Source organism: Callithrix jacchus, chromosome 4 (genome assembly GCF_049354715.1).
Source record: "Callithrix jacchus isolate 240 chromosome 4, calJac240_pri, whole genome shotgun sequence".
Lineage (NCBI taxonomy): Eukaryota > Metazoa > Chordata > Mammalia > Primates > Cebidae > Callithrix > Callithrix jacchus.
Window position 1 is genome coordinate 71,710,649 of NC_133505.1, and position 72,089 is coordinate 71,782,737.

Below are 72,089 nucleotides of genomic sequence, written 5' to 3' on the forward strand. Positions count from 1 at the left end.
TGGTTAATTTTTGTATATTTAGTAAATAGAGGGTTTTATTATGTTGGACTCACTGGTCTTGAACTCCTGACTTCAGGTGATCTACCCTCCCTGGCCTTCCAAAGTGTTGGGATTACAGGCTGAACCATCTCATCTGGCTTGAAACATATTTCTTAATTTTAAATAATCAGTATAATGCCACTCATCCCAGTGGTACAATATTTTCTCACTGTAAAATATCAAAAATTTAACAGTTGTTCCTTTAAATTTTTACTCTGATATTTTCATCAAAATGTAAATAGTTATAACTCCAATTTGTTTTAATGAGAGAAAAGCGATGACTACAGTAAACTAAAATATCCAGGTGGATATAGTAAATTATATATAACCCAAATTATACAGAAGGGTTATGCTATCTAAGTGTTTATTAACAAAGTACTCATAGCTATGATATTACAGAGGGAAATTAAAGTCACCATAAGACAAAAATACTCACTAATAACTGAAAATTTATAAATGTGTTTCCACTCAAATATCCTTCTTCTAATTCTAGAATCAGTAATTGGTTTATTAAGCACTCTCAAATCAGTAGGAAAAATAATTAAAATATGATTTTGTTTTCCAACAATTATTGCTTTTAGCTGTGGTCTATCAAATTATCCCTTTTAATCACTGGAAAGCAAGCGAGACAATTCATATAACTTTTTATTGATTTTATTTAGGAAAAGTCTAGTCACATACAATGCAGGTGAAATATCTGATGATATATTCTTATGCCTTTCTCTGGGACAAGCCCTTTTTGATGCCTCTCTGGGACTGGAATTAGGAATGAGGAGGAGACAGGAATCTTCTGAAAGTCTCTTGCTAACTGTGGTGGTGAAGGGTGTGCATTCCTGATTTCACTCTATTTTTCTTGGATCCATTTGCAGCTAATTTCTTTTTCAAAATGACTAGCCCATTTAAAGGGTTGGCACAGTTTTTTAGGATATTTGTGTTAAGGTTTTTGTTAATTATTATTCTTTTACTCCCAACCCCTGATATGGACATTCTCAGAAAAAAAAGCCAGTCAAATTAAGAATTTCACTAATCTCAGGAATGTCACATAACCTCAGCCCTGTTTCTGGAAGGATCAATTCATAATGGGTACACCAAAATCTCAGAATTCATCACTATATAATTTATCCATGTAACCAAAAACAACTTTTACCCCAAAAGCTATTGAAATAAAAAAAATAAAATATATAGGCATTTATACTTCTTCTGTCTTATTAGATAGCCATGTGAATTTATATATCTTTGCATAAAGTCACAGGGAAATAATGGAGTCATCTTCTGAACTTTCTAAGGGCTTTAGAGCATAGAGTTGCCAAGTCTTCTTTCACAACACACGATTTTTTCTTTGCTGTAAGCTGCTACAAAACCCTTTTCATGTCCAAAGATTGAATTCAAAGAGAAAGTACCTTTCTCTATGCCTAGGTTCCCAACTCCTATACAATTAGTCAGTTTCTCCAACTTTCTCACAAGGATTAGCCTCGTTTTAATGGTAGCACAAATTCAGACCTCTAGAATCTGCCCTCTAAGAGGATAGTTAAATGTCAGTTTTTTCCTTCAAATAGACATTCCTAGTGTCTATATGTGGATCTCTTGAACCACTCCATTGCAACTTTGAAGAGGAAAAGACACTTGCTGACATCTCAAACCTTACACATCCAGACATTATGCTTCACCATTCTCATGGCTCTCATATTTTCTTGAGGTCATAGTAGGAGAAATGAGAACTGAACTGATGGCTGAAGGTAAGGGAACAGTCTCTCTTCTATTTCCTAACCCAGCGTACTAGATAGAGTTCCTGTGCACTTATTCAGAAAAAATGTTCCTCATTACACCAGAACATTTGTAGATGACCATCTAAGCAATCATAAAATGACAAAAGAATTGCACTTTTTTTCTCTCTTTCTGGAGTACTTGCCCTCTTATATGGCAATTCCGGAATTCTGGTCCCTTAAATGCTTGATAAAATTAATAGAATGACAGCTTTAAGAACAGGACTGCAGGGATAATAGTTTCCTTACAGGCATGTTTCTGGCTGTATCCCTTCAACTATAGTATATAATGTTCCGTTTATTCTTTTATGTTGAAGATAGCTTTAGTCAAATTCCTCTTGAAAGTCAAAGAGTTACATATCTCCCACACTCTATTATAAAGGATTTGTTATTTGCAACATTATTATAAAATAGTTAATAACATAAAAGTATTCAACTGTACTATAGAAAGGAGAGAAACATATTGTTAAGTAGAAATCAAAGTTTAAAATAATATAATGAGAAAATGTTTCTTTGAATGATCTTCTAATATATCAATCAGTTTCCTTAAAACTCACTGCTACTGCATCAATCTGTAAGCATTTTCTAATAATCTCTTTTATTATCTTATTCACTTAGAAATGAATGGAACTGAACTATATTATTGAATCAAACTACTTAGTGGTTTTAAATGTCCACAAAGAACTTCTGACAAGACAAGAATTGTTAGTATAGAATATCATCTAATTCAAGTTACTCAGCCTTGGCACTAATGACATCTTGGGCCAGATAATGGATTTGTTGGAATGGAGGTGCTGTCCTGTGCATCACAGGAGGTTTAACAGCATCCTTGACCTTTTCCTGTTAGATGCGCTAGCAGCTCCCTTTCCACCCCACAAAGAAATGCCTTCGTTTATAACAAATATCCCATGGAGGGAAAAAAAAATCACCATTAGCTAACACCCACTGACGTTCTCATGCTCTTGAGAATAAGTTCTGAGTCAATAAAATTGCTTTTATGAAGAGGCAGGGTCTGAATAAAGAATAGAAAATAATGTCAGAAGTGCTAAGCTTGATAATAGCAGAAAATTCAGATTCAGAAATCAAGAAATAATGATGCTTCAGTTTTTAGGTATACATTTTTAAACCTTGTGATTAATTTTTCATTGTATATGTTAAAAAAGAGAAACCATTGTTTTACTGTACCTCTCTTACATCTTATATTCAAAAGACATGTTATCTCTCATGCTGGAATGTATCTACAAAAATACCGGCTTTAACAGACAGCAAAGACTCGTGTCCTTATTACTATCCCTTCCCTCTTTCTGCTTTGAGTAATAACGCTGGCGCACAATTGTCTTTATCAGCTACTTGTCATACTTGTCATTTTTTTTTTCTGTCATGGAAACATCTTTATAATGTAAATCACAAGGAAGAATGATACTTCTGTCTGAATTATTTTTTCTGGCCATGCTGAACAAACTTTAGATTTTATTTGACTGGCAAATCATTCATTTCTATATCTGTAATAACAGTTTAACATACAGTTTTTCTTATTTATTCACTGAGAAAAATTGTGTCATTGGCCCAATATTTCACCAGTATGGTTATAGTACTATCTAATTTTACATTAAATGAATTGTATATTTTAAATATCTATAATTTCACAAATAAAATCCTAAAGAGGAAGTAGATGATTATCTAAATTTATAAAGATGCAAAAACATTAAGATAAAAACATGTGTCATTACACAATTTATCAGAGGCACTGGGTCTTAGCCCTAGCTGCGTATGAGAAACACCCTGGAGATTTAACAACTATTTATGTCCAGATTTTTCTGCAGACCATTTAAATCAATCAATCTGAAGAACTGTCAAGAGCGTCTATATCTTTTCAAGGTTTCCTCCTAATTGTCAAGGTTAAAAACCAATTATCTAAGTTCTCACAGTGTGTTCCAGGGACCCCGAGGGGTTCCTTACACGCTTTCATTGGTACATAGATAAAAACTCTTTTTATTCTAATGCTGATATTTTACTTTCTTCTTTTACTATCATTTTTGACAAGTATTAGAGTTTCCTAGAGCCTAAATCATGCCCCATATCATAGAAAAACTGAAGAAGCAGGTAAAATAATGTAGTTATTTTCTACTAATAAAGACACTAAAGAGATCTATAAACTATAAAACACTCCTCCATTTCAAAACTAATTTTTAGTTTTGAAAGTGTATTTTTTATAAAAATATAACACTACGCAAGCATATAATGCACTTACGCTTCTATGTTTAAATAAGTCAATATATAAATATGCTAAATTCTTTATTTGTAATTAATATACATTCATTTTCTATTTATATTACTATGTAGTCATATAATAAAGTTTATTTAATTTTACAAAAAGTATTTCTTCAATTTCTAGTCTGCTAAAAATATAACTACATATAAAAAGTAATTTTTCTGTCCTCTAAAATTTTTAAGTGTAGAAAGGAATTCTGATAATAAAATGCTAAAAACCACTGATCTAATTTTATATGCGTAAGCCTAATCAGGTAGCAGAAACAATACAATATCCTCTAATCCCATATTTCCTCTTGTCCTTCATGATTTCTGGAAAGTTGCTTACTTTACACAGAGATCTGTTGCCTACTTTTGCTGTGATATCTGGTTAAATTCCATGAGAATAAATTTTTTCTTTCACCTCATTTTTGTCTACAAATTATAATTTGTCATATTGTTTTATATATAGTTTTCTCCTATATACAAAAGATCAATATTCTAAACAATTGACCTGCTCTGGCACATGTAGCATTTTTGTCTATTGCTGTAGCTCTTTATAGCATTAGTTGAGTAGGATATGAATAAATGTAATAAGCCTCATTCATGTGTGAAAGTTTCATGAATATGAGATGCTCCTAAATTTGATTTTAACAAGTAGAAATCATAAACAGTTTGGGGGCCATAGATGTAAAACTCGAGTTTAAATAAAAATTAAAATAGGATCTTAATATTTTATTTGCAAGTCTATAATTTGGGATCAAGAAACAATGCCACAGAATTTTGATGATTCCAATTATCTGAAATTTATAGAGCCAGTCTGTTATTTTCTTGTACTCTTCAATGTTAATTGGAAGAATTTCATAGAACACAGAAAATATTTTTATAAAAGCGAACAATGTGAAAGTAGTCTAATTGTCTATTTAATTATACATTTTTTTATAATCATAACATGTCAGTCCTGAGTTGATAGTTAATATAGAAATATCCAATATGAAGTATAGTTTTTTGGTTTTAATGTTTTTTGAACTTATTTATTCCATTAAGTTTTTCTTAGGCCATCTATTTAATTTCTTTTGTTGCATTTTAGAAATAACAGTGTTTTAAGCATAAAGGATGTTGAGATAAATTATTTGCTATTACTTGCAATTTGATTAAGGATGTCTTCTACACATTTTGAGAATTTTATGTCTTCTTGGCAGCTTAAGATGCTTTTTAATTTTTAAATGTAATTGTTCTATGTTGTTTTATAATATTGCATAGTAGACATTAAATTCAAAGATAATCGGATTAAGTTTTAAAGTGATAATGTAATAAAACACAGCTGGGAGGAAAACAAATTTTGAATCATTGATTTAATGGAAAACTGAATTGGATATCATTGCTAATAAGTATAGTCTTACTAAAATAACTAGTACAGAAATTCTATTTGTATTATGGAGACTTAGAACAATATGAATGATGTATAATGAAATTGTCTAAAATTTGTAGGATGATAATTCGATAAATTTATATTGAGCAATTGGTTTGGTCTATACATTACACTAAGCACCAGGAATTCAGAAATAAATAAAATGTTATATTTACCCTCAGTTTACTGTCTTTCCTTGTAATGGTTTTTATCTAACCCCAGACATATATTCACAGCCTCTCCTAGCTTTCTCTATGGGATATCTGAAGCTTGAATAGAATAATAATCTAAATTCCTCATCATATATAGTTTAAATATTTTCATTTATATAGAAAAAAACATGTAGCCACTTTCTCTCTTGATTCTTTCCCTCACTGAAAAAATAATCATTATTGACTGAAGGTTTCCAGAAAATAGTATGTTCAATCCTTTCTGCTTTTTTTAATAGCTTTTCTTTAGAGGATATAAAAAGTCAAGGAATTAATCACTCGACTAAATTAAATAACTTGTAAACTTCCTTATTAGCTATTTTAATTAAGTAGATTGTGGAATACTGGGTGAAGAGAAAATTGCTAAGGACCATGTAAGATTTATAAAGAAACAAGAATCAAGTCAAGAGGGTAAAGAGTGAAAATTGGCATTATGGGCCACTTTAAAATTTGATTACAAAATTGTTCTTCAATTATTTTTAGGCATGGTTTTTTATAATTTACTAATTTTTAATGGGGAAATAGACAATTTTTAAACTTCTATCAACTTCTAAAATTTGGGTAGCAAGTTTTTTTTTTTTTTTTTTTTTAAGAAAAACCTTCAAATCTAAAATAGAAGTTTAAATATCGGGTATTGCTTTGAGGAGAGTGGGATTATTGGAGTCTGGCAGTTTGAAAGACAAAACTTGTGCCTGGGAAAAGGTGTCATTTGTAATTTTTAGGATAATGCAGCATCAGAAAAAAATAGAATTGATTTTTTTTAATTTCAAAGACAATCCTGGTTCACTGGACTATCCAATATATAAGCTCCAATAACTATAATATTCACAATTGTTACAAAGAGAATAAAATACCTAGGAATAAAACTTACAAGGGATGTGGAGGATCTCTTTAAGGAAAGCTACAAACCACTGCTCAGGGAAATTAGAAAAGACATAAACAAATGGAAAACCATTCCATGCTCATGGATAGGAAGAATCAGTATTGTGAAAATGACCATACTGCCCAAAGTAATTTATAGATTTAACACTATCCCCATCAAGCTACCATTGATTTTCTTAATATTATGTTTTTAACTTTTTAATCTTACATGTCTTTCAAAGTAACTGGGTTAGTGTAAGTAAGGAATAAATAAATGCTCACCAATCACACAAAGCATAAAAAGAAGCAAACAAAAGTCTGTAAATTGAGAATCTCAAAGTTCTCAATTGGTAGGAGGAGTTACAGGTAAAAGAAGATGGCAGGAGTCAAATGGATATTAATAACACCTATAAAGTTATTATGGAGTTACCATGGTGATCTAATCACAAGGGAGGAAGCTGGATGGACTATAATACCAGGTACAATCAGGAATCAGAGAGACTGTCTCTTGCAGAAGTAGACATATTTGTCTACTTATTTGTTAAGACTGACATATTTGTTAAGGAATGGTAAGACTAAAGAAACATTTTTTTCCCCTCAGAGGAGCTTCCAAGCTATTTGTTACAAGTGTGACTGAATATTCTGTAAATCAACAAATAAATAAATAAGTATCCAGTCAAAGGTGTTGAAGAACTGATGTGAAAAATAAGTTAAAACCTTTTACTGTGGAATATTTTACAGCTATGCTATAGGCATTGGAAATCTCTAAAACAACAAAATGGTCATCCCAAAAGATTAATTAACATCCCACAAAATATTGTACCATGAATGCACTTTTAAATCTTCTAGATCTAATGACTGTAGCAAAGTTTCACGATACAAAATGAGTGTATAAAAATTAGTAATATTTCTATATATCATAACCTTCAAGTTGAGAGACAAATCAAGAACATGGTCCCACTCACAATAGCCACAAAAAGAATAAAACATCTAAAAATATATCTGACCAGGGAGGTGAAAGTTCTCTACAACAAGAATTAGAAAATACTACTGAGAGAAATCAAATGTAACACAAACAAATGGAAAAACATTCCATGCCCATAGATAGGAAGAATCAATATCGTTAAAATGATCATACTGCCCAAAGTAATGTACAGATAAATTGCTAGTTCTATCAAATTACCAACGACATTTTTTACAAAGTTATATAAAACTTTCCTAAAATTCGTTTGAAGCCAAAAAGATTCCAAATAGCCAAAGCAATCCTAAGCAAAAAGAACAAAGCTGGGGTCATCATATTACCTCACTTTAACTATAAAACAAGGCTACAGTAACTAAAAAGCATTGTATAAAAACAGACTCACAGACAAATGGAACATGTCAGAGAACCCAGACAAAATTGGCAATAACAAGAACTCAGACGAAGCTGGCAACAACAAGCAATGTAGAAAGAACTCCCAATTCAATAAATGGTGCTGGGATGCTGGGATGCTGGGATGCTGGGATAACTGGCTGGCCATATGTAGAAAACTGAAACTAGATTCCTACATTTTACCATGTAGAAATATCAACTCGAGATGGATTAAAGACTTAAATGTAAAACCTACAACTGTAAAAATCCAAGAAGAAAATCTAGAAACTACCACTTTGGATATAGGCTCTGACAAATACTTTATAATGAAGGCTCCAAAAGCAGTTGCAACAAAACTAAAATTTGACAAATGAAACTTAAACTTAAGAGCTTTTACACCAGAGTAAACAGAAAACCTAAGGAAAAGAGAAAACATTTGCAAACTCTGCATCTGACAATGGTCTAACATCCAGAATCTGTAAGGAATTTAAGGAAATTAACAAGGAAAAAATAAACAGCCTCATTACAATATCAGCAAAGGACATGAAAAGACACTTCTCAAAAGACATACATGTAGTCAACAAGCATAGGAAAAAATGCTTACCATCACCAGTCATTAAGAAAATGCAAATTAGAACCACAATGAAATACCATCTCACACTAGTCAGAATGTCTATTACTAGAAAGTGAAAAAATAACAGATGCCTGTGAGGTTGCAGAGAAAAGAAAACACTTATATCCTGCAGGTAGGAATGTGAATTACTTCAGCCACTGTGAAAAGCAGACTGGAGATTTCTTAAAGAACATAAAATATAACTACTCTTCAACTGAGAAGTCTTATTACTGGGTGTATACCTAAAAGAAATAATTATTCTACCATTAAAGACACATGGTTGTATATGTTCATTGCAGTAGCATTCACAATAGCAAAGACATGCAATCCACCTAGATGCCCATCAGTGGTAGACTGCATAAAGAAAATCTTCTGCATATACAGAATACTACACAGTCATAAAAAAGAACAAAATCATGTCCTTTACAGCAACTTGGATGGAGCTGAAGGCCATTAGCCTAATCAAATTAACAGAAACAGAAAACCAAATATCACATATTCTCACTTATAAGTGGAAGCTAAAAATTGATTAGATGTAGACACAGAGAAAGGAACAGTAGACACCAGGACCTACTTGAGGGCACAGGGAAGGAAGAGAATGGATACAAAAAACTACCTATTAGGTACTATGCTTATTACTTGGGTGCCAAAATAATCTGTATACCAAACTTCCAAAACATACAATTTATCCATGTAACAAACCTGCAAATGTACCCTTTGAATCTAAAATAAAAGTTTGAAAATAAGCGGAAGCTTTCTACTATCATAGAATAACAAATTAATTATTAAAAATATAAGTAAAATTTAAACAAATTTAAGCTGTTAATTCATGGTTGATGAATCTGTGATCAAATTGGCATAACCTTTTAAAGCAATTTAACCCCTCTAAGGAAGTTAGTTTACTTAACCAAAAAATGGCCACAAAACATGGGTGTTTCGGAACTGCAGTAATGTTTAATGAGAGAGTACACTTTATTTCTAATCAATAGTGGAAGGATTAGATATTATAAGAAGTAAATTTACTATCTAAGCCAGAAAAGGGAATCAACTAATATTGTTACAGGAAAGGGGTTCCAATCCAGACACCTAGAGAGGGTTCCTTGATCTCATGCAAGAAAGAATCAGGACAAGTTCGCAGTGCAAAGCAAATGCAAGTTTTATTAAGGAAGTAAAGTGGTGAAAGACAGCTACTCCATAGACAGAATAGGATGTTCCTGACAGTAAGAGGAGGAGTGCATCTACCCTGGGTACAATGCTTGTATATATGGCGAGATGTGTTCGGCTACAAGGGTTTGTGATAAAGACTTAATTTTTTTAATTACTATATTTTGCAAGAATCGATATTATTATCTTTAAAGCAAAATTAGGAATGCCTTTCTTTCCCAAATATCAGGTTATCTGTATAATCCCAAGTCTGGCTCTGTTTAGTAAATGTTGTTAATTTGTTTCCTTACATGTAAACACATAAAGGCTAGGAACACCTAACTTTCTGAAAATGCAGCCTGGCAAGTCTCACCCCCATATTCCTAGCCCTCATTCAAAATGGAGTCACTCTGGTTCAAAGGCCTCTGACAATATGGCCATCGACAAGAGACAGGGTAGTCACTCCAGTGAAGGCTAAGCAATGTCTAGACAACTACTCTGCAATTCTTACCATAATATCTCATTAGCCTCCAATGTTATCCAACTTTCCCAGCAATAGAGCTTGTATTTTTAGTAAGTCTTTCAAATATCACTTAAGTATTTCAGGCCCCCTTGGCATATGCCTCAACATTTCCTCCCCCATAACTTGATATCCATACCTTGCTAATTCCCCTAGAAATATGCTTTCTTCATCATCTCTTTCTCTTCATATACATAAACTACAAAACCTATAACCCAAAGTATTAGCAAGCACAAAGATAACAGTAAACCAAAAAAGAAATTTATCTTTCTTGGTGTCAAAGAAGGAATTGATCTTTAAACACTCCAAAACAACAAGAAATAATATAAACATTTAATCATTAAAATAAGTCCCCAAATAAATAACCAAAAATTTATTGCTTTTCCACACGTGGACATGAAGTAATTATTGAGGTAGGACTAGTTATGTGAGTAGAGGCTGTTAGTGTGTATAGACAGGAAGAGTCAACATATAAAAAAATAAGCTTGACCCTGACTTCTGATTCCTAAACCAGTAATTCTCATCTCTCTCTACTCCTTGAAATTAACAAATTTGCAGAGCTTTAAAAATGCCAGCAATCAAGACAATCCAAGTAAATTAAATCAGTTTGTAGAGATGGGATATCGGAATTGGTATTTAAAAGTATATACATCCTCAGGTATGTTCAACTTGCACTACTAAACTAGGGTATGTTGTAACTATATTACAAGTAATTATTTTACTGACTAAAAGTTTGTTTAGAAGAGGGTTGCTATGCAAATTAAGTGGTTTAAATAGCTCAATGAGCAAAGTTGATACTATCTTTTGTAAAATCTCTTTGGGGAAAACAAGAATTGGGATCAGAAAAATGGGAGTAACGTCTTGACTTTTCTACTTACAAGTTGTATGAAAGTGATAATCTTTTTATGTTCTGTATCTCAGTTTTCTCATCTGTAAAACCAGAAAAAAATCACCTTACTTATAAAATGATCTCAAATAAACTTAGAACATATGCATTACAAAAATGTTATTTGAAAGCAATAGTCATATATTAGTTGTTTTACGGATATTCGCACACCTATAGTTTCAGTGTATTATTAGGCGATTAGGCCTTTTTCAATATCTTGTAATCTCTGATAGGTACTCTTCAGTTAATGACAGAAATGTGATGACATATTTTCTAAACATAGCTATTAACAAAATAGTGTTTTATAATTCATATATACTCTTTCTAAAGTACAAATATAATAAACATCTAGAACATAAATTCAAATAATAATAAATCTATTTGCTCAATACAAAATTATTACGTATTTTAGGAATGTCTCCCCAACATTCAACAGCCTCAAAATTCTCAAATTCAGAGTATTAGTACTGACAGGTTTTTGTTGTTGTTGTTCTGTTTAATTATTCCTCTTGTCTTCAGTGGTGAGGCTTAATTGGTAGGCAGAGATGAAATAGCTCTCATTATAAAAGTCAATGTATATAGGAAAAGGAAGCCAGATAATTATTTCCATTTTTCTTTTCCTAACACATTAGATAATGACTTACATCTCTTCCATTAAAGCCATCAGACAAGTTTACTGATTGAGAAACAAATGTAAATCAATAACAGAAATACTTTCACTTGTTTTAATAAACGAAGTCCTTTAAAACACACAAACCATGTTTAGAGCTATTAAACATTGTGGCTTCCCTTAATTTATTCTTCACTTGGCTGTCTCAAAAGAGTTAACTGGAATTATTTAAATTCCTATTCTACCTCCTAGTTGTCTTCACCTAGCTATGACCTTGAGAAAGTACTGTAACCTGACCAGGCCAGACTTCCTCCACAGTAAAATTAAAACAATCATATATTGTTTTAATAATCATATATTTAATTAAAAACATATATTATGTTGTCTCTAACTAGAAAATAAAATACTGTTTTTGAATGTGCATGGCAAACTCTAAAGTGATACACTAATGTGACATTAATGTTTTGTGTTCTTTGCTGCTTGTCTTTTCCTTTTGTAAAACAAAATAAATGTTATACACAGCTTTTCAGAAGGTATTAGCAGGACAACTGACAGATACATAGCATCTTTGGCTGTAATGTAATGCCATTATAATATGTATAATTTCACCTTGAAAATTGTTCTTGTTCTTAAGAAGTTGAAAATTTGAAGATTTGTTCTTATGGAAATAATGATGCATTACTCTGACATTTATACACATCTGCTGTTGATTATAGGACTTAGTGCAATAGGTTTTCTTCAGTCAGCTACATGAATGTATATATTTGTTAATTGTGAAACAAATTATCCCTTAACATCCACTACAGAGTTATTAGCTTTTTGTATACAGGTATGAAAGAATACAGGTTTTGTCTTGTTGTTGGGATGTAAAAACATTTAACAGATTATCACTTCTAGTACCAATTAGAACAAAGTGAGCAAATCTCAACATCATAGTTACTATTTCTAATTTATATTTAAAATGAAATAGCTGATGATGCAAGGAAACATAAATAAATCAAATTTAAGAAAGTGACAAGTCCTTTTTAAGAGAACCCAAACCTCCCTTACAATCTAGTTAACAGGATTTAACTAGATTGTAAATCTAAATTTAGACATACATTCATCCTTTATTCCTGAAATTTCAATGTCAGGAATTTACCCAAGAGAAATAAAATGAAAGTATGTTTATAAGTATGTTTATATCATATTTGTACAAAATGTTCCAAAGTGCTTCATTTATAATATCCAAGAGCTTAACTCAAGTGGCCATTATCAAAAGAAAGGATAAACACTTCATGATATAATTATGCAATGGAATACCCCAAACAAGAAAAAATACTAAATTAATGGTGCATGCAAAAATGTGGATGAATTTCCAAAATATTTTTGAGTGCAAGAAGACAAATGCAAAAGAATATGCACAATCCGATTCGGTTTATATATGGTCTAACTATAGGCAAGAGTAATTTAGATTAGAAAAATCAGAATGTAATTGTCTTTTCAGAGGATTGACTGGAAAGGGGTACAAAATAATTGTTTAAAGTTATGGCAATAGTCTATATCTTCTTTTGTGGGTGTGGTGTATGAATGAATACTCTTGTCAAATCTCATTATGCTCAGTGTTTTAAAAAGACCAAACATTAATTCAGTTTAAGAGATATATTTCCTTGTTTTCTTCTTTATATAAATATTTTTAAGAAAATGCTATATTATTAAAAATAAAGGTAGAATACAGGGACATAGAGGATTAATAAGGAAAAGGCAGGGGAAATCGATGGCTGGGAAAATCAAAATACAATGGTATTAACAGAAGTCATGTTGAAGTGGCCCTCAGCTCTTATAGCTTGGCTCTTCCCTTATTGAATCTGCATATATTCATATGTCAATGAATCAAATTAACAAAAAATAGCAAATTCCTATGAATTCAAAAATTCACATCAAGTTTAGAAGGTAAACAGAAAGCTACAAAGCCTGCTTTAGGTCAAGCCATATCATCTTTTCCCTGGATTGTGAAAATAGGACCCTGACCTATGTGGAAGAAGGGGACTTTTAACCTGGAAGGAACCTCCACCTTCGCTAAGACCCCTGGCAATGAAAGGAGTTCCTTAGAACTTCCACTGGGGTGATTGACTCTTAGTTTTTTCCCAGGCTCGTGAAATTTAAACATAAACCGTTAAATCTCGTGGATGGAGAGAGATGGGAGGCGGACATGGTGCTGGGACGTTCTTGCCCTTAAAACTACGCCCCCTTGTGGACCCAGAAAGAGAACATATTCCCTCAAGAGTATTTTTGCTTTCATAAATACTGTTCATCTATTCCACTAGATCTTTTCATGTATTTTTTATAGTTTAAGGCAGAGGTGTCCAATCTTTTGGCTTCCCAGAGCCACATTGGAGGAAGAATTGTCTTAGGCCACATGTAAAATACACTAACACTAGATCATTAGTGTTCTAATTCACCAGTGCTGCTACGCATGACTGTTGAATGTTAAATAGATTGCTTTCTGCTTAAACATTTCTATGGTACATTTCAATTCAGCAGTCTAAGAAATGGAAAGGTCCACTATGTTCTTCTCTCTTAAAAAGTGCTCATTTTTTGAAAGATATGTCACTGAGTTTTTTTCCTTGATCTTTTTATCTCTAATTTTGAGTTAATTTTATTTTTTTGTTTTCTTTTTCTTGGTAAAAGTATTTATTTTTTCTATTTGTATCTTATACAAGTAGTAAAAACACTGAGTTTGTACTTTATTCTCTTCCCTCATAAACTACATTGAGGTTTGGAGGTACTTCTCACAGTACAATCTAAGAATGAGTGGTTCCTACAGGGAAAATATGGCAATAAATGGGTAACATGTGGATGCCATCATCCCTCACTTTTTAGACAAATATTATCCTTAACCCCAATACTTATACCCCATATATATCAAATGTTTACCCAGAACATTACCTACTCTAGCTCCTCTTGTCCTATTGTTGCTGAATTTAGTGTGGTGACTATCACTCTTGATTCAGATCTAACTAACTCAATATAACCATTCTCCTTTCTTACTGTCAAGAGTGGAGTATTTTAGACTAATAGCTCATAACATTTTCCTAACCTCAAATGTTTTATCTACTTTTGGCTCACTTTTTTTTCCTATTAACAATATCTATATATTTCCCTAATTTCTAACTGCTCTTAACTTCTTCAGCTAATTCTTTCTTTAAACCCTGTGATCTGGCTATCCCCTGACCCAAATTCCTCATGATATTAATTTATATATTTGTGTTGAGCCAAAAGCATTAGGTAGCACTGACATAACAAATCATGAAACTTTTATTTCCATACCTGCCTTATGTTAAAATTAGAGAGAAATTTATGAAGATCTGAAAAAAGAAACCAGCTTGCCACTCAGACAGTGATGAGGATGTGGTAATTTCAGTTTGAGTCACTCAAAGCAGACATACAAATTTATAAACTCATTGGGCCCTGGGTTTAATAGGTTTAAGGAAACTGACTCATCAACCAGACATACAATATGTGAATGCACAAACTGGAAGGGGGATTATTAAGTTAAAGTGAAAAATATAACAGAAAGGTAAATTAGGCAATTTGTGTCTCTATTCATCTCGTTCTGTCTTTATGAGTAAGTAAAAAGTTACCAAGACCCGTTCGATTACTGTAGAATCATAACAAGGGAAACAAATTAGAAAATATTTTCCCCCAGATTTTAAGAAATTGCACATATTTAATGTGCACATCTCAATGAGCTTGAACCATATACGAATACTCATGATGCCATCACCACAACCAAGGTTGTGAATAATCTTAATAGCAATTACCCTCAAGTCACCATAGTCTGATGTATATGGATCTGTCTCATACAGATATACAAAATAAAGTCTTTTGTCGACTGAGTGGTCTCTCCCTCTAATAGTAACAGAGATATATTGATGGAGGCTCTGTAGACTATACAAGCATTCCAGCCATCAACAAAATTTCCTCACGTCAAATAAATTATATTAATTAATTTTTTTAGTAAAGGATTTTTATTTTTCTTTTTAATTTTTCTTGTTTTTTTTCTTCTCAAGACTTCACTTAAGTCATTATGATTGCATGGAGGTCTTTCTCTATTCCACTCAACCACCTATTTTGGGACTAATTCAGTAACTAAATTTTCACCACAATTGTGTAAAAATATAATAACACTATTTTACCTCAGAATATAAAATGTTTATGGAATATGATTAATAAAAATTTTACAATCATTTACAATATTTATGGCTTTTTAACTATCATAACAATTAGAAATATTTAGGTCTAATCTACCTTTGATTTCAGAACTGAATAAAAATAAATTAAATCAGGTCATCTTATTTATGGTGAGCTATTTAAATATAAATTAGAAATCACTATGATACTTCCCACTCTCAGAAAATTATCAAGAAACAAAAATTCTAATTCACAAATACACCACAATATTAAATCTATCATATTCTTTGAAAACTGATATATTTCAATATAGGAGTATAGGTCACTTGTTCATCAGTTAACAAAGGTAAACCCATATTTTGATGATGAGCATACAGCATTAATAAAATATACTTCAGGGAATATACATTTTCTATAGAAATTTTATGACAGATGTAACTCAACTTTAGTATTTCACGTTACTGAAAGTAACCTGTATGCTAGGAAAAACCAGATTGACACTTGGCTATAGGCTACATGCTTTGTGACAGATAACTTTATCACAAGACAATCTCTAGCCTTGAGGTGTAAAAGCCTCCAAATACTGAGAATACCTTTGTTGATAATGTTATTAAAAATCCTGAAGAGGGGGGTGAAGGTGAATGGGAGAGATGGCAGGAGGTATCTTCTTCAAGCATACATTTACTTTTATCTGAAATTTTAAAGATTTTGTTACAGAAACATTTGTTTTGGAGATAAAGATTTTGTTAGGTAAAATGCATAATACATATATTAATGTGTGTATGTGTTATATATAAACTTCAAAGCAAAAGGAAGAGAGAGAGAGACAGAGAGAAAAAGAGACACTGTTATTTCTGATTATATTTATTTATGGATGGTAAACAGGAAATTGGAAATTATGGAAGCTCCATTGAGCTTAATTGTGCTTAACTGATCTACTCTGTTTAACTGACACTCTTGCAAGACCCAGATAATATATTATCATGAATGGAGAAGGGTCATTAACCCAAAGAATGTTGAATTTAAAGGGGAATTATAGATGTCTAACTCCTTTCCAAAATAGAAAAACATTCTATGACATGCAAAAACAACTTGAGCTCTTCTTCATGATATTAACTGGAAAAAGCAAATTTGATAGATTAGATAGATAAAGAGATACATACATACATACATAACATACATACGTACACACATACACACAAAGTTCCTGAAATTAAGTTAGAGGTATTCAGGCTTAACTTTTCATCATGTTGATGAGAAAGAAGAAGAGGAGAATCAATGTGCTTTTTTGGTTGCAATTCAATATTTCATATTCTAAATTTTTATATTTATTACAGATAGAAAATTTCTTTTTTCAAATTCATACACATGAATTCTGTTTCTTTCTTCTGGAACAATTCAGAATGAAATAAAAGCCACCTACAAAATGTAATTTGTGATAACAATAAAACCTACTAAATGTACTTCTCTTTTTCTTTCTTTTATATTAAATTTTTTTTGTTAATTTCCAGCAAACCTGAACAATATTTCTCACAAACAGGCAATGTGATGGCAATTCGGCAACCTCTTTAGAAAGCTCACAATGAAGATTTATCTGTTTTAGATTCTGAATAGATCTCAGATTTTTATTGATTCTTTCCTCCCTGGAACAAAAGGTAAATTTTTTTTCTTTTGTGCCTATCAAGTAAAAATAAACAATACTGGCAACAACAGCTACAATTGCACTAATCAAAAGCACGTGTCATTTCAAAGATTAATTACTTTTACTTACAATAGATGTTTGTTAACAATCAGAATATCATGCTGCTACTGGGTTTCCAGGGGGAAAAGCTGGGTTTTCATCAATGCTGCCACAAAAGGCGCCAGAGTGCAGACCAGAAAGAGAAGTCCGGAATCAGTTCTTTTGCAATAAGGGGACACAAAGACTTGTGATCCCTGAATTGATCATTACGAAAACTTGCTTGTTGTTTGGCTTATAGTTTTGCCACTTTCTCCTTGTCAGACTAAGCATATACTATAATGTTCCACTAAATTCTCTCAAAAGGAAGGGAGTGGTAAAATTAGTTATAGGCTTAGTTTCAAGCATCTAGGAATATCTAGCACTTACTGTAGTCTTTACACTATATAGGGGCATCATTAAAATCAGGAACTAGGCAGTTATATCTACTAAAAAATATCAGTCAGGGGAATTGTTCTTGAAACATAGACCCTGGGCAACTTGTATCAGAGTTACCTGGTATCCTTCGTCCACTGAAAGATTCATGATCCTATGACTTCGAATATTTCTAGTAAAGCTCAGTAATTTGCATTATCAAAAGGGAATTTATATTCATCAAATTGTTTTCACTGAATTATGAGAAACATTACATGTTTTTGCTCATTGCGTTTTACTTTCAACTCAAACAACTCTGAAATAATTCCATATTCAGAAACATGGTCTTTACACTTTTGGGAGATTCTCTCTTGATTGGGAAAAGCTCAAAAGAGAAATGCTATCAGAATGGACTTGAATAGCCCATGCCTTATTTTATCATTTGTGTCTATACACAGATGCAGATAATGGCTAAATGATACTAGAGAAAAATCACTGTGTGCAACCATTGACACTGAAATACCTGTTTACTTGTGAATGATGGGGCAAAGAAAAACATAATTCACAGACCAACAGAAAGACTAGAAATTACTGAATTATAATTTGGAGCTTCTTTAGATACTTCTAATGCATGAGACTGCTCATCAGAAATGTGAAAAATAACATTATTTTAAATAAGCCAAATTAATTAAAACTCTATACCGTATGTAGTCACTTTGTAAAGTTATTGTCTGAATCATTGAAAGACTTTTTGATAAGCTTCATGAATAAATACTTCCATATTCTAGAAATATTTGGAAAGATAAGTTTATGCATGCAATTGTAAATAAATCAGGATTTGACCAAATAATTGGAAAACAACTGGTAACAAAATATTAAATTTAATATTTACTATTGAATGATAGAATGTTAAAAACACACACAAACACACACACATACATATCAGTGTCAATACATATTTGTTACCAGAAAACAACTGGTAACAAAATATTAAATTTAATATTTACTATTGAATGATAGAATGTTAAAGACACACACAAACACACACACATACATATCAGTGTCAATAAAATGGTGATTCATTTCCTTTTTATGAAAAATATGAATTGCATTCCATCCCTTACTAACATTGTATTGCTTTGAAGCAAACACATGGTGGTTAAGAATGTAGGCTTGCCTGCTGCACCTGTCAGTTATTAGCTTACTTAGTCTTTGCATGCCTCAGTTTCCACACTGCTACAAGGTTATAAATAGCAGTATCTATTTCAGGTGTCGATTAAATGGATTACTATGTTTTAAATGGTTGGAGCAGTGCTTGGCACATAGCAGATGTTATGTCACTTTTAATCTTTATATTTTGAAATCTTTTTTGAACATAAAGAGTCTATATTTTTGCAAATAATAAGTACAAAAGTTATGAAAATGATATTATATTCATATTAACACCAAAAAAATAAGTGAATGTAGAAATAACTTGTTTTATTACACTTTGCTTTATTGTACTTTATAGATATGGTGTTTTTTACTAATTGAAGGTTTGTGGCAACCCTGCATTGGGTCAAGTTTATCAGTGCGTTTTTGTTTTTTTAACAGCATGTACTCACTTTATGTCTCGGTGTCACATTTTGGTAATTTCTGTAATATTTCAGACTTCTTTATTAATATTATATCTATTTTAGTTATCTATGATCAGTGATCTGTGATGTCACTATTGAAATTGCCACAAACTATGCACTTTGGAGATGGTGAACTTAATTGATAAATGTTTATGTTTTCTTACATAAACATAAAGTCATTCCTCTGTCTCTCTTGTTAGTCATTCCTCTGTCTCTCTTCCTCTCCTCAAGCCTCTCTATTACCTGAGAAACAATAATATTGATACGAGGTCAATTAGTAACCCTACAATGGCCTCTAAGTTTTCAATTGACAAAAATTGTTACATCTCGCATGTTAAATCAAAAGCTAGAAATGGTCTGGGTGTGGTGGCTCATGATGAATTCCAGCACATTAGAAGGCTGAAGCAGCAGGATTGCTTGAACCCAGGAGTTCAAGACCAAACTAGGCAAGATAGTTGAGATTCCATGTTTACAAAAAAATAAACAAAATTAAATGGCTGTGGTGGCACACGCCTGTGGTCCCAGCTACTCAGTAAACTGAGTTGGGAGGATTGTGTGAGCTCAGGAGTTCAGGGCTGCAGTGAGCCCTGTTCATGCCATTGCACTCCAGCTTGATTTACAGAGCAAAACCCTGTCTAAAACTTAAAGTTAAAATCCCAAAAGCTAGAAATTGTTAAACTTATTGAAGAAGAGATGTGAAAACCAGGACAGGGTTTTGACAGGCCTTCCTCAGTCTTCTTTCAGGTTTCAGCCTGAAAGCTAGGCCACTTGTTTCAGGTAGCAAAGCTGTAAATGCAATGGAAAAAATACTGAAGGAAATTGAAAGTTAACTCCAGTGAACACACAAGTAATAAATAAGTAAAACAGCCTTATTGCTGATATGGGGAAAATTTGAATAGTCTGGACAGAAGATCAAATCAGCCACAACATTCTGTAGACCAAAGCCTGATCCAGAGCAAGGATCTAAACTCTATTCAATTCAATAAGGCTGAAAGAGGTGAGCAAGCTGCAGAAGAAAAATTGAATCTAGCAGAGATTGGTTCATAAGAGTTAAAGAAAGAGGTATTTCCATAACATAAAAAAGTAATTGAAGCTTCAACAAGTTATCCTTAAGATCTAGCTAAGATAATTAATTAAGGTAGCTACAGTTTACAAAAGATTTCCAACGTAGACAAAAAAGCCTTATATGGAAAGAATATGCTATCTAAGACTTTCACAGGTAAAGAGAAGTCAATGCGTGACCTTATAGCTTCAATTGATTCTCTTGGTAGGGCCCAATGCATGTGCTGACATTAAGTATAGCCAATGATTATTTATTGGTTTGCGAATCCTTAAGAATTATGCTAAATCAACTCTGCCTGGCCTGTGTAAATGAAACAACAATGCCTGAATGATAGCACATCTATTAATGGCATTGTTTACTGATTATTTTAAACCCATTGTTGAGACCTATTGCTCATAAGATTTTTTTGAAAATATCTCTGCTCATTGGCAATATACTTGGCCACCCAAGAGCTCTGACAACTATGGATAAATAGATGATAAATGGATAGATAGATAACATTGTATACCTATACAAAAAGAATAATGCTTTCATGCCTGCTAATACAAAATCTATTCTGCAGCTCATGAACAAGAAGCAATTTTGTCTATTTTTTTTTTTTTTTAGGGAAAGGGAGATGAGGAATTGCATAAAATCCCTAATTTTTCCATCTTTAAAGGTGGCAAATAATGGAGATCTCTAGTTGATAATGATATAATAAAATTTTAAGTGTCATATTTGAAAATTGAACCTCCGGATGTTCTAAAGAGTGAAAAGATTAACACTGGTTGACTCTGAAGTAGAGATGGAGGATTATAAGTTTTTATTTTTCATATTACTTTTTATCACAATGTCTTTGAATTATTTCTATAATAAACATTTAAATATAAATTTAAAATATTTAACTATGATATATTCATACAATGAAATATCATCCAATTATTAAAAATAATATACATCTCTATGTGCTGATAGTGAAATATATCCAGCCTTTTAAATAAAACAAGTTGCTGAATATACGATATGATCCCTACTACATAAATATGAATGTTTATGCATATAGATATATGTGCATATATGCATATATATGCATATAGATACATATGCATAGAAAATGTCCAGTGTGAAATCCACAAAAATAATACTAGTGACTTTTTGTGATTTATATTGTGTCAGGTGGAGGAAACATGATTCATTCTTACTGCACATTTTATTATTTGGATCATATTATAAGGAGCATATACAACTTGTATAATTAAGGAAATAAAATATCTTATTAATTGGCTTCCATGATACTGCATTTTCCCCTCCTACTTTTCTGTTCATTATTTCCTAGTAGGCTTTATTTTTTTCAGCTACAAATCTAAATCATCAACCCAAATATCTACACTTTAGCTCAATGTATGTAACTACCACTAGCTGCATCTACTTTTATGTCCCACATTGTCTCAAACTTTCTTTTCCAAACTAGAATCCTCTATCTCTGTTTTTTTCTCACTAACCAAAGCCACCAGTACCTTTGGTTAGCTTTTCCTCCTTTTACTTATAAATGAGATCTCCATCCCACCAGTTACCAAACTTAGACCTGCGATGAGATCATTAACCCTTCATCTTCATGACTGAGAATATTCAATTACTAAATCCTTTCCGTTTGACCGTCTGTATCTTTTAACTTTATTAATTTTTCTTTCTGGTACAGCTCCCCCTATCCAAAGTGTTTAGCATATTTTACATGACAATTCATTGTCTGGCCACTGATTTACCTCTTCAGCTTTATCTCTCATGACTCTGTCCTTTGCATAGCCTGTTCCATTTCCATAACTTTGCTTTTGCAAATGTTGCTTTCTGTTGGAATGTCTTTCTAGAAATACCTCTTGGTCAACTCTTGTCTTACTCTTCTAGTTAGCAATTAGATATTCCTGAGTCATAGTGTGCCTATCCTGTCTCAGTCTCTTTTTTTTTTTTGAATATTGGGGCTCCTTGGAGAGAGAAAGGCAATTTTGACTTTGAATTTTTATTATCTAAGAAATAGATTCTGCCATAGATAATGATTTATCTGATTGAATTTGATCAAAGTAAGTTGAAAACCTTCTGGAAAGGGTTCACCATTCTAGATGTCACTAAAAACATCTGTGACTCATGAGAATAGGTCAAAATAAAATATCCACATTAACAGTTTAGATGAAGTTGATTCCAACCCTCTTGGATGACTTTGAGGGATTCTCGATTTCCATGGAGGAAGTCACCGCAGATGTGGTGGAAATAGCAAGAAAATCAGAATTAGAAATAGAGCTGAAGATGTGACTGCATTGCTGAATCTCCTGATAAAACTTGAATGGAAAGAGCTTGCTTTGTATAGAGGAGCAACAAAAGTGATTTCTTGAGATAAAATCTACTGCTGCTGAAGATGCTCTGAAAAATGTAGAATAACAACAATGGGTTTAGCATATTCCATAAACTTAGTTGATAAGGCAGTGGCAGAGTTTGAAAAAAACCAACTCCAATTTTGGAAGAAGTTCTACTGTGGGTAAAAATGCTATCAAACAACGTTGCCTGCTACATAGGAATCTTCTGTGAAAGGAAAAGTCAATAGATGTAAAAAACTCCATTCTTCTCTTATTTTAGGAAATTGCCACAGCCACTCCACCTTTCAGTAACCACCAATATAATCATTCAGTAGCCATCAACATTGAAGGAAGACCCTCCACTGCCAAAAGATGAAAACTCCCTAAAGGCTTAGATAATTATTAGCATTTCCTAGCAACAAAATATTTTTAAATTAAGGAATATACTTTGCTTTTTAGATATAATGAGAATGTAAACTTAATAGACTATAATATAATGTAAAGATAACTTTCATATTCACTGGGAAAACAGCACATTTGTGTGATTCATTTTATTGAAATAATTGCTTAATTGCAGTGGTCTGGAATGAACCCTACAATATCTCTGAACTATGCCTGTAAATATGTTACAAGTGGATTTGTTTCATCCTGTATTCTTTCTTAGTAATTGTACAAATCTTTTAATGTAATGTCTAATGAATGAAAGAAATGTGAAAACATTTTCTCCATATGGTATTGCTACAGAGCAACTTCTAGGAAGAGATTTGTTCAGTAACAGCACAGATGTTCCAATCTCTGTTTTCATGAAATGCCAGGATATGTCTGCTGGGAATGAAACCGGGTGTAATTTGTGTAAATCATTGTATGTTAAGTGCATTATGTATTAAGTGTTTGTCTATTAGTGCTAGAAAAATAATGTCTTTTAAACTTCTGCATCCTGTTGTCTGCCCCATGGCAAGAAAACTGAATTACCCTAATAAAAGACTAATGAGGAACTTAAATTCTGTGCCACACTTCAACAAGAGGTTTTGCAAGATAAATGTTACCTGGCATTTAGTTTTCCCTTAGAAGCAGAGAATTTGACTGTTTCTTTTTCTATTAAAGAATACATTTTACATATTGCTATTGCAGCTTAAAGCAACCACATTATCTGCTATGCTTGCCACATGGGCATTTACATTGTGGCAATGTAATATTGTGATATTAGGCTATCAACTTAAATTAAATATTAAAATATTCACAATAATGGTACAATCAAACCTAAGCTCCTCCATGAATTACTATATCTTTAAGCCCTTAGCAACACATATATTGTAATAGAGCATCGTGATCTTTTACATGTAAAAGTGTATGTAATAGACATACTTGATCTTTAGGGCAAACTAGCACTCTCACCATCTATTTTCTTAACACTCTTATGCCTGCTCAATTATTGAATTAAATCACTAATTACAACAAAATGTGCTCTTGGTGTTTTGAGATTATTACGTATATGATTCTTATATAAGTACTCACCTTGTCATTCCAGTAACTATATGAAAATATACTTTTTATATAACATGTCCTGCAGCTACTACTCCAGAGATGTCCCACGCTGCTGTAAAATTATTCATTTGTTGCCTTATTTGTTTTCTGTTTGGGTGCATTTCAAGTTTCTAGACTAAACTGATCTGCCATTTATTACTAAAGTGGCTAATTTAAAGAAATTGCATCTTTTAACCTGTGATTTTTAAAATTTTAAACAATGTAGGATGCCTTTTTGGAAAAGTCTTCTCTTTTTTATATTTTGTTTATTAGACCTAATTGTGACTTCATACAATACATCAGATATGTTTTTAATCCATGTGATTTATTTATTAAGTTGTGATTAAATTCTACTTAACAAAATACATTTATACCCAGAGTGACCCAGGAAGATGTCATATCCTCACAAAAGGTGAAAACTATATAGTTTCTCTCTAAATTTTTTTTTAACTTTGAAGAACATGAAAACTTTCAATATTTTGAATGGACAAAGTATATTTAACAACAAGATTGCTATTTTTTTTTCCTTGGTTTTTATGAATCTTTCTAACCAATTCTTTTGACTGCAAATATTAAAAGCCTTCTATATTATCAGGAAAGGGAAACCCAGTGCTTTCTTTTAAGTTTAATCTTTTTATGAGATTGCTATTAATATATATTTTTTATTTGATTTTCTTCCTCAAACTTCCTCTGAGAGTGGGACCTAGATTTAAAGTTGACAGATTTCTAAAAACTGGGGAGACCATTTCAACTCCTCTCTGGGTATCTCCTCAGTCTTTTTTGTCTAAATCAGCAGGTTGGTATTATCTTAACTTGTTCTTCAAATACAAGTAGAGAAGAGAAGTTAACTCTATTTTTAGCATCAAAGGGAAGTTGCTAAGTTATCACATGATAAAGGTGCTCTATTATTTTGTTTTTACGTTACAAATAATCAGGATAATCCACACTCTTCCACTCACTTATTGAATTATGCATATTTAAATGATAATTTTATTATTAATTCACAATATCTTATTACTAGTTCTGGAAAGCTAATATTTACTGTGTTTCATTTTTATGAAATCATGTTTTGAAATACATATAGGAAGCTTCTTACTGGCTACCTTAGATTATTCATTTTATTTGTATGTCATTTTTTCTTTTTTTTTCATAAGTTATACTCAAATGCTGGACAAAAGAATTATTTACACAATGAGTATTTTTTTTAGATATTCCTTGATAATTTGAATTTTTATGTTTAAGTAATATTGTCCAATGTTAAAGTAATTCTTTTACTCTGTATATATCTATATTCCTGCTTCTAAGGATACACAAATAAATTATGATGAATACAATTAGAGCTCATTTGTCTATTCAATGAGTAACAGTGTTCTTAGATTAAATATTTCCTTGCACAATGATGGCTAGCATATATTGGGATGTGAACCAAAAAAAAAAAAAAAAGAAAAGAAATAGTTCTAATTATGACATGTTACAAAAATTTCAGTAAAACACTATGTGATGAATATAAGATAATGACTAGTGATTGAAGTTACCACCTGTCTCAATTTAATGGAAAAGAAAACTCAAGTCAGAAAATAACTATGGATTATATTTTGTTGAAAATGCATCTATTTTTGTTATACTGAAGGCTCTCTGTGAAGTATACCTAATTCAGAGACAAGGCTTTTGGGAAACATTGTTTTCCAGTATTATACCAGCATCAAAATTTAAAATAAACAAACTAAAAGCACGAAGCATTTTGCAATTAAAAATGCAATTTTTGAACAATGAATTAAACAAAAAAGAACCAATAAGTTAGAAGCCCAAATATCACACATAAGAGATGAAGTATGACATTTTTCAGAGATAAAAATAGATATTGAGATATAATATATACAAAAGTTAGCCCTTTTTGGTGGAAAGTAAAACATACCAGAGAAGCAGCTGGAGATGGAAAAGAGCGAAAAAATACATAATGGAATGAAGTCAATTGAATAAAGGGAAAAATTTTAGCGACAAAATTATACCAGCAAAGCTAGTCACCACTAACCATGGCAATAGTGGAGATTGAAGAGGGTTGTTGCTGAAAAGCAAGAGAGAAAATTTTCTAACCATGCTGTCTGGAGACTCAACTCATAACATTTAAAATTATGGGACATCGCTAATGTGCTTGAATGTGAGAGGATGGAAGGAGGATAAAAAGAACAAGTTAAAAAATCCTGAAGGAGTATGTAATGCCTATTTTGTGCATCTGGAAATGGGAAGAGGCAATGATCACTTGTACTTTAACCTTTTCATTAAAACCCTAAATACACTCATGTGATTTATTAAAGAAAAGTTTAGCCTAGGCTGTAAGACAAGAGCTTAATAATACTAGCTATTTACAATTAAAAAGGGTGTGACAAGAATAGGCTCATTTTAGAGACCACTGAATACCAATTTGGGGGCAGAAAATGAGTGAAGTTGAGAGCAAACAGGATCATCAGAACAAAACCAAGTATATGTTATTTCGTTTATATAAAAAACTGCATTTGAATCATAACAGACTTTTAAAAAATGTTTTTATTCAGGAGTCATTTAATCCTTCCCTTCAGCTACACATTCATATTTAGAGGCTACATGAAATGATGTCCTTAGATCTAACTCTATCTTATCTATTGTGGTTCTTTTGGACATTAGGCTTAAAGTATCACCATTAATAGCAGGAGAGAAAACATATGATGTAAATAGAATGTTGCCCCCCAAAAAAATGTATGTTGAAATTCTGGCCCCCAATGTTACTATATTAGCAGAAGGAGCCTTTGGGAAATAATTGGGTCAGGCGGATGGAGCCCATATAAATGGGATTAGTGTCCTCTATAAAATACTTAAAAGGGAGCTTCCTTGTCCCTTCTGTCATGTGAGGACAGAAAACAGTTTTTTATCAACAAGGAAGCAGGCCCTCATCAGGCACTGAATCTGTCTGCACCTTGATCTAGGACCTTTCAGCCTTCAGAAAGGTGAGAAAGAAATTTCTGTGGCTTATAAACCAACTAGTCATTGGTATTTTTGTTACAGCAGCCCAAAAGGACTAGGGCAATTTGTTAGTTTATATCATGAGTTTTAAAATGAAAAGAGGAAAGATTTTCAGATACAGATGGTCTTAACATGATAGTATACCTGTACAATTTAAAAATTGAGGGAACACACAAGAAAGAAAGCTTCAAGAGTATTTCTTGAGGTTTTGAAACCTTCTGGGTTACAGAATTTAGTGTATAGTATAGCCTATTTCAGATGACACAGAATGAAGGATCCCAAAGCAGAGGGAAAGCCATGATGGCAGTGGTACTACAAAGCAACTTTGCAAACCAGTCACATCCATATTCTCTACTTAGAGTCTTCCTGTTGCCAAAATGTTCTGTATTCTGAAGGTAACACTTTCAGAAATTCATTATTCAGATCTATGATTGAAGCCTTACATAGAATCAGAACACCAATAACCAGAAGAATTCTGATAACCTGAATTGGCCTCTCTGAAATCAATAAAAGAAGGCAAAGGGGCTGAGCATAATTAAATAATATAAATCACCCAGTAGTAAACTGAGCTACCACTAGACTGAATTGTTCTAGGACTAGCTGGTATGTGTTAAACATGCAATTAATGTCGAATGCCTCTGAACTAAATACCTTGGCACTTTGGATGACTTGGAGAAAATGGAATCAGAGTACTGACCTTGAAGAGATTGTCATAAAAATGACACACAAGGCTCCATATACAGTTTAATTCTTAAATGGCTAAGTTGAATATAACTCTGGAAAAATGACATCATCCCAATTAAGGAAAAAAAAAAAACGTTTAGAAATGGTAATGGTAATAAACCTCAACCAAAGCACTTCCCGTTTTGTTTGTTTATCTCACCATGACAGTGATTCTTGTGGTGCAACAGAATCTTCCGTCAAACTGCTAAGTGAATTAGTTCTGACTGTTTTTCAGAAAATATGCCATTTGGTCATGAGACCAGAGTCTCCTGTTGACTTCTTCTATACACAAAAATAATAAAGGCTGGCTTTTGCAATTAGTAAATGTCTCTGGTTGTCCTCTGCCAATCTAGGCAGAGGAAAATTTAGACTCATTTTGATTGTTATATGCATTCTGAATGACAAAATGAGACAAGTTATATTTTAAATAAAAAATAATTATTTAGACATAATAGTAAGTTTATAAGTTATACTTATAAAGTTATACTTATAAAGGTACAGTTATATCTAAATAATTGGTTTTATTTGAATTATTTATAAGCAACATTTGTTTCATTTTGTTAAAAGGTGTCTGTAATATGGAAAAGACAAGTAGTCATAAATTCTAACAAATACATAATTCTAATTATATTTCTTATTCTAATGTTATGTAGAGACCCTGTTTAATAAGTGGTATAACTATGTAGGGCCTTCAATAAGAGCTCTTATTTTTATCTTGTTTTTATTACACTTGTTTTCTTAACATGTATACTGTTACACATTTCAAACAAACTTAAGTCCTTTCTTTAGTCTAAGTGGCATAAATACTATTTTCTATACTCAAGCTGTTTTATACTACAGGAGATACTTACAAACATTGATCCAACGACTTGGAAAAATAAAAATAAAAATTGTAGAAAGCATACTAAAATATTTTAACTATCCATGTGCGGAATTATATCTTTATTTTCTGCTTACTGGTACCTACAAGTTTCATAAAATTCTAGGCCAAGTTGCTTGGCCTACAGCCATGTTTTTATTTCTGAATTTTCTTGTGGTTCCTTTTATATTCATCAAGAAAAACATATTTTTGTTTACACTTTGATATTTCCAAATTTTGAATGTATTTTTTAATGAATCGTGCCTTAGATGACAAACTAAAATAGGAATAATATTAAATGTAAGTACCATTTCTGTGTGTGCTTTTTTGTATGTCATAGACCTTTAAAAGTATTTCATTTAATAAAAACAACTCTCAGATATAAGAACTATTGTTATTTCTCTATGCAGTTGAGGAATCTGAAGGTCGGAGCAGCTGAGAAATTAACTCGAGGATATCCTGTAGGTAAGTGATAGCAGGTGATGCCTCAGGACACACTGAGTATAGAATCCAAACTCTTTCTTTAGAATAAATGACTCACATTTGACTACAACTCCAGCAGTGACACCTTATATTCAAAAACCAGGTAAAACCTAGGGACACTATATATTCAGAAACATCTTTTTAAAGTTGCATCATTGTAACAGAAGAAAACAAAAGGTGATATCTTGATAATCTTATAATAAAATGTTATAATGTTGCTCTAAAATTTTATAATAAAAATTTTGACTTGCTCTTATATCTTGCCCACCATTAAAGAGAGCCAGTGTAGTGCTAAATGCATCCCTTCCCTTCATCCTCACTTTCCTCCTTTTCCCCTCTTTCTGCTTCTTCTTCCTAATGTGCATAAAGTAAGCTTCATTTTTCTTCCCAAACATGTTCTGCCCTCCCGGTCGAGTTCTTTATTAGGTCTACTAACTAAATGGAAACTGTTTTATGAGACTTAAACCTTCCTCAGAAGGAAGTGGTTAATATAATAGAGTGAAGCGTTTATGAGCCAATCAATTCCCATGACAATTATTAACAATTTATTCATAGCACTCTGGTTTAATCTTTTATTTTTTTCAAGGGATTTCTTCATTTACTCAGGGCAATTGAGCAAAACTGCTATTTTCATGGTTGAGTCTATATCTACAAGTTTCAAAACAATCCCTTATTTTAAATTGGACACTAGACATGCACAAATGATCAGTGCTTCTCACATTTGGTTTAGGGCTGTTTGAAATCCTTTGGTTTTCATTCCATTGCTTATTAGGGGTTTTAGGTCCAATTTGTATTGAATTATTCTCCAGAGTGCTGGAAGGCTTTTTGTTTTAGATTAACAAATGCTGTTCAAAGTTTGCTAGAAAAACGTTATAGATATGCATATGTACATGTATTTGTGTTTGAATCTGAATTCAAGAAGTCAGTGCTGTGTGTTTCATGTTTGTTACTATAAATATCCAAGGGAACTGAGATATGTATAGCCAAATTATTATATTCTTAATTTTAGAAATATAGCTTACTTTGTTGTAAACAAAGCATTATCAGCATGACTACAAATTATTTTCTTCTTTGTGAGGAGTGCATCAAGAAAGAAAGCAAATAATGTAAATATTTTAAAATAAGCCAGTTACATACTTGCTGGTAAACACAAAAATGGAAAAGGCTTATGCAATTTATCAGTAGAGAGTCCCCTCTATTGGATACACTTTTAGCATGGTTTACTCAAATCTATGGTTTTAAAGTGCGCAACTACCTGGAAAATATCTCAAAAGCTAAATTTTGAAGTATAAAACGCAGATGCTTTATGACCAAAATAGCTTCCTTCTGTGTGATGTCTATATACATCACTTACAGATTGCATATGCTAATTTGGCCTAAAATATGTTCTAATGTGAGAAAAAGAGCACAGGGAGCTACTTTGACATTCCAGACCACACCCTGTGCCTTATGATTAAATGTATGCTTGAAATTATTAGCATAGATTGATACTCAATAAGACTCCAATTTTTCTGATGCTACATATCTTTACTTTGAATTGTTCTTTAAAAAAAGTATATATATATATATGTATATGTATATATATATACATATATATATATCTCCTCACCAAATTGTACTATAACAAATAACATTTAATTCTATTAATTTCAGTTACTTAAACATAATAAGAGCTCAATCATTTCTTTGTTTCATTTTCCAAATGAATAAAGGAATTTGAATACTAGTATCTTAAAGATCGAAGTCTAGCATTCTTAAGCTTCCACTCTTCCTGCAATTAGTGTTGGTTACTGCTTAATTCCTACATAGAAACAAAGGTTTTTCTCTTTCTTTACATACACCTCCTTTGGTCATTCATAAGCAATTTTTTGAAAGATTCACTATACTTTCCACAGAGAATTGAGCCAGTTTCCCTCAATTTTTGTCAAATTGCCTGAACGTTTAGTTCTCTCTAAAGCATTCCTACGACTAAACATTGATTGTATCTCATACCTGAGGAGCTGGATTTATTCACAGAAAATTGAAATCAACCTCTCATCCTCATCTAATACTGCTTCCAATATAATTTTCCTCTTGCATTGATAAACACATCAAAACCTTTTAAAATATGTCAATGTCTTCAACTTATTTCTAAATCCAAATTAAGACGAGGAACAGAAATAAATGTTCTCTTTAAAGCTATGTCCTTTGCAGCAACATGGATGCAAATAGAGACCATTACCCATTTGCATCCATGCCAATGGATTTTGCATGGATGCAAATTTGCTCAATTTTCCAATTAACTTGAACATAAAAGTGGGAACAAAACTACTAGAGGGAGTAATAGAGGGATGGGGCAAGGGTTGAAAAGGGTATTCTGGGTATTATTACTTGGGTGATGAGATCATTTGTACCACAAACCTCAGCACCATGCTACATCCCTGTAACTAACCTTCACATGTGTTCCTTGAATAGAAAAGAAAATTTGAAATCACATTTTTAAAAAGTTGTATCTGAAGCACAATGTAGCCAAACAGTTTTAGAATCATTTTAAAACAGACTTCGATCAAATTAACCTGCTGCACATCCACATTACATGACCTTACTTTTAAAACTGAAGATTCCAGATACAAAAAGCACTATTTAATTTATTTAATCATTTAATTAACAAATATTTATGTAGGGTTTAGTATGTAACAGTACTCTGTTAGAGCTAGGGACACTGGTACAAATAAGACTTTACTTACGTTTTCTATAAATATTTCACTAGCAGTTTGTTAATGACACATCTTCTAAAGAATTGTTAAAATACTATGAATGCTTTTAAAAGAAGGGCAAAGAGCTAATGAATCTTTAAAGAGGAAGATTTATCATGGCAAGAGGTTCGTTTCTACAGGTAATGATAATGCGGTTTTGTCTAAATGATAATAACTCAAAGATTGCATTTATTAGTTGAATCTCAGCTTCTCTAACAAATATAACTGCTTTAATATATATCTTTTCCTTATTCGCTATATATTCTACATTATTATTGTTAAAATATAAAACAATAACTTTTGATTAAATTACAGAGGAAATATGTATACTACAGCATTTCAATAAAATATTCTGAATTTTATGTTGGCTATTAACTGACAGATACAACACATTCTTTTAATAAATAATCCAGTTAATTTAGTGTCACTTGGGGCTTGGTTCTCTTCTCCCTAGTACATGATATTGTAAATTGGCAATTTCATTTTTCATATCAATAATAGTTTTTTGGTTTGGGTGGTGGTAGAATATAGACAAAGGTGTGACAAATGGGACCTAATCAAACTGCACAGCTTCTGCACGGCAAAAGAAACAGTCACTAGAGTGAATCGGCAATCAACAGAATGGGAAAAAATTTTTGAAGTTTACCCATCTGACAAAGGGCTGATATCCAGAATCTACAAAGAACTAAAACAGATTTACAAGAAAAAAACAAACAAGCCCATTCAAAAGTGGGCAAAGCATATGAACAGCCACTTTACAAAAGAAGACATACATGAGGCCAACAAACATATGAAAAAATGCTCATCATCACTGGTCATTAGAGAAATGCAAATCAAAACTACATTGAGATACCATCTCACACCAATTAGAATGGTGATCATTTAAAAATCTGGAGATAACAGATGCTGGAGAGGATGTGGAGAAATAGGAAAACCTTTACACTGCTGGTGGGAGTGTAAATTAGTTCAACCATTGTGGAAGACAGTGTGGCGATTCAAGGACCTAGAAATAGAAATTCCATTTGACCCAGCAATCCCATTACTGGGTATATATCCAAAGGATTATAAATCGTTCTACTATAAGGACACATGCATACGAATGTTCATTGCAGCACTGTTTACAATAGCAAAGACCTTGAATCAACCCAAATGCCCATCGATGATAGACCGGACAGGAAAAATGTGGCACATATACACCATTGAATATTATGCAGCAATCAAAAATGATGAGTTCCTGTCCTTTATAGGGACATGGATGAACCTGGAGAACATCATTCTCAGCAAATTGACACAAGAACAGAAAATGAAACACCACATGTTCTCACTCATAGGCAGGTGTTGAACAATGAGAACACAAGGAGACAGGGAGGGGAGCACTACACACTGGGGTCTGTTGCGGGGAATAGGGGAGGGACAGTGTGGGGTGGGGAGTTGGGGAGAGATAGCATGGGGAGAAATGCCAGATATAGGTGAAGGGGAGGAAGGCAACAAGTCACACTGCCACGTGTGTACCTATGCAACTATCTTGCATGTTCTTTGCATGTACCCCAAAACCTAAAATGCAGTAAAAAAAATAAATTAAAAAAAAGGCAAAGGCATGTTGATATTATTATATTGATTTTTTCCACATGCAGACATTCTTATTTGTGGATGTATCTTAGTAGCTTTTTCTCTCTTTTTCTTTCTCCTTCTATCCTTCTAAATATTTAAAGCAAATTTTCAAAATTTTCAGTACTTGTTCTGTGCCAAGAATTATGGTAGGAATTGGAGAAAACATGATAAAAAACAAAAACATGTTCCTTAACTCTTAGAAATACACTGTTTTCTTAAGGAATAGTAGTGGACTACATTACAATCAACTATGTATATTCTGTTTTAAAAATTAATCGGCTCTATCCTAGACATATTAAATCTGTATCACTGGAAGTGGGGCCTTGAAAACTATTTATAAAAAATATTGCCAAGTGGTCATGGTAATAGTGGAACCATTGTTTTAATGAAAAATACATATGCTTTAAGGATTTATGCCTTTTATAACATGGCCTTCCACACACTTTACTTTGGTTTAATCTCACATTTTATTCACTGTAATAAAATAATACTAAATAATATTAATAGAAACAATTATTTATTAAGCCTACTAAGGATAAAATAGTGCTCTCAAGATATTTATATTTGTTAACTCATTTTATTCTGACAATAATCCTGTGAGGTAGATACCATTCTAATTTCCATTTGATGGACAAGGAAACTGAAATGGGGAAGGTTACACAAACTGTCCAAAATTTACTCAGCTAGAAAGTGAAGGAGCAAACTTAAACCCAGAGTAGTAACTGCCATTTCTTTCTTTAGATTGTGAGTTATCTGTTAGAGCCATTAAAATAACCATAATGTTTACCTTCACTTTTTACAGTTTTTAGCATTCTTCATTTATTTGAGTGGATTCAAGTTTTGTTGGGTGCCATGAGATTTGGGGCTTGTAGAACTTACTTGAATATTTCTTATGGTTCAGGTCTCTGGCAACAAATACTCTCAGCATCTGCTTGTCAGGAAAATCACATAGACATTATTTTTTAAGGAAACATTTTTGAATACAAAATTTTAGGTTAGTTCTTTATTTTTACTTCAGTACATTACAGATGCCTCTTCTCTGCTTCTAACTTGTTCACCTTCAAATAGTAAGTTTGATGTGACTATTTTCTTTTTAAATTCACTATATGTAATATCTCCCACTTTTTTCCTGGCCCCCAATACTGTTTCAAGATATATTTTTGTGGAAACTTCTATAATATTACAATATTTTCTATTTCAATCACACACACACACACACACACACACACACACACACATTCTAAACAGACTAAATAGCACACTTTAAACTTTCTGTGCCAGACTCCATTCCACATCAATGGAGTTTATTCTATTCATTTACTTATACTAACCTATTCTTCACTGTTTCTTCAGGCATACTTGTCTTACTGCCTAGATTTTGTTTCTGATTCTTATTCACATATCCTCTTATTTGATAAACTCATTTATTCAGTCTTTTTCTTTCAATATGACCTAACATTCCACCTCAGAAAGAATCTAATTTTGATATTAACCCTCCACCAATATTAAATAGAGCCACATGTTGAAGATAGAAGAATTTTTCTGGATTCCCCATTTTGACCAGTAGAACTAAGCAAATAATTTTACTTTTGGGGTTCTATTCTTGGTAATAGAATAGGCCAATAAATTCATATGAGGATTCCTGTGAGTGACTCATCAGTGCAATAGATTTATGATATTAAATATTTTAAATCTAAGACTAGAAGTATTCACCACTCTCTTAAATATAATAAGAAATTATAGCTAATACACAATTCTAAGATTTTGGAACACTTTCAAAGCCTCATTCAAAATCTCATAAAAATGCATACTTTACAGCATTTCTATCAATTTAAGGTCAGACAACGTCCAATATTTTCTCCTCAAGTACTTGTTGCAATGTAGATGCCTGGATAAATTGCTGGCTTCTAATCTCAAAATTGCTACAGATAGATTTCTGCCACATGCATGATAACAAGGTTCTTACATAATTACTATCCACATGAAAATTTGAAAGTCAATATTATATATTTATTAAGATTCTTAAAAATATTGAATCTTATTCAAAACAAAATAGAGGCTAAATATGTATTATTTATCCTCTATTTTATGGTATTTGGGATTGTTAGTTAATGGTTTAGAATTTTCATATATTATGAAAAATTATGTGTAAAAATTATTTTAACAAAAATCACATGTTCTTACCTAAATGTGTTATTAAAGTTAGCATGTTGGTAGAAACATTGACCAGATAACCAGCAACAATAGTTGCTTGAATCCACAAATATGTGTCACAGAAAAAACTAAATAATGAATTGAAAATAACAGATAGCCATAGTAGTTGATATGCTTAGGCTTTGTTTCTCCACCCAAGTCTCATTTTGAATTGCAATCCCTATAATCCCCACGTGTCAAGGGAGAGACCAGGTGGAGGCAACTGAATCATGGAGGTGATTTCCCCCATGCTGTTCTTGTGATAGTGAGTTCTTATAAGATCTGACTTTTTTTTTTTTATAAGGGGCTCTTCCGCCATTGCTAGGCACTTATCCTTCCTGCTGCTTTGTGAAGAAGGTGACTTGTTTCCTCTTCATCTTCCACTATGATTGTATTTTTCCAGAGGCCTCCCCAGTCATGTTGAACTGTTAGTCAGTTAAACCTCTTTCCTTTATAAATTACTCAGCCTTAGGAAGTTCTTTATAGCAGTATGAAAATGAATTAATATAGCAGTATTTGTTTCAGCAATGCAAAGAGGGTCAAATATTATTTCTATTGCTCTAGGAGGTATGATATTTTAAAAGACACTTTAAGAATGTTTCCACTTCAGTAGGCAACAAGAAGGCAATAAAATATTTTTATGAATGACATAAGAGACCAATATTTTTGGAAGATGTTAAAGGTTTTCAAATAAATGTAACCTTGTCTTAAAGAAATTAAAGCAGAGACTTGAGATGTCCTGCTACTTGTGTAAAAAATGTCATAGTCTTTTATATGATGTAGGATTACTTACAAAAAAACCTACAAAAATTAACTCAGATTAAAGATCTCCCTAATTTAATAAGCAGTAATCAGCTATGATACAAAGTACATTATAGCCTTACATGCAGCAAATAACTTTATATTATGAAGAATAAATTAAATGCCAGCAGTATAAAAGTAATGTCATATCCCAAGGAATGGAAAAGTAAAGTTATAAGAGAGAATCATTTCCATGAAAATTCTAATGATACTATGTTTTATACATTTTTGAATGTTCCTTAGCAACTGCCTTCAAAACCAATTATAATAAAATTAGTACAGAGATATGATTAGATAACAGAGTAGAAACCAGAAGATTCAATTTGGATTGACTGAATTTTTTACTTCAGTGGTATTAAGAAAAATTATCCCAAACTTGGAAATCAAAAAAGAGTACATTATTTTCTTTCAATGATCTACTGAGGCAGTGTTTAATAAGAATACCCAAGGACCAGTTAATTATTCAGGAGTAGACAGGGGTATTCTACATTGCAATTTACTGTTTCATTAAAACCCAGGTGGTTTGAAGTTAAATGTTAACTTTTAGACTGCAGTTTAGCAGACAAGATAAGTGCATAGGTTATGTTTTATTATTCTAAGAGATATGTGGTATTTTGTATGACACTGAGCCTCATATTCTATGCTCTTTTATTTTTAAATAATTCTCAGAAGTACTATGTAAGGTTCACAGAACTTTCTGTGTAGGTTCATAAAGGAAATATTTTCTTCTTTGCAAAAGTATTAACTACAGTCACCATGTTATACATTATATCCCCAGAATTTATTCATCTTATAACTGAAGTTTGTGCCTTTTCACCAAGACCTCCCTTTTCCCCCACCTCCGAAAACATGGAAGCCACCATTCTACTCTGTTTTTATGAATTCAACTTCTCTAATTCCACATATAAGTGTGATTATATAGTATTTGTCTTCCTCTATTCTGACAAATTTCACTTAGTATAATGCCCTCCAGGTTGGCCCATGCTGTCACAAATGCCAAGATTTATTTTATTTTTTCATTAAATAATATTCATACATATATATGTATATATGTGTGTGTATATATTTATATACATATATATATATTGGCCAATTTATATAAAATATAAATAATATTCTATTATATATATGCCAATTTATTTAAAATTCTTCCATATGAAATTTAAATCTAGTCCATTTTGAGTAATATAAAATGCCTGATACCTTAACAATGTAGTATAAACTCATTGTGCATCTTCTAGAAAAGAAAAAAAAATATTTTATCCAAACAAGTGAATGCTGAGGGATTTCATCACCATCAGGCCTGCCTTACAGGCACTCCTGAAGGAAGAACTAAATGTGGAAAGGAAAAACCAGTACCAGCCACTGCAAAAACATACCAAAACATAAAGTCCAATGGCACTATGAAGAAACTGCATCAACTATTGTGCAAAATAAGCAGCTAGGATCATGATGACAGTATCAGATTCACACAAAACAATATTAACCTTAAATGTAATTGGCTGAACGCCCCAATTAAAAGACACATACTGGCAAACTGGATAAAAAGTCAAGATCCATGGCATCTATATTCAGGAGACCCATCTCACATGCAAAGCCACAGGCTCAAAATAAAGGGATGAGAGAAGATTTACCAAGCAAATGGACAGCAAAAAAAGCAGTGGGTGCAAACCTAGTCTCTGATAAAACAGACTTTAAACTAACAAAGATGAAAAAAGACAAAGAAGGGCACTACATAGTGGTAACAGGATCAATGCAAAAAGGGCTAGCTATCCTAAATATATATGCACCCAATGCAGGAATATACAGATTCAGAAAGCAAGTTCTTAGAGACCTACAAAGTTACTTAGACTCCTAAACAATAATAGTGGGAGATTTTAACCCCCAACTGTCAATATTAGATAGATCAAGAGGCAGAAAATTAACAAGGATATTCAGAACTTAAACTCAACTCTCAACAAGTGGACCTAACAGACATCTACAGAACTCTCCACCCCAAATCAACAGAATATACATTCTTCTTAGTACCACATAGCATTTATTCTAAAACTGACCACAATGGGAAGTAAAACACTTATCAGCAAACATGAAAGAAGAAAAATCACACACACACACACACACACACACACAATCTCTTAGACAACAGTGTAATCAAATGAGAACTCAGGATTAAGAAATTCACTCGAAACCACACAACTACATGGAAACTGAACAACCTGCTTCTGAATGACTACTGGGTAAATAACAAAATTTAGGCAGGAATAAAGATGTTCTTTGAAACCAATGAGAACAAAGAGACAACATACTAGAATCTCTGGGACTCAGCTGAAGCAGTGTTAAGAGGAAAATTTATAGCACTAAAATGCCAACATCACAAAGCTGGAAAGATCTGAAACTGACACTCAGACATCACAATTTAAAAGACTAGGTAAATGAGAGAAAACAAATTCAAAAGCTAGAAGACAAGAAATAACTAAGATCAGAGTAGAACTGAAGGAGATACATGAAAAGTTCTTCAAAAAAATTGATGAATCCACCCATTTTTTTTAACAAAATACATAGACCACTAGCTAGACTAATAAAGAAGAAAAGAAAGAAGAATCAGTCAGACACAGTAAAATGATAAAGGAGAGACAACCACTGATCCCAGAGAAATATAAACTACCATCAGAGAATACTCTAAATACCTCTCTCCACATAAACTAGAAAATCTAAAAAATATTGATAAATTCCTGGACATATACAACCTCTCAAGGCTAAACCAGGAAGAAGACCAATCCCTGAATAGACCAGTAACAATGTCTGAAATTGAGGCAGTAAGTTATAGCCTACCAATCAAAAAAAGCTCAGTACCAGACAGATTCACAGCCTAATTGTATCAGAGGTACATAGAGGATCTGGTACCACTCCTTCTGAAACTATTCCAAACAATAGAAAAAGAGAGGCTCCTCCCTAACTCATTTTATGAGGCCGGCATCGTCACGATACCAGAACCTGACAGAGACACATTAAAAAAACGAAATTTCAGGCCAATATTCCTGATGAACATCAATGAAAAAACCATCAATAAAACATGGGCAAACTTTTGGGGTCTGACCTGCAGATCTTGACCTAGCGATGGATGAACAAATTCACTCAAACACAAATCTCCAGAGAAAGAGTGGACTGGGGGTTTGTGATAACTCACAGACACTTGAGGAGAGTGCTGTAAAGAGAGAGCAGCCTTGGACCCAACCAGCTGGCCCTCCAGGCATTTATTCTGTATAGATTTAAAAACAGAGGCTGTGAGTGGGTAATAATCAAAGGCCAGGTTCCAAGGCCTAAAAGCAAACACCATTTGTGGGTGATAAATCTGGCTGGCCTCCCCCTGAGAGAGCCATCCAGCTCATGAATGATTTAGAACCACATGAGTAAACAAATTATTCAGATAAAGCCCCCTACATTTCCTAGTTATTTGCTCTTTTTTTAAATCAACTAAAGGCAAAGCGTATTAGGCTGCCTTCAGCTGAAACTATGCAAAACTCTCAGACTTCCAAGAAGGTTTATGACTATATTCTATAATTTTACAATCTTTCCAACCATCCTGACTGATATCCCACAGAAATCTAAATCCAACAGCACATCTAAAAACTTACCCATCATGATCAAGTCAGCTCCATCCCTGGGAGGCTAGGCTGGTTCAACATAAACAAATCAATAAATGTAATCCATCACATAAACAGAACCAATCACAAAAACCACATGATTATCTCAATAGATACAGAAAAGGACTTCGATAAAATTTAACCTCTCTTTATACTAACAACTCTTAATACACTAGGTATTGATGGAGCATACCATAAAATAATAAGAGCTTTTTATGACAAGCCCATAGCCAATATCATACTGAATGGGGAACAGCTGGAAGCATTCCTTTGAAAACCAGCACAAGACAAGGATACCCTACCTCTCCTATTCAACATAGCATAGGAAGTTCTGGCCAGGGCAATCAGGCAAGAGAAAGAAATAAAGCATATTCAAACAGGAAGAGAGGAAGTCAAATTGTCTCTGTTTGTAGATGACATGATTATTTATTTAGAACACCGCATCATCTGAGCCCCAAAACTCCTTAGGCAGATAAGCAACTTTGGCAACGTCTCAGGACATAAAATCAATGTGCAAAAATCACAAGCATTTCTATACACCAATACTAGAAAAACAGAGCCAAATCATCAGTGAACTCCCATTCACAATTGCTACAAAGAAAATAAAATTCATAATAATACAACTTACAAGGGACGTAAAGGATCTCTTCAAGAATAACTACAAAGCACTGCTCAAGGAATTAAGAGAGGACACGAACAAATGCAAAAAGATTCCATGATCATGGATAGGAAGAATCAATATTGTGAAAATGGCCATAGTGCTCAAAGTAATTTATAGATTCAATGCTATTCCCATCAAGCTATCATTGAGTTTCTTCACAGAATTAGAAAATAAAAAACTTTAAATTTCATATGGAACCAAAAAAGAGCCTGTATAGCCAAGACAATCCTAGGCAAAAAGAACAAAGCTGGAGGCTTCATGCTACCTGACTTTAAACCACATTACAAAGCTACAGTCACCAAAACAGCATGGTACTGGTACCATGGTACTGGTACCAAAACAGATATACAGACTAATGGAACACAACAGATGTCTAAGAAATAACACAACAAATTTACAATCATCTGATCTTCTAAAAACCTGACAAAAACAAGCAATAGGGAAAGGACTCCTCATTTAACAAATAGTGTTGTTAAAACTGGCTAGCCATATGCAGAAAACAGAAACTGGACCTCTTACTTACACCTTATACAAAAATTAACTCAAGATGCATTAAAGATTAAATGTAATCCCTATAAGCATAAAATCTCTAGAAGAAAACCTAGACAATACCATTCAGGACATAGGCATGGGCAAAGACTTCATGATAAAACACTAAAAACAATTGCAAAAAAAGTCAAAATTGACAAATAGAATCTACTTAAATAAAATTGTTTTTGCAAGGCAAAATAAACAATCATCAGAGTGAACAGAAATCCTACAGAATAGAGAAAAAGTTTTGCAATCTATCCATCTGACAAAGGTCTAAATTCCAGACTCTACAAGGAACTTAAATTTAACGAAGAAAACAACTCCATCAAAAAGTGGGCAAAGGATATGAACAGACACTTCTCAAAAGAAGATGTGGCAAATAAACAAATGAAAAAAAGCTCATCACTACTGATCACTAGAGAAATACAAATCAAAACTGCAATGAGATATCATCTCATGCCAGTTAGAATGGCAATTATTAAAAAGTCAAGAAATGACAGATGTTGGTAAGGCTGTGGAGAATAGGAATGCTTCTACACTGTTGGTGGGATTGTAAATTAGTTTAGTCATTGTGGAAGATCCTTCCTTAAGGATCCAGGACCAGAAGTACCATTTGACCCAGCAATTCCATTACTGGGTATATACCCAAAGTATTATAAGTAATTCTAGTATAAAGACACATGCATATGTATGTTTATTGCTGCACTATTTACAATAGCAGAGGCTTGAAACCAACCCAAATGCCCATCTATGACAGGCAGAATAAAGAAAATGTGGCACATATACAGCATAGAATACTATGCAGCCATAAAAAATAATGAGTTCATGTTCTTTGCAGGAACATGGATGAAGCTGGAAACCATCATCCTCAGCAAACTAACAGAGGAACAGAAAACCAAATACCACATGTTTTCAGTCATAAGTGGGAGCCGAACAATGAGAATACATGGACACAGGGAGGGTAACATCACACATCAGGGCCTGTCAGAGGGTCGGGGTAAGGGAAAGGAGAGCATTAAGACAAATACATGCCGGGCTTAAAACCTAGAGGGACAGCATTAGGACAAATGCCTTTAGGGCTTAAAACCTAAATAACAGGATGATAGCTGCAGCACACCATCATGGCACATACATATTCAGTAACAAACCTGCACATTCTGCACATCTATCTCAGAACTTAAATTAAAATAGGAAAGAAAAGAGAAAATGAATTTACCTTGATGAATAGCAACATTCTTATTTATTGAAGTCCCAGTAACCAATTATAAATCCACTGGGAAGATAATTTTTAGTTAAATATGTGCATTAAAATACTTTTGTTAAAAAGACAAAACATATTTTTCTACACAAAGTATATTTTGGTAGATGACTCAGGAACCAGAAGTATCCAATGAGTGAATTGGAGATGAAGAGAAACATACCATAAGAGGAGTAACATACTATAAACAGAGAACAAATATATCTTCCTTTCATCTAGTGGATGAGAGAAGAATACCAGAAAAGAAGCAGAGCAGCTGCAGGAGCTACAGACTGACAGCATCTAACAAATTCTCCTTAGAAAAATTAAGATTGTTGTTGTGGTAAGAAAGTAGCCAGGTTTAAAGTCATTAAAATTCTGGATCTGAACAGGGTTATTAAACTCTAGAATCTCATAGTAATCATTTGTACAATGTTGTATTTAATACCTATCTCAGGGCATTATTAGAAAAAACTAAAATACAATTTATATTTGGAAAAGCATTTCAGGCCTCGAATGCATTGTTTTAGATTTTTGTGAATTATTAGTTTCAATCATTGGTCTTAAAGTATTTACAGTAGAATTTTCCATGAATGATTGATTAATCCAATATTTTTTGAGATTTTAAAACTCTAGAATACTATTAAAGAAAATTGGAAGTTGTCTGCATGTCATTTACCTAAAATTTTAAATTAAAATCACATGTATTCTATATTTCTTCACTATGAAATTTAATTAAGACTCTGTTGACTAAATAGGAAGATATATACATTTGTTTTAAAAGTTATTATCCAAGAACTGTTGAGTTCAAAATTATATAAGAATTACAATATACTTGGTAGATGAACATGTTTATCCCCTTAAGGTGGCAAATCTATGTTAGAACAGATTATAAAAATAACTGTTCATTCTTGTTATAACGAATGCCCAGATGTTAAAAATATATATATAATATTGATGCTCTTGAATTAAGAACAAATAAAAAAGACTGTCATTAACTAGGTTCATAAAAGTATAAACAATTGAAATATGCAAAAAGATGAAAAGAATACTAACTACCTTTCTTTGACTTACATAAAATAGGGTTTTATATGTAAATATGTGGAATATTTTTTAACTTTCTTTTTTTTTTAGACAGAGTTTCGCTCTTGTTTCACAGTCTGGAGTGCAATGGCATGATCTCAGCCCACTGCAACCTCTGCCTCCTGGGTTCAGGCAATTCTCCTACCTCAGCCTCCCGAATAGCTGGAATTACAGGTACGCGCCACCGTGCCCAGCTAATTTTTGTAGTTTTAGTAGAAACGGGGTTTCACCATGTTGATCAGGATGGTCTCCATCTCTTGACCTAGTGATCCACCCGCCTCAGCCTCCCAGAGTGCTGGGATTATAGGCGTGAGCCACCGCGCCCGGCCTTAACTTTCTTAATTCCTTCACTTCCTGGATTTTACAATCTCATTCACGGCTTGAAGCACATTTACACTATACACTTAAAGCAACAATGAAAACAACATAAAACAATAAATATCTCCCTATTTAGGAAAAAACATCTAAAAACAAAGCAAAACAAACTATTGCTAATTTTTAAGTTAATTTTCAAGTCGAAGGTCCTGCTTTTATTAGGTTTCAAAGCAGAATGTTTCCAAACCATAAGTCTTCTCTGGCAGATAAGAATTTTAGCTTTTCTCTAAGATTTTGTTTTTATCATAAATGATTTCTATGAATTCTTTGAACACTGTGATAGGCAGAATAATGACTCCCTAAAGGTGTCCTACTCTTCAAAATCTGAGGAAATGTTACTTTCCATGGCAAAGTGTCTGTGTAGGTGTGAACAAGGTTAAGGATCTTGAGATAGAAAGATCATCTGGGTTTATCCAGGTTGGCCAATCTAATCACATGTGAAGCCTTCAAAGAAAAAAAAAATTTTCTATTTAAGTTGGAGGAAGATGCAACATATCTGGCTTTGAAGATGAAGGAAGAAGGCCATATGACAAGTGATATGGTTTGGATATTGGCTCCTACAAATTTCAAGTTGAACTGTGATCCTCATGTTGGAAGCAGAGCCTGGTGGGAGGGGAATTGGATCATGGAGGTGGAACCCTAAGGAATGGTTTAGCACCATGCCTTTGGTAATAAATATGTTCTTGCTCACTTAGTTCATGCAAGGTCTGGTTGTTTGAAGGAATCTGGGAACTCGTTCTCTCTCTTGCTCCCCCTCACCACCTTACATGCTCATTCCCCTTTACCTTGTGCCATGATTGTAAGCTTTCTGAGGCCCTCACCAGAAGCAGATGCTGACACTGTGCTTCCTGCATAGCCTGCAGAACTGTGCACCCAAATAAACCTTTTTTCTTTATAAATTACCCAGACTAAGGTATTTCCTTGTAGTAATGCAAGAATAGCCAAATATATTAAACACGTTGGCACTTATAGAAACTGAAAAGGAAACAAAACTGATTTCCTCCTTCAACCTTCGGAATGGACATGACACCTTGACACCTTGAGGTTAGGTCAGTGAAACATGTATAGGAATTCTGTACCTGTAAAATAATATTTCTGGTTTTTTATGTCACTAAATGTGTAGCGATTTCTTATGGCATTAACAGAAAACTGATAAAAGCACCTACAGGTACTACAAATGGATGTTCATATTTTCTTATTGCCTCTCTTTTCATACACTTCATGTTGCTAACTGAAGTTATCAAACCACTTAGGAGAGCTTTTTAACCTAACTCCAGGCAATTGGAACTCTTTGCACTTTTTACTTCACATATAACTCCAGCTGTTTCCCTTAACTTCCTAGAAGTTTTGTTAAGATCATATTGTATATTTAAAACAATGTATACATTTCTGAAACAATAAAAAATAGAAAGCTGAGCATAGCTGCCTGGCCTATTATCCCACAAATTTATGTCAGTCAGGATTTCATTAGGAAAACAGAACAACCATTGATAATAAGGAAGAAAGCATGTTTTATAGAGATTAAGCTTTGTATGAAAGAAAGGAGAGACAAAGGAGAGCATGGAAGATTGTTGCTGCTGAAGTTGCAATAAGCCCGCAGGGCTGCCAGGTGGAAAGCAAATCTGGATATGAATTAGAGAGAGCAAAAACAACCGGAAACCTACACTGGTTTGTAGCTGCCTCCAATGTTGATGGAATGAGTGACCTGCTCCTGACTTCTATCACACAGCTGAACACACATATCACTAAGAAATTGGTATATCAGAGACGTTTGTGAAGTTCAGTGGCATTCTGTGCCCACAATAACCCTTACAGCGTAATGGCTGCCAATGCCTTCTACTTTCCAAGCCCTGTGAATATTTCTTTTGTGGCCAACTCTAAATCAGAACTATTTGGTCAAGGGAATTTGGGGGAATGTAGTTTTGCTAAGATGACAGAGTACAAGCCATCAAAAGGCCCTAAAATCTTAGGCTTCTATCTTTGTTTGAATAAGTTTTTATATGTGAAGGCTAGCTCATGTTCCCTGATGAAAAATGTCCAGGGGCTAGCCCTCATGCCCCTTGCACATTTTTGTCGTATGTGCAGCACTCACTTTCTACAAGTAAAATGTCTTTCTTCCTTCAATCTGATATCCAGCAAGAGTAGGAGTAGAAAATGAAAGTGCTTACAGTCAAGAAGTGAGGAGAAAGATATTACAAATACGTGAGTGACTGTTCCTACACACAGCCATAGGATGTGGTTAAGCTCCGTGCCCCAAAATACAATAACCATAACATTTTAGAGTAAATTGTTAGATGTTTGAGTTTTTCAAAAATTAAGGTAAATTTATGTGAATGAAATCAGTAGTCTAGTCCAAATCTATTTTGGAGAGAAATATGCTTCTAATGTTTAATATCAGAAATTGCATATAAACACAATTCACTGTATTACAAATGGCTAGTTCAGTTTTCAAGTTCCCGATTAAGATGTCTTTGCACTATTTTTCAAATAACAAATCACTATGCTTTTGGCTTCTAAAGTGTAATTTTACCAAAACAAAGTCACTTCCAAACTAGTAAAGCTCCTTTCCCACATAAAAATCCACATTGACAACAATAATATATAAAATAAAACAAAACGAAACTACTTCTCACTGGGCACCTTGTTAGAGAAAAGAAACATATTCCAGGATTTTTCATGAATTTATAAGATCCCTTAAAATTGGGCCTAAAAATTGAAGGAAATAAAATGTGTATAGCACAATCTCTATTTATTTTGCATTCATTCTGTGACTTAGACAAAGTAAAAAAAGTTAGCACATTTATAGTTTTACATACTGAGAGCTTTCTGAGACTGTCTTGTTTTTTATTTGCCTACTGGTTGTCTAAACTTTTTGTGTACATGCATTTCATTTTAATTGGTAGAATAAAATGAGAAAGATTAATATACATTTTAAAAAACAAAGGATTCTTCTAGAGTACACAAAATGGACAATGAATGAAAAAGAGACTAAGTTATATAGAGAAAAATATAGCATCAGTTAGAGTTTAACCCAGAGAAAAGTGATTAGTATCACACTTACGCTTTGTGGGAATTTGGAACAAGACCTAAAATAGTATTTTTGGAAAGCCTTGCTGCATGTTGAGGGGAACTTCTGCTTCATCCTTGCCTTTAAGAGACTTCACCAAAGACACAAATTTTAAGATTTCTTGTATTTAGTTTTATATTTGGTTGAGGCTATAATATCATACTGAAATTAGGCATGAAGCAGTCCAATGTTAGGCACATTAACATTTAATTATTATTTCACTTAGTGTGTACGTATTGAGCATCTTTTTTCTGCCATTGCTTGTAGGTGAGTAAGCATTTCTTCATCTTCCAAAAAAAAAAAAAACCCCCCACAGGTAGACAGAATAATTACTACAATTCAAATTTACAAATATCTTAAAGATATACCAAAGTTGCTGTGGTAGCAAATACAAACAGGAAAGTCAATGTTTAAGAAGATAATATATTAGTTAGGTGACAATTTTTAAAGTATGTTTTGCTTTTAAAAATAGCATTATTGGGGGAAAATAGCATTATTACAGTACTAATATATGTATAAGTAGAAGTATGAGCATGTATGATTTGAAATGAATAAAATAAATAAGAATCACACAATTTTATAAAAAATATATTTGACTAGCAGCCTCTGGAATACCCTTTCTCAATTTGCCTTCAAAATAATTATTAAAATATGCACAAAAGTATATGGTGTGTGTGAGTGTCTGTGTGTGTACACGTGTGTGCTGAGAGGACAATTCCTTACAGATATAGATAAAAGGTTATGTATACAAATGTTACTCATATTGGCAGGCCCTGCATTCCTTCTTGATAGAATAGTCTATGGTATCTATTACACAGATTTATTTATTTCACATGTCTTCTTGGTGGACAAATAGAGGGTTTGAAATTAGGTATGAGTGGATTCACATATCTTTTTAGTCACATAACTATGAAATTCTGCATAAAATAGTAAATCATTTTGAGTCTCAGTTATTTTACTAGAAAATAATGAGTAAACCACAGGAAATATTTCTCTTAATCCAAAACTCCAATAACCAAAAATTAGCCAGAATTGTACATCCCATTAACAACAAAAAAAGCTGTTGTCAATTATAATATTAACATGCATCCTGAGCTGAGCACCAATAAAATATTATAATATAAGTATAGCACTTGTTAAAATACAACCACTCAATATATTTGATCTCTGATGATATTTGCAACTTACACTATAGGCAACAAAAAAAAAAACAAGGACCTAATAAATATATGTACAGTTTTATCTTCCTGTCCTATTCTTGTCGTAAGTTTATGTATGTTTCCATAGCTGTTATGATAATAAGAGTGTCATTTCAGTTTAAAGATTATACTGAATATATCATAAGAATTTTCCTCATTCTGCCACCTTCTGTATTGTTTTTTAATGAAATATATACTGAATTTATTTAAAAGTATGTTTTTGCATGTCTTTGTGTTCCAAATTTTAACTATTATCAATTATATTGACATGAATATATTCACTGCTTATTATATTTCCCAATGGTAAATGTTAATATAGTGAAATTAGTGGATCAAGGCATAGGGATACTTGATAGCACTTAAAATATATTGCTACAAGTTGCTATAAAAACATATTGTAATTCTATAGTTAGTTCAAAATTAAAAAAACAGAATTATATATGCAAATTTAAAATTGCTTTTCAAAATTATTTTATCAGTTTAACACTTTTGCTAATAAAATATGTGTCATTTTACCACAATATTATTCAAGTATGCAATATTTTAAATTTAATACCCTAGTATTGACACAGTTTTAACTTTTATTTTTTGATAATTAATCACTTTAATCTTCTCTTCCATGCTCACTAAAAATGCATAAATTCTTCTTTTTGGATTTGTTTAAATAACAGCATTTTACATTGCTATTTGGAAGTCTAACTTATTAAGCCATATATTGAAACTCTATTATTTATATCTAGACATACAAAATTTTGATTTTATTTACATATGTTAAAAATTTGCCTGCAAGAATGAGTTCTGTTGTATTTTGTTTACTAATTAAATTTCTCAGAGAACTTTCTGATTATGACATTTATAGGAGGAAAGATAAATATTCAAAAGATATTTGCTAGACATAGTGGCTCACACCTGTAATCCCAGCACTCTGGGAAGCTGAGGTGGTTGTATCACGTGAGGGCCGGAGTCAAAAAACAAAACAAGACAAATCAACAAAAAAATAAAGATAATATTTGGGAGTTCTGTTTTCTGATCCATCTTAACATCACAAGAAGGCAATTAATCTTTCGTTCTAATTTTATTTAGACATTTGAAACTCAGTGACTTATTTCAAGTCATGGAGCTTACTAAATGCTAATGATAAAATGTAAACTAGAAAATAAATGAAGATTTAAAATGTATTGAGATAAAAGTACATATAGAATAATTTTAACATTGGCAAACCTCATAAAGTACAGAATATAGTCAGCTGAGTATTCTGGCTACTATTTACATGAAGCCAGTTTGAGAACTTACACTTTGAGGCCACAAAACAAGTAGACATAAACTAATATGTCACAGGCAATTTGATAAAAACTAAACCTAATAAGATACATGAATAAATTTTCTTCATAATTTAAAAAATTCTTTTATAGATTTCATGTATATTTAGTATTATTGAGGGGATTTGTAGCTGTAAATATATAATTGGGAAATGATGTTGTTGCTAAATGTAATATTGTTATGCAGAATATGTCCCATATTATGTTTCATTAAGAAGTTTAAAGAAAACTTTAAATACACATATAAAGGTATAGAACTTGAATATTTCTACTTATCAAAGTTATTTTTACTTTTTCTCGAAACTAAAGGTAACTCTTACTCTGTGCTTGAAGGTAGGCAGAAATTTTTGGTACCAGGAGACTGAGAGAGGATTCAAATTTATTTATTTTGCTTTGAATTTTTTGTGTTTGTTGTTACTCTACACAATTATTTTTACTCAAATAACAATAAACAACGTTAGATTTTACCTCACTGATATGACTTCTGTTTCTCAGATTTTTCTTTCTCCTTTTCCTCTTCCTCTTCTTTTGGTCTACATGTTTAATCTCTCACCTTTATAGGAGAGAACATAGGTTGATGTTAAGGCATAAATGATATATGAAGAGTCAGTAGGTAAAACTCATTCCAAGGACAAATTTGAGTTTGAAAATTTCACTTTCTTAGTCCAGCCTATATTTTAATGACAAGCACACTGATCATGGAGTGTGCATATGTATTCGCACCTGTGTGTTTGTGTGTGTATGTGCATGCATGCACACGCATGCACATGTGTCTTTCCATTATGAAAGAATGCTGGTGTTCTGGGCTACATAGTACTAAACACCAATTTGTTTCCTGCTCTCTCTACTCATGTCAGTGTAGAACATGAGTTTGTAAAACCAAATCCTCCTTGTAAGGAGTAGGAATAAGTATCCTTTTCCTATCCTGGGTATGTTTAAGACCACAGATGATATTCATTAGTACATATGTGCATCAATAAACATAATTAGTACAATTTGGCAGAGAATGCTCAAAAGCAGACAAAAAGAGCAAAACATTGTGACATGAACTCATAGCACTATGCAATTTTTTACATCCTTTACATGGAGTCGGCATATTATTAGAGGATATTTTACCACTGTAAATTTTAAATCAATTCAAATTAGGGAAAATATTTTGGCAACTTCTGCAGTATATGTTTCTATAACTCAAAAGAAATTATTTTCCAGCTTGGCTTTCTTGGTTTTCAAAAATTATGAAGGAAATGACTAACATTTAAGATGCTTGTGTTTTTTCTCCATATGATTTCAAGACAGTGATGTGTTTTCTGAGATGCAGATGAAAATATACAAAATGTGCATGGCTTAAATGGCTAAATTGTTGTAGAGATAAACCTAATATTTGTTCTTTTTAATGTTTCCTCCATGATTATTATAATAACCGATATATTCAAATCTACTACAACTTCATCCAGAAAAGAGGTCAAAAAACACAATCAGGAACCACTGAACTGTTCTAAAAATCAAAGGTAAAAATAATGGTGCTAGTCAATATCTGGGAAATATGAGCAAATTATTTTCCTAAACTTTCCAAGGGATAGAGAAAAATAAAGATCCAATTATTTCAATGATGGAAATAAAGACCTGATTCTTTCAATAATCCTCATCTGGGTTTTAAAAATATATACTTGACAGGAGGTATATTAAATTTAGATAAATGTATTCAGACAAACTTCATGAGCAACATAGAATAGAGGAAGTGTTTACTAATACTTGGATCGAGTCTTATAAAGGTGAACAGCAGCAAATAGTAGAAGAGGCTTCTATGGCAATAAATAATTGAATAAATGATAATACTGGCAAATATATGATGAATTTTAATGTTTAGGATCTCAAATATTCTTACATATACTCTGTACTTATTTCAAATATTTTATTTAAAATTCATTAATATGTTTTATTTTTGAAATTTCTATATATTGGCTTTGATCAGCCTTGAAATAATGCCCCTGAAGTCAGTATTATCACAGTGTTATAAATAATGCACATTTCCAATCTCTCTTTTGTCAGAAAAGTAAACCCAATAGAGACTAAATAGACTAAGATGAAATACACTTTATATTTTGGTTCCTTTTATCTGAGTTATTCTGAGGCATTGCCATAGTTTGAATGTGTGGGCCAAGTGCATGTGTTGGTAACACAATCCCCAATGCAACAATACTGAGAAGTGAGACCTATGAGAGATGGCTGTGTCATAAGGGATCTGCTTTCCTGAATGGATTAATGTATCTCAGGAGGGAGTTCATTACTGTGAGAGTGGGTTTGTTTAAAAGCAGTTCTGCCCTCTCCTTCTCTCATGTGCTCTCTCAGCATGTGATGCCTTCCATTATGTTATGGTGCCCCAGAAAGCGCTCACCACATGTAGCCTTTATATCTTGCACTTCCTAGACTCAGAACTACAAGAAATAAATCTATGTTCTTTATAAATGACCCAGTTTCAGGTATTCTTTTACAGAAGCACAAAACAAAGACAGCCCTTGGTATGTGTTTGTTGAATATTACATTTTCTGTCTTATGAGGAACAATGATGACCCTAACCACAAAGTTTCTGATGTATGTGTGTTCTGCCTTCAAAATATTTTATTAATTTTTTAAAATTTTCTTCTCTAAAATGACAAACTCTTTTAAAACATGTTTGTAAGGATTACTATTTATGTATTGACTTCCTCTATATAATAGTAATGTTTCTCTTGGTATACCTGATATCACATGTACCTGAGAAGAAGTTTACTAAACATGTGTTGAATTAATGGATAAATAAATAAAAGTGTTCTGAAAACATACAATAGTTCTAGTGATGAGAGATATAACTGTTATAACTAAAGATTGATATCAAAATAATAATTAGAATAGTATTGCTGTCTAAAGTGAGTATTTTTTAAATCTTTCCAACACGTGAATGATTTTCAAAGTTAGGAACATACATATACAATATATATGTACACACAAAATTTTCAGTGTAGTGCTCTTATTCCTATTCTGATGAGTAATAAAGCTAGGGAATCAGCTAATTGAAATAATATGAAGAATGTTAAAAAAAAGAAGGATAAATTGGGAAGCTATGAATAATGTAAATACAAAGCCTGCTCAAAACATCTAAAGAAAGCATAATGTCTTTAAGATCAAAAGCCTCAAAAGTAACATTTAAAGGAAACAAAACAGTTGAACACAGATGCACATGTACAATTTCAGAGTTTCAATGTTTAAAAAGGTAGAAGCTATTTCATCTTCAAAGGAAACAAAAATCCTAAGGATGCTTACTTGATGTGAAATGGGGTTTGACACCCTATTTTAACCATGTTTGGTTTCCCTCTTTGCCAACACTAGCCAAGAAAGGCAAGAAACCTGTGTTCCATCAAAGAATTCTAGATCTTGTTGAGTTGTGAAGAAACTCAGTCCAATGTAAATCATTCTTTTATCTCATATCTCATTTAAATCCTCACATTTCTTCCTCTGCTCTGGACTGGTCCAGGCTCCTGAATTTACAGTGATAATAAATGCAAATGACCTGTCCTTTTGTCCTGTTCATTCATTCTTTTCCCTTTACTATTCTAGTTTCTTCTGGTTCTCCCAAAGACAGGATGGAACATAGAAGGAAAAGGGAAAAACAAGTGATTTTATAGTCTCAAACAGTGTTCTCCATATAACACAACTACCCACAATGCTGTCTCTTTTTCTTACATGATTCTCAACACACACATTAAGATAAAGATATCTCCATAAACCTATAGCTTCATATTATAGCCAATCACTCCATGATAAAGAACCGTGATTTTTATTATTTGTATTTAACTGCCTCCTCTTCTACATAGCGGTCATGGTGCTGTACTTCCTACTTTCCTCAGATATGCTAACCCATTATGTTGACCCTCACTTGGCAGATAATTTCATCTCCTAAATAATGAGAAAATGGAATTCCTCACTTTATTATAACCAAATATCATAAGCTATACATCTGTGTCTTTCTTTTCAGTAATGAAATAAAAGATGCATGTAAAGAATAATTGATTAAACTGTGGTAACGAACATCCCTTGATTCTAAATCACTTAAAACAATAAAATTAGCTAAGTTTCTATATCCTCCAAGGCTTTTGTTTTTCTTTTTCTAGACACAATTCTGAAGCATGATTATTTATTTTCTGTTTGGGGCCTGTAGCTTAGTAGCAGATACCTTGTAGGAATCTGACACCATAGACTTAGGACAGAACATAAAATTCATATAACATTTCATTCAACTGAAAAAAAAAAGGACTTTTTTTTTTAATCAACACCTTTTGCCACCTCATTATTTGCCAGTTAGTTTCTAGATAGCATTTTTTAAAACAGAATTTCTGGTTGATCTACTTCATTTCACTTCTGTTATCAGTTTGCCTTAGCTCGTCTTACTGTAATTCATGGGAAGCAATTAATACATACTAAGATTAAAGTTTCCAGTTATTTCTTCTAGAGCTACTCACATAGCAGGCACTTGATCTCTTACATTACCTTAGGGCTCAGTGTTACCATGTATTTTGTATAATACAACAATCATCTTTTGGCCTGTCTTTTTTTTTTTTAGATCTTCTTTTTCAGGTACTACCACCTGACTTCCAAGACAATGCTGCCCACATTAATATTTTGTCATGAATGGGCACACTGCCCCATAGTAAATAATCCATTAGTTATTTTAACCTGTGCTGAAGTAACAACCAAACTATATATATATATAAAACAAACAAACATATATATATACATATATATATATACATATATATATGTATATATATATATGTATGTATGTATATTTTACTGCATTTTAGGTTTTGGGATACATGTGAAGAACATGCAGGATTGTTGCACAGGTACATACATGGCAATGTGGTTTGCTGCCTTCCTCTTCATCACATATATCTGGCATTTCTCCCCATGTTATCCCTCCCCAACTCCCCACCCGTCGCTATCGCTCCCCTGATTCACTCCCACAGACCTCAGTGTGTGATGGTCCCCTCCCTGTGTCCACCTATTCTCATTGTTCAACACCCGCCTATGAGTGAGAACATGTGGTGTTTGATTTTCTGTTCTTGTGTCAGTTTGCTGAGAATGATGGTTTCCAGGTTCATCTATGTCCCTACAAAGGACATGAACCCACCATTTTATATGGCTGCATAGTATTCCATGGTGTATATGTGCCACATTTTCTCTATCAAGTCTGTCATCCATGGGCATTTGGGATGGTTCCAAGTCTTTGCTATTGTAAACAGTGCTGCAATGAACATTCATATGCATGTGTCCTTATAACAGAATGATTTATAATCCTTTGGATATATACCCAGTAATGGGATTGCTGGGTCAAATGGAATTTCTATTTCTAGGTCCTTGAGGAATCACCACACTGTCTTCCACAAGGGTTGAACAAATTTACACTTCCACCAACAGTGTAAAAATTTTCCTACTTCTCCACATCCTCTACAGCGTCTGTTGTCTCCAGATTTTTTAATGATTGCCATTCTAACTGGCATGAGATGGTATCTCAATGTAGTTTTGATTTGCATTTCTCTAATGACCAGTGATGATGAGCATTTTTTCATGTTTGTTGGTCTTATATATGTCTTCTTTTGTAGTGTTTGTTCATATCCTTTACCCACTTTTAAATGGGCTTGTTTATTTCTTGTAAATATGTTTTAGTTCTTTTTAGATTCTGGATATTAGCCCTTTGTCAAATGGGTAGATTGCAACATTTTTTCCCATTCTGTTGGTTGCCAGTTCACTCTAATGATGGTTTTTTTTTTTTTTTTTTGCTGTAAAGAAGCTCTGGAGTTTAATTAGGTCCCATTTGTCTATTTTGGCTTTTGTTGCCATTGCTTTTGGTGTTTTATTCATGAAGTCCTTGCCTATGCCTATGTCCTGAATGGTTTTGCCTAGATTTTCTTCTAGGGTTTTTATGGTGTTAGGGCTTATGTTTAAGTGTTTAATCCATCTGGAGTTAATTTTAGTGTAAGGTGTCAGGAAGGGGTCCAGTTTCTGCTTTCTGCACATGGTAGCCAGTTTTCCCAACACCATTTAGTAAACAGGGAATACTTTCCCCATTGCTTGTTTTCATCAGGTTCGTCAAATATTGGATGGTTGTAGATGTGTGGCATTGCCTCTGAGGCCTCTGTTCTGTTGCATTGGTCTATATCTCTGTTTTCATACCAGTACCATGCTGTTTTGATTATTGTATCCTTGTAGTATCCAGTAGTGTGATACCTCCAGCTTTGTTCTTTTTCTTAGAATTGACTTGGCTATGCAGGCTCTCTTTTGGTTCCATATGAAGCTTAAGGTGGTTTTTTTCCAGTTCTGTGAAGAAGGTTACATTCTGTTGATTTAAAAGTCATATAAACCATATATCCACATGGAACTTGGCAAACAAAGAAAAATAATCTCTGACTAGACATATTCCCCAGAATCTTTCTCTACTATATAAGGGGGGGAGGGAAACATATTTCATAGGACAGCTAACTTTTTGTTGGAATATACAATAAACTGGGTTTATAATTATTCCTTTGGGAAACTGAACCATAATACTAAGTATACCTAAACCAGATAGGTTGGGAGGGGAATAGTTGCTAATCAAATAATCAATAATTTTGAGAGTAAAAGAATAGTATTTGCTGGTAGCATTTTATAGTGAATTTGAAATATAATATCAGATGGAGTTGGCTGAACGACTTTCATCCTACAATGTCAGAGTTGAGTAACTGTGACTGACCCTGTGTTCTACAAAGCTGATAATACTTAATACAAATCTTTTTACAGAGAAAGTTTTTGAAACCTGTTTTAGACGATTAGAGGACAGTAATTAAATAAGAATAAATAATACTTGTTGAATACTTGGTCTTGAGTGTTAGATGAGGTAAGTGAAGCTTTCCATGACTAATTAAATAGAATTAGGACACAAACCTAATAGGCAACTGACATTGGAGCCTACATGATTAACCACATTCTAACTCACAGTCATTGATTGATTTCAAATCACTTTTATCTTGTTAAATTTTCCTACACAGCTGTTTATTTGCAGTAAACAAATGTTATTTTTGTTTCTTGTTTGTTTTTTGGTTAGATACATTCTGTTTTAATTCCTAAGATACTTTAGTATTATAGATGTAGTTATTATTATTTATTTATTTATTTAGAATAGCTTAAGTGTTCATTTTAATAATCAATGACTTTTCAAGTACACATTGAAATTGCTTTTGGTACCATTTTTATGAGTGAAGTTAATGATCCTTTCTTTTGGCTGCTTTTCTTCAATATATTCATCTTGACTGGCCATTTCTAGTTTATAGACTATAAAGTATTTATTTCCACCCTATTGATGAAGAATTTAGTGATATTACTGCCATTATACAAGAGCAAACTATCCAGTAACTTTATTCCTGATATCAATTCATAGTAATTTATTTATACTGACATGATAATTTCAGTCATAGAAACATGCTATCCATAGACATTTTCTGTTAATATGTTTTTAAATAATAAAACTGCTAATAAAATTAAGCTCCGTGAGCTCTTATTTTCTGTTTATGCCATTTATCTCTGAAATATTTAGTGTAGCTTAAAACAGATAAAGATTTTGCAAATGTTTCATATCTTATGTAAAAGCCCAATAAAGTCAAAATGCTGCCTGTGCTAACTAGCAAGCAATTTGTTCAGTCAGTTAGAATGCAAGTTCAAGGAAAAAAAGTTACTCATGGTAACTTTCTTTGCTTTGTAACTATCAGCCCCAGCTTTTGACCTACTTCTATCTCAAATATTTGTGCTAAAGACTGACACCTTTTCAGGTTGTTTATATTCATTTTACAACTTCATAATTCATGTGTGTTAGATTGTTTCCCCCTTTCTAATAATGGTTACAAAATTAGTATACATCCACATCCTTTGCTTTGCTAATTTACAGTGCCTTCTACTAGAATAATTAGGGTATACACACATGCTTCATTAAATTTTGGGCTGTAATTTGTTTTCCCTAACGGAAAGTGAGCATAAACAAAGCACATAGAAGCTTGCTTTCATGTGCATAAATGATTTGGCTTGGGTTTTTAAGGCTTCTGGTCTCTGCTGGAGGAAAATGATGCCATGGGTAGACATTTTACCTTCATTTTGGATTATAGAATGAGACTACTTGAAAAGACCTAAGCCAGTATTTCTCTACCTTGTTATTACTGTATTTACTCTCCTCAAAGAAGACATTTTGGACATTTATTTTAAATTATGAAATGCCTTCCCACCATAAACTTCAATTCCATAGATACATCATATCTTTGTTTCTATACCATGGCCCTTTGGAAGACCAAAAATTATTATGATATTTAATACTACACACACAACAAAAGCCAATTTTTATCCTCTTGGGATGAATATTATCTGTATTAACAATGCACAATGTAAACCCAATCTTAAACCAGGAGTCCAGCTGTGGTTACCCAAGACTGATAAGATCAGTTAAGCCAAAGCTGAGGTTTAGTCCCAGGGTTGTGAAATAATGCTTTAGCATAGGCCACTGAGATTTTAAAATTGTTTGTTCCTCTTCAGTTTCACCAAAAATACTCAACTAACATTTCACTGTTTATTATACTAATATTCACTTATTCAACAAGTATTTATTGAGAACCACAGTGGATACTGGTAATTCTTATCCATATAGGGTACAAAAGACAATGGATACCAGGAAAGTCATCTGATGAATAAAGAAGGTGTTAAAGAATCACATTGACTTTAGCATCAAGTGGAGCATGTCACCTAACTAACTAAACTGTACCCCTTCTCATGTTAAATGAGCCCTTCCATCCCTGTGTACCTCAAATCTACTAACCTACAGGAAGCTTCAGGATGGGTTTTCCCACACCCAACCCACCCATCTTGTTTCTCAAAGCCACGTGACATATAATCTCTGCTCCATTAATATCTAACTTCTTACATTGCTGGCTGTGTCTTTGATTCCCTCTGCCTGGTATTCGAATAAATTCACTTAACTCGTATAACTCCTATTAATCCTCTGAAAATCTAATTAGATAACTTGAAGCTTGATTATGATCTTCACTTGTATCCATTAGTAATAGTTTGCATGTAGTTTTATGGTTGAAATAATAATGTTAAACTGCTTAGTTTAATTTGTCTGCCATTTTCTCTCAACTGTGATTACCTTAGGTGCAAATACCTTATCTAATTTACTTGTTTTTGCATGTCTAGTGTATACTCTACTCCCTAGGAATAGGTATTTCCCATTTGACTTATTAAATGAATGAGTGAATGAATCATTATTGGAGGCACCAAACCACTTTGCCATGTATGTACCTATGCAACAATCCTGCATGTTTTGCAGAACCTAAAGTGCAATAAAATATATATTGAAAAAAATAATATCTTTCCAGTCATATTATAATTTTAAAATCCTACTCCATCTACTTTAAAGTTCACCCACTTTACATTAAGTGGCTTTGCAGTTTCTCCTTGTTGGAATCAACCCCTCCTTTCCTATAATCTGAGGGCAAATTTGGGCTCTCAACAGTATTTTTTACAGGCTGAACTTATATTAAACTTACTATAGCATGATTTGTAAATATATATATATGTATATGTGTATATATACATACATATATGTGTATATATGTAGTCATATATACATATAATTTTATAATATATGTAGTTTTTCCTCATTCAGAATGGAAATTAAAAACATTTTTCTTCACTGCTCCACAGAGCTTGACATAGAGCTTTTTTGATTGCACATAATCAACAAAGTTCCACTATATAAAATATGATTTCCATGATAATCATACATTGTTTGTACTTTAAATTATTTATCAAATCAGTTCTTGCTAACTCTATTATTGTTTAAAAGACTGTACTATGACTTCAGAAAACGTTCTGTTTTATCATTTATAATTTTAATCCTACCATGTCATTGATAATACTGTTCCCTTATTTATATTAAATTGAAGTTTTGGCATTGCCTGTTTTCATGGTGGAAACTAGAAACCAAAGGGATCCTTTTATTATTTCCAATGTGCTGGTTATGCAAATTGTTCCCAATATTTTTAGTCACAGTAAATTTGTCAAAGTTGTATTCCACATACTTATAATAAGAAATTATGAATAGAAAGCAAGAAACAGATGAAAACTTTCTTTTAGCAGACTGGAATCATCTTAAGCATGCTGAGATAGTCTAACTGATGCATTAAAGGCATTTTCTGTTGTGTAGAGTATTTCCTTTTTTCTTTGGTATATAAGTCACTTTGTTCATAGATTACTTACATTTGGTACTTTGAAAACAAGTGAAATTTGGTACTTTGGAAACAAGTGAATTTCTCACAGTAGGAAGCTGAGTTTTCCTTAAGTAAAGGATTTATTCTATAACATTAGGTTTGTGAAAAAATTTTTCTACAAGCTCAAACCACTAAATGAATAAAACATGAAGATTATAAAGAAGGGTACATTGCCCTTTAGCTAGGGTCTTCAAAACTGTTATTTAGAGACACTGCCATTTTTTTTCTAACCTTTTTGAAAACCTTAGTTCTGCACATCTATCTTCTCTAGATCCCCTTTCATTTCATTTGGTTTAGACCAGTGGTTCATTTAATTACATTTTATTGTTCTTCCATGAATCACAAATATAGTTATTGCTTTATTTAAAACTATAGGGGAAAAAGGAATGTTACCTATATTTATTAGTGTTCCTTTTACCTTTGTAGTCATCAAAAAAAGATTTCTTAGGGATTACCTGAGAATGGCTTTAGGGCCTATATAATACACTCAGTGACAAATCTCTGTCTTTTTGTTAGTAAGTATTCACACTTAAATTTTAAAAGTATTTTTAAAAAACCATATTTTTGGCATATTATTACAGTGAGAACCCATCATTCCAGATACTGATTAAACTCTAAAAGGAGATAAAGAACCCTAATCTTAATGTGTTTTTCTGCATAAAATCTCTCTGGGCTCATCAACTCTGACAGTTTTACTAGGCTCCATTAACCATTAGTTAAATTAGCCATAACTTTTTAACATTATTGGCTAATTACTTGGAGATCCTGAGGTAACTCTAGAGTATACTAAAACTTCTCACAGCTACAATAAGCCTTTACCTCCCAATGTGATATCAAACTATTTAAATCCTGATCAATGACTGGCTTTCAGGATGCCATGGAACTTCCCTGAAGAATCATATAATAATAATTAAGAAGTAAGTAAAAATTAATTATTTAGATTATTATACATGCAAACATGATTCTTAAGAGTGTTATCCTGAAAAACGTTATTTTGAAAATGTCTTATATTTTACCTGCAGTAAATTAGCTGTTAATGAGAAATTTTTTTGTGTATGAATTACTGCTGCTGTTGACTGTATTTACTATATTTTGAAATCTGCCTATCAATTGGAACTCAATTTATCATAAGATAAATAAATAAACCAGAAATTACAGTCTTGGAAGTTCAAGAAAAAAAATTGTACCAATTAAAGAAAATTTATTTATTCATTTTTTTCTAAAAATAATTATTCAAGGCACATTATGCTATCGACACTAGTTGGGACCCTGTAGTTGTATTAATTGTTCCTTTAGGCATATGATATAAATATAACTTTATTTTCAACCCTTTGGGAAAGCAAATGTTCCCAAGTATGTATCTACTAGATAAATTGAAATGCTTAATGTCCAAGTAAAATAAAACCTATTTATAATGGTTATAATAAAAAACACAAAGAATAAGTGTTGAAATAAAAATTATATCAACACTTATTCTTTGTGTTTTTTATTATAACCATTATAATCAAAGTGATGCAAAGTGACATCTCATTGTAGTTTTGACTTGCATTAGTGGTGTTAAAGATTTTGATATATACCTATTAGCTATTTGTATGCCTTCTTTATAATGTCTATTGTGGTATCTTTCATATGTTTGTCAGGTTGTTTCTTGATATTGAGTTGTTTGAGCTTCTTATATATTTTGAATATTAGCCCCTTATATGATGTAAAGTTGAAAGTATTTTCTCCCATTTCTTAGACTGTACTTTTCCTCTGCTGATTGTTTCCTACACTGTACAGAAGCTTTTTCATTTCATATAATCTCATTTGTCTATCTTTGCTTTTGTGGCCTGTGCTTCTTGGATCATATCCACAAAATTGTTACCTACACCAAGTCAAGAAGTTTTTTCAATGTTTTTTTCTGGTGGTTTTATACTTTTGGGTTTTAAGTCTTTAATTATTTTGAGGTGATTTTTATATATGGTGAAATGGGGTTCAATTCCCTTCTTCTGTATGCAATTATCTAGTTTTCCCAACACCATTTACTGAAGACACTGTCCTGTATTTATTGTGAGTTTTGGGTAATTTTGTCAAGGATCAATTGACTATAAAGTGTAGACCTATATCTGGGCTCTCTGTTAGATACTTGATCTATTTCTAGCTATTTTTTAATAAAAATTATAAGCTAAGCAGCCAATTCAATTATTTTTGTATGTAGATATTCAATTTTCTCAAGAAAATTTGTCGTAGAGACTAATTCTCACAGAATAATCTTGGCATCCATGTGGAAACATTTGATAACGTAAATGATGGTTTATACCAGATCTCTTAACTCTTTGCATCATCTTGGCTCATTGCAGACTCCATCTCCTGGATTCAAGCAATTCTTATGCCTCAGCCTCCCAAGTAGCTGGGATTACTGGTATGTGCCACCACACCTGACTAATTTTTGTAGTTTTAGTAGAAACAGGGTTTTACCATATTGGCCAAGCTGTTCTCAAATTCCTGATGTCTGGTGACTCACTGACTTTAGCAACCCTAAGTATTTGGATTACAGGCGTGAGACACTGCACCTGGCCTACTGGTCTTACAATTTTATTCTATTGATCTCTGCATCTATATTTATATCAGTACCACATAGTTTTGAATATTGTAAGTTTCGAAGTCAGAAAATATGAGATCTTTAACTTTCTTCTTTGTCAAGATTGTTTTGGATACTCAGAATTCTTGATTTAAAATGTTAAATGCCACATTATATAGCTATATAAACCTGAGAAATACGTATATCTAAAGTATACATTATTTTATGTACATTGAAGCGCTCCTTGAAGTTGAATTTTATTGTTTATTATTATTTTCTTTCAAAATTGTTGACTTTTAATGTAATACATCACATTTACTAGGGCTAAAATATATTTTTTACAGTTAATTTTTATTTTATAAAGTAATTCATCAGTAGATGACCAGAATCACACACTTCTCTAATAATGGATCCCTACTTTCACATACAATACTCTTAAGAGCTTTAGAAATAATAATCTTGGCCCTATCTCTAGGGCTTTTACCATAGTAAGTAGAGTAGACTTAGTAGTGAGTTTTGGGAATCTGAGCTCTCTATCTATTTCTTAATTTATTTGACTCAGCGATATTTGCAAAACACTAATTGGAATAAAGATAATGAAAGACTGACAATTTAAATTTGTTCCTAGTTGCATAGAAGGGAAGTATGGAGAATTAAGGGAGAAAGAGGTAATTTGAGAACTGGATGGTGATCAAGGCAAGCACAGCACCTTGGGATTAATTGTTACAGTCTTTAGCAAAGGCCAACATGATGCCTAAACTTTTAAGCTATACAAGAAATTTATTAATGTTTACTGTCATCAAACTTTTAACTAAATGTGTGAATAATTTGTTGTATAATTTTCTCATTATTTGAATGACCAACACTTAATTTTCTCCATAATTAAACAAAATATTTTGTTGTAATATTTTATCTACATGTTTGGTATATAGTTTTATGTTTGGCCTGGAAAGTCCTGGTGAACGATAAAACAGGAAATGAAGGGAGAAAAGATAAAAGGAAAAAGAAGAATAGAAAATAAAATAAGGAAACGAAAGAAAAGCAAAAGAAAAGAAAATAATTAATGGCCAGCATTTAGAATCTAGAAATGCTATATAAAATTTTAAATTTCTGTCTTTTCTTGAAAACACTGAAACAACTGTCCATACCAAGAGCAAGTAGAAGAAGCGAAAAAATAGCTAGCTGGTCCTTTAGCCTGACAAGCACTATTCTTGATTCTGTAGATATTAGCTGTTTCTGCCTCACATGTATTTGTTCAATTTCCTCAATACAGTGCACCCTTGGCCTCTAAATATATTTGTGTTTATATATCATGATCTAAAAAAAATCAAAGAGAATTCTGCTATTTGTACTGGTTTATAAAACACAAAGGCAAGAATAACCTCAAGGATCGTTTGCTCTTGGGCTTATTCTCTGCATTCAGCAAATCAAATAATACATCTTTGATTTTTCCTGTTTTTTTTTCCAGTGTTTACAAAATTTTAAATCTACCAGTGATATGCTGAAAACAAATTTGGTGAAAAATACTGTAACAAGACTACAGTAAAAAAAAACTACAGAAACAAAACAAAAACCTAGTATTATCAGTTGAAAACAAGATTCTGGATAAAGCAAGGAAGTATGAAAATTGTATAAACTCTTCCACACCAGAAGCAATATGATAAATTGTTTTCTGAGCTCTATTTTTTTTTACATGAGATAGGTTTTTTTTTTTTCCTGTCACCCAGGTGGGAGTGCAGGGGTACAATAAGGGTTCAGTATAGCCTCAAATTATTGAGCTCAAGCAATCCTCCTGCCTCAGCCTCCTCAATAGATAGGACTACATTAACACACCACCACACCTGGCTAATTTTAAAATTTTTCTTTTGTAGAGATGTGGATCTCATTATGTTGACCAGGCTGATTTTGAACTCTAGGCCTCCAGAGATCCTCCTGCCTCAGCCTTCCATAATGCTAGGATTACAATTGTGAAGCCACTACACTCAGCATGCTGTGCTCTTTTAGGATTTAAGGGTCAACTTGACTTTGCAGAGTAAAATTCTGACTGCAGAAAGCCAATTAGTCAAATCTATATTTAAAAAAAAATTAGAGCAAAGTTTAATATAATCTAAACAAAACAGCTCATTCAATTAGTGAGACTTTAATACATTTGATGTGCATGGTGAAACGAAAACTTTCGGTAACCTCATATATTTAACTAGGATATCTGAAAATACATTTATTGTAGGTGATTATAAAATTGTATTATCAACATGCACAAAGTAGTTAGTTTTATGAAAGCTGGAAAATATCTGGTGTCAGCACCATTTATGAATTATTGATCTATACATGAGCATAAAATAATACAAATAAAAGTGATGAGAGAAAAACAGTGCCAAAGATCCAGCTTGCAAAGCTACTACTCAGTTTTTGCACTCATTTATTTATCTTGAAAACTCCTGACATACATCCTTAGTTATTTCTTATAAAATAATAATTCCAAAGTATAGCCCTTAGAAATCTTTTTAGGATTAAAAAAATACTATTATGTAATTCTGATATTATTGGCTACACACATAATACATTTTATTTTTATTTGTAGGTATGACAACATTTTTGAACATAAGTAGAATCTAACACAATTGTCTAAATGTCCTAAATCAAGTTTAAAAAATATTTTCATAAAATAAATGTAAGAGTTCACATCTTACAGTCTTCACTTATGTGAAAATACATATTTTAATATTTAATGTGATAGACATAATATTTTCTGCTTGTTAAAATAAAATGATGTTATATTTCTAAAATCCTGGGCTATTAGAGGCTTATTCTCGACTATTTTCCCAGACAAAAATGACTTTTTTCCCTGAGAAATGTATTGCTCCTGTCTCCCTACCCACTGTTTCCAAAATGAGAAGTCTCAGAAGTCCTGTTATACTGTATAATGCCGCCTACAGTTGAGTGTATCAGGTAAGGACAACTGGCTGACGCTAAAGATAGAATCCTTCTACTTGCAAGGAGGAACTGAGCCTCAGAGGTACTGCAAAATCTATTTTGATTACCTATTCTGAGGGTACATGTGAGTGCATATGCAATTGTATACAAAAACTCCATGTAGCTGGTTTGTTCTTTCATGAAAATAATCACTTCATCCCTAATAGGGTAAGAGAGAAGTGTGGCTATGATGATCTGAAATGATACAAAACAAGAGTCTGATAGACAACGTTTATAAATATGTATTATTAACCACACTTGTTACTGATTTCTATCAACTGTGAAAATACTGGGCATTATATAGGAAAGATGTCATATACATTTACTGGTGCTGTTGCATTCTATTGACAAAAAATATACAGGAATGACATTAGGGAAGAGTGTGTTTTCTCATTGCACAAGATATAATTCAGTTATCTTAAATTCCAATTATCTCTATTTATAAAATAAAATGTTGACTGGGCAGCCAATGGAGTATATTACAGTGAATAAGTTTGTGGAAACTACTCAACCCAGAATCTTTTCTTATTAGACCTACATTAACATCAATTTGTATAAGCTGCAGCAATTATGTGTTGTCTACATGACCCAGCCATTCAAGCCACAGTTGATTAGGTGAGGAATAAATAAGTTATTCACAATTAGCTAATCATATTGTCTTTCCTAAAATTTTGACTTTGAAGTTTACAGATACTAAAATTTTTCTCATATTAAAAATTTAAATGATAGACATAAAAACTTAAGAGATGTGGGGACAGCAATCAAAACTGTTTAAACAAAAGCAAAATTAATTTCTCTAATACATTTCTGGATATTTGAATTAATTACCTTTATGAAGATGGGTAAATTTCTGTCTCTTGAAATCAAAAGAGCTACAACTTAATTAAGTCAAATTATTCATATCAGAATTTTCCCAAGTGGACTGCACAAAATTTTATTGTGTTATATTTCCATCTGTCCAGGTTTTCAGAAGCACGTGAGCAGGCTGACTTACTTTGAAGCCACTATTCAAGTTTCCTGGAAAGCTTGGTTTCGCAACATCAACACCAGCTGTCCAGCTACTAAAGTGAAAAACGTGGAAGTCATTCCTTCTCCCTTAGCCCCTGATCCAGTTACTCTGTGCCTTCTAAATATCTTTTCAATCTGACTATTTTCCTCCACCATCACTAGTACCAATTTAGATTCATTTATTTTTAGTTATTAAATGCATTAGTGCAACACTTCGTAATATTTCTGTCCATTTCTTCCTCTGCTGTAATCCATTCCCCATATTAGTGAAAGTAATTGTTTCAAAATGAGATTCTCACTCTGTCACTTCTTTACATTCAATTCTTCAATGTTGTCCCATTGCAATGACTATAAATTCTAAAATTATGTATATATTAGTCTGTTCTCTCACTCCTATAAATAACTACCCGAGACTAGCTAATTAAGAAATGAAAAAGGCTTAATTGACTCACAGCTCTGCAGAGTTGAGGAGACCTCAGAAAATTTACAATCATGGTGGAAGGGGGAGAAAACATGTCCTTCTTCATATGCTGTCAGGAAGGAAAAGTGGGGAAATGCCCCTTACAAAGCCATCAGATCTCAAGAGGACTCACTCACTATTATGAAAACAGCATGGGGAACTGCCCCCATGATCTAATCACCTCTCACAAGGTCCCTCCAATTGTAATTGAGGATTACAATTCAGATTAACATTCAAGATGAGATTTGGGTGAGGACACAGAATCAGACCATATCAATGTGATTGTTATTTAATTCTCTAGCCATAATTCCTATTCATATTTCTCTAGTTCTCAACTTTTAGATAATGGTTTTACCACCTCAGAAATACTGTTTTGATCAAGCAATTTTTTGTTGTGGGGCTTATCTTGTGCATCGTAGAATATTTAAGAGCATCTCTGCTCTCTCCTTACCTGTAGCATCCCCTCTAAGTGTGACAAAGGTTTCCAGACATTGCTGACTATCCCCTGAGGAGCGTATCATTTTGATTGAAAGTCACTGTTCTAGGTACTTTGTCATTATTTCATGTATTTAGTGTTGTTAGACCTCATATCTTCTGAAAAAATTTTTTGTGGAATAACCTTTTCATGTTTCTATTTTCTCACTGATTTAAAGCTACTCTCTCTCAATGTCATAGACCAAGTTAGTGTCTAATACCTTTTACACTTACTTTTAAAATTATTTACCTCCACCTCCCATGCCATTTTACAAGTTTCTTCAATGTGCCACGTTCCCACTCATCAGGAGGATTTTGCTTATAGTCTATCAAATTTTCTGCTAATGGCCCTACGTTTGACTAATTAATATCTAATATATTCTGTGCCACTTCCTTCAGAAAAACTTTCTGAGCACCACAGATATCATTCTGATTGTGTTGCTGTTAATATACTTTCATAAATCATGTTTCATTTATTCATAACAATTCAGTTTGCATTTTTGTGCTTATTTATGTAATGAGCTGGTTAATATAGTTCAAATTCACTAGTTTTTGTCTTCAATGAAAATGAAAACCATGTTTGATTTGGCTTACCATTTTATCTCTAGCACTGACCAAAGAGTCTGAAATAGAATAGGCACTCAATATACACTCATTAAATGAGAATGAATGGGGAATACTTCCCATAATTATAATTGGATAATGAGCTATGTAATTATGCTTGCAATTGAAAATGTGAGCTTCCTGAAATCTAAGACCTTGTTTTTGTCTGGAACAACTATATCAACAGTGCCTAAATTCTGAATAAATATTTTTTCCAAAGGAATGAGGGCTTCCTAGAAATAACTCATTTTTGTTGGAAGTTAAACATAAACATTTTATCACAAAATTTTAGATTTAAAAAATAGACCTTAGACATCTGCAGAGCCTTTTTATAAAATTTTTACATGACCATGCATATAACATTCATGATCATATACTCATATAATACTGCACATAATCTCAGTGTGGTGAAATACTAGAATCTGATCTTGTGACAGTTAAACATTACTTTTCTAATTTGATTAATATCACTGGCCAAGTATTTTTGAAAACTACGAAATACTGAATGGTGTATGTGTTCACAATTCTTACACACGTAGAAATACCCTGAACTGTTAATGTTCATTTTTCTATTTATGTCATCTCCAATTATTTTTCTCTCCTATTCAGTGTTTGTGTAGCTTCAAATGTAAATTCTTTAATAACTCCTGTTGCAATAGTTGATGTCACATTAATGTATCAGTAACATAAATTTGATTCTAGTACTTTTGTAGTCATATTTATGAAACTGATTTACAATGTAATTATAGATTCAGATCTATAAACTCCGTAACAAAGTAACTTATTTTCAAATAATTCCACTGATATCATAGTCACCTTATCACCTTGTAATAATGTGGAATAAGAAATAGGGTTTACTTTTAGTAAAACTGTATCTTATTGAAAATTGTTAAGAGAGTAGAGGGCCGGGCGCAGTGGCTCACGCCTGTAATCCCAGCACTTTGGGAGGCTGAGGGGGGTGGATCACGAGGTCAAGAGATCAAGACCATCCTGGTCAAAATGGTGAAACCCCGTCTCTACTAAAAATGCAGAAAGTTAGCTGGGCATGGTGGCGTGTGCCTGTAATCCCGGCTACTCGGGAGGCTGAGGCAAAAGAATTGCAGCCGAGATCGCGCCATTGCACTCCAGCCTGGGTAACGGGAGCGAAACTCCATCTCAAAAAAAAAAAAAAAAAAGAGTAGATTTTACTTGATCTCACTACAAAAAAGATAAGTATATAAGGTAATACATATGTTAATTAGTTCAACTTAGCCACTCCACAGTGTATATCTTCTTTAAAACATAATGTTGTACACAATAAATGTAATTTTTATTGTATATTGAAACAAATAAATAAAATGAAATTTTAAAATAAATGAAAAAAGTGCTTTCAAGCTATGTATTTTGGACCACATAATAATAACTAATTTCCTAAAAAAGCAGTGAGCCCTGTATAAGATGCAACTCAGTTAATCTCAAGTATTGTAGACAATCAGAGTCACATTTATTAAAGAAAGACTGTAACTCATTTAAAAAATTAACATAATACTGACTTACATACTAAGGAAAATATTATCCCATGATCAGTTTCACTATCACTGCTGTACTGAATATTAAAAAGCAGAATTTACAAAACATGCTCATAATTCCCCTTGTACACAAAAGACTGTATGAATAAGCAGTTTTAGTACTTAGATATGCTATGCTTGACAAGCTGATATAGGCATGACTTTCTAGAAAATAACTCAATAGGTTTGGCAGGATGAATCACTTCCTAAATTCCTAACCATGAAAATCATGTGCAGGCTCTGTGAGGTGAAGTAAGTCCTAGAAAATTCTGCCTTCTAGGTTTCATAGAGTTAGGATAAAAATCTGTCTTACATCAACAGTGTGTCCTTAGGAGGCTGCTGTTTGCTTCAGCAAAACCTTTTTATGAATCTCATCCTGGAGGCCTTAGATACGTAAATCTTTTCACAAAGTATTGATGATTGTTAAGTATAAAGAATAGCAGTTTTCAAAAAGGAAATAGTTATCAAAGTAAAAATTAAAAATGCCCTCTCATAATTGATTTATTTTAGTATTCACCCACCAAAAATAGATGTAATGGAAGATACATGCTTCATTTGAAAATACCAGCACATTAAAAAAATTTTTGAAATAAAACCCTGTTAAATAGATTGCTAGTAATTTATGGCAATATTAAGCCACTCATTTTATCAAAGTAACATTTTTTAAAGTTAAATATTAACTTGTAATCAAATAAAACATCTTTTATATGGCTTATTGCTTCATATAAATGGACTTTTAGTTTAATAAAAATAAGGTAAATCATGCATAAACCAATATTAATGAGTAATTCCTGTAAATACATTTTTATAAAGGACATAAGCAAATTTCTATTCTTTCTATTTTCTCCTGTATTTAAAAAGGCCCTACTACAAAGAGTCACAATATGGTGAATTAGGAGTTCTAAAACAAAATTTCCCACTAAGTAGCTATGTGGCTTTAATACCGCTATTGGCTTGTACCTGATCTATTACAGAAAATGAAGGTGTTTTAATGAATTACCTCATACATTCCAAACTTCTTTATTTGTAATTGAGAAACAGAATCAGGCTCAGGTGAATAAGCATCCATGAGAAAGAAATAATGTCTCAAATGTTATTTTAAGGAATGAAAAATACCGATTTAAGCTTGATAAAAGTAATACAGAATTCTTAATGTAGGTGTCCTTTCTACAAATGTGAACTAATTCTTCCATAAATGGCTCACATGGTTGTTTCTGTTAAGATCCTCGGTGACTTTCTCTGTCTCCTTACTCATTTTAGGAGACAAAATCTTTAGTAGGAAGCTGCATCTGTCTAAAACAATAGCTTCATGTCTGACTTTGTAAACCATTTTTATTTGGTCTCTTCTTGAATCTGTTTCTTTTATTTTATGGAGTTAGTTGTATACCACTCTAATTTAAAGTTGAACATATTTATTCTGGCTAGGAAACAGTTCTTTTACCGTTGCATGTTCGGTCTTTAAGCTTATTTTAGGTCTTTTAGTTCTGAGTTCTATAATATTTTCACAGATGTCTAAGGTGTATTCATGCATACTTTCCATGTCTGCCCTATATTTTCACTTCTCTGCAATGGAGCTCTTGCAATATATTCATTTTTTCCTCATGTTTATTTCAAATGTTTTTCCAGTAGAGAGCCTCACATTTTGAACACAATCTTCTCTCCTTTGCTGCTCATTGATGTTCTCCCCCAGGCAACCTCACCTAGTAAAAGAGCTGCCAATGTTTTTACAGCTTTCACAGCTCTCACTTTTCTTTTTATGTCTAAAGAAATCACAAACTGAATATAGCTCAAACAGAAGTTATTTCCTCCCAAATTTATGCCTTTTCCTGGTCATCATATCTCATTTAATGGCACAACAATCTACCAAACTGTTCAAGACAACAACTTAGAAGTTATTTATCACTTCTCCTTTCCTCATCACTCACATTCAAAATCACTGTGTCCTCTAACTCTAAAACTGATATTGGCACCATTCACATTTTGCTGTCTCTTTTTCTACTCCCCAGTTTACTCTACTGTATTCTCTTGTCCAGACTAAAATAGCTTAGATTTTTTTTTCTGTTTTAATAGATTCTCATTGTACCTGAATTTTAAAAAAAAATTGCATTGTGGAAAATAGGTTATATATGAACTGGTTTTTGCTTATTTAGCTTGACTCAGTTTCTGCCATATCTCT